At 47.0% G+C, this 71,076-nt stretch overlaps 2 protein-coding genes across 2 annotated transcripts; both read right to left on the bottom strand.

Annotated features, from left to right (window-relative positions):
• Positions 1-8,000: 8,000 nt before the first annotated feature.
• Positions 8,001-28,127, bottom strand: LOC135875067 (indoleamine 2,3-dioxygenase 2-like). Its single transcript, XM_065400046.1, has 10 exons — positions 28,026-28,127; positions 23,677-23,772; positions 22,298-22,417; positions 21,617-21,735; positions 21,103-21,117; positions 20,252-20,351; positions 19,234-19,351; positions 15,804-15,855; positions 10,586-10,734; positions 8,001-8,371 (listed from the first exon to the last, which is right to left on the bottom strand). The coding sequence occupies exons 1-10, from the start codon at positions 28,125-28,127 to the stop codon at positions 8,001-8,003; spliced, it is 1,242 nt and encodes a 413-aa protein (XP_065256118.1).
• Positions 28,128-38,605: 10,478 nt separating this feature from the next.
• On the bottom strand, positions 38,606-50,352 carry LOC135874911 (indoleamine 2,3-dioxygenase 1-like). Its single transcript, XM_065399865.1, has 10 exons — positions 50,263-50,352; positions 45,676-45,771; positions 45,468-45,587; positions 44,825-44,943; positions 44,226-44,240; positions 43,177-43,276; positions 42,386-42,503; positions 41,231-41,282; positions 40,096-40,244; positions 38,606-38,997 (listed from the first exon to the last, which is right to left on the bottom strand). Exons 1-10 carry the CDS (start codon positions 50,350-50,352, stop codon positions 38,606-38,608), a joined length of 1,251 nt encoding a protein of 416 aa, XP_065255937.1.
• Positions 50,353-71,076: the final 20,724 nt, after the last annotated feature.

The following is a 71,076-nucleotide window of genomic DNA, read 5'->3' on the forward strand; positions in this document are numbered from 1 at the left end:
TCGTCTCTCTTGCAGGCTCCAGAGACACTTTCCCAATACACCCACCTCCCTTTCTTAACTGGAAAAATACTTTCTGAAATACTTTTGAAACTTTCTGTACTGCTCTTTTGGGAGGGCTTTTTGTTCCTTTCCCTGGATGCTGTAAGCACAGAGCTGTCTGCCTTGCTGTCTGAGAGGGCACTTTGAGTTAGAGCTGCTGGCAGCATTGCTTGAATTCAAAGGTTCCTGAGGCAGAAGGAGGCCTTTACAAAGAGTTAGTACGGATGTAGTCCAGTTTGCTTCCTTACTGGAGACGGGCAGCTGGTGGAGAAATGCCTGGTGCTTTTGAGGGGCAGGGGGAATGGGCATCCCCATATCGGGATGTGTCTGAACTTTCCTAGTCTAGAAAGGAATGATTATCGAGTGGTTACAGTGTCAAACCTGTCTCCCAAGCCCCAGTCTTATTCCCTGTGTGACCCTGGGCAAGCCATGTAGCCTCTCTGTGCCTCAGTTCCCCATCTGTACAACGGGGATATTAGCACTGCCTTACCTCACGGGGGCGGGGGGAGGAGGGAAGGATAAATACATTAAAGTCCGTGGGAAACTTTGGCGCTGTAGTGAACACGTTCAACAACACCAAAATGCTCTCTCCTATTCCAGTCTAGGGATTCTGTGATTGCTGTTAATCAGCTGTTTGTTCCAATATTTTGCAGTACATGTGGATGAGGCTGACAGCCCCATGCATCTTGCTTGCAGTGCCAATCTGCATGAGCGCCCTTAGAATACTTATGATCTGTTTTCATTTAGCTGGAGTGATTTTTTTTTTTCTCTAGTTCATGCTGTTTTCCCGAAAGGGGCTGAAATCTAATAGAGCAAGACAATCATCAGTATGAAATATTTCCTACATAAAACATGCAGCAGCTAGTCTCAGCCTGAGATCTAGCTGAATGAGGTTTGGCTGACACAGACTGAAAGGAGTTGACACATCTCTATAGGCTGTTTACTGATGACCTCTTTTCCTAAGCCACAGTTATAAGGCAAAAGAGGGCACAACATGAAACTTACCAAGGAGCTTTAATAATTCAAGCTGCCTTGTGCTGATCTTTTGGTTGCCCTTATGGGAATAAAGCCTCCATTTCAGAGGACCTTGACTCTCTACTTACATGGCAGGAAAGGTGGCCCTGCCAAAGCTGTTGTGACATGGAGAAGTTGGCTGGGGGTGAAGCATGTCTTGGGTGGCAATGCCAGCAATGCTGGGCAAATAAAACAAGGGACACTGATGGCTGGATTTTTTTCAAAAGGTGCTGATCCTCTGCAGCACCCATTCACTCCATTGAGATATGTAGGATGCTCAGCGGCTCTGCAAATCAAGCTGTTAGCATCTGGCACACTAAAGAAACTCAGGCAGAAATTCTTTAAGAACAACATAGGAACAGCCATACTGGGTCAGACTAAACGTCCCTCTAGCCCAGTATCCTGTCTTCCAGCAGTGGCCAGTGCCAGGTGTCCCAGAGGGAATGAACAGAACAGGGAATCATCAAGTGATCCATCCCCCGTCGCCCATTCCCGGCTTCTGGCAAACAGAGGCTAGGGACACCATCCCTGCCCATCCTGGCTAATAGTCATTGGTGGACCGATCCTCCATGAACTTATCTAGCTCTTTTTTAAGCCTGGTATAGTCTTGGCCTTCGCAACATCCTCTCAAAAGGAGTTCCACAGGTTGACTGTGCTTTGTATGAAGAAATACTTCCTTTTGTTTGTTTAAACCTGCTGCCTGTTAATTTCCTTTTGTGACCCCTAGTTCTTGTGTTATGAAAAGGAGTAAATAACACTTCCTTATTTACTTTCTCCACACTAGTCATGATTTTATAGATCTCTATCATAGCCTCCCTGAGTCATCTCTTTTCCAAGCTGAAAAGTGCCAGTCTTATTAATCTCTCCTCATACGGAAGCCATTCCATATCCCGAATCTCATATATTTTTGTTTCCCTTTTCTGTACCTTTTCCAATTCCAATGTATCTTTTTTGAGATGGGGTGACCACATCTGCATGTAGTATTCAAGATGTGGGCGTACCATGGATTTATATCGAGGCAATATGATATTTTCTGTCTTATTATCTATCCCTTTCTTAATGATTCCCAACATTCTGTTTGCTTTTTTGACTGCCGCTGCACATTGAGTGGGTGTTTTCAGAGAACTATCCACAGTGACTCCAAGATCTCTTTCTTGAGTGGCAACAGCTAATTTAGATCCCATCATTTTATATGTATTGGTGGGATTATGTTTTCCAATGTGCATTACTTTGCATTTATCAACATTAAATTTCATCTGCCATTTTGTTGGCCAGTCACCCAGTTTTCTAAGGTCCCTTTGTAACTTTTTACAGTCAGCATTGGAATTAACTATCTTGAGTAGTTTTCTCTCATCGTCAAATTTTGCCACCTCACTGTTTACCCCTTTTTCCAGATAATTTATGAATATGTTGAATAGGACTGGTCCCAGCACAGATCCTTGGGGGACACCACTATTTACCTCTCTCCATTCTGAAAACTGACCATTTATTCCTACCCTTTGTTTCCTATCTTTTAACCAGTTACCAATCCATGAGAGGACCTTCCCTCTTATCTTTGCACAGAGAATACTCCACGTAATGATTCTGTCTATCACAGGCTACGTTAGGGTCAGCTGGTACAAAGCGCATTCGCAGAAGCCATCCCAATGGGCCAGAGGTGGATGCTCTGCATTCCCATTCAGGCTGTGACCTCCTTTCAGTAGATCAGCTTCAAGGGGGAGATCAGTTGAGTTCTAAACCCAGCAGGTGGCAGGCAGGGCTTTGGTGGTAGAAGGGGGCTGGAATTCTCAGGCCTCTGCTAGGGGTGCAGGAGACATTTTTAAGGAGAAATATTCTAGGGTAGAACTGACCTCCATTGCAGGGAGCAAGCCTGCAAGGGGTCTCTTTCCGGCCTGAAAGTTCCCCTGTAGCAGGGGACTACAGTCTTAAACTCTCACTCAGCTGTGAAATCACCACCCTTTGCTGCAGTGCAAGTCTCAAAGCCAAAGGAGAGCAGCTACCTGCTCTTATGCTGTGACTGTCAGTGACGATGGGCAGGGTGACCCGGTATGAGCTGGTACAGAATATCCGAGGGGAAGGCCCCAGAGGAGATGTAGTAGATAGAATAAGGAGGAAAACTGCACTAGGGCATCTGTCCTACCAACATATGCAGAGTTCCATCCTTACCAACGTGTGACAAGAATAACTTGGGGTTTTATAGTTATCCTACTAAGATCTTAATGCTTATTTAATCAACGCAGTGCAGACTGGAGGGATGGTGTAAGTGCTTAATGGACCATTTTTAAACTAATACCAGACTCCCTGACAACTAGTTGATTGTTCTAGCTTCTTCCCACATGGTCATCTCATTTCTCTTCTCTGTCATCATCCACTGTCCTCTCTCAGGACAGTTTTGAAAGACTTGAGCATAATTCTAGTGACTGAATAATTACAGTGTTTGTAAGCCGGTGAAGGCTGTGAGTAATTTGGCCCAGTTGCAGATGTAACCTCTATTTACACAGACTTAGAGTAGGTAATTCACTAGATAAAATTGTCCATCAGCAGCACATAATGAAATGCAGAGCAACAAGGAAACCTCTGTTTTCAGACTGGATTGCTGCTGGTACCAGCACAAGTACAGGGTCTAGTCTGAAAGACTTGACTTGACCTGGTGGTTTCCCCTGGAAGAATGTTGTCCTTTGGTGATAGATTGCCCTGATTAATTGGAACACAAGCATGGAAGATACTGCTTCCATGATCAGCCTCTCTTCTTGACCAAGGAATTTCCTTTTGTGTGTGTGTGTGTGTGTGTGTGTGTGTGTAATATATATAAAATATGAAATGGTTTAATTTTTTTTTCTGTTCATTTTTTAAATTCATGCCATGAATGATCCCTAAACGCATTTGCACGGCTTGGAATCAAGCAGCTTTTCACCCTCAATAAAAAAACAAAACAAACCCAAGCTACTGCTGCCATCTGGTGATTGAATGAGAAAAGGCTGCAAAGTTCTATTTGCCCGGAGGAACTGGGGTAGCAGGAAGTGCCACAGGTATCCCTGCATCCGATTTGCAGCTTGAAACAGCAAAGCACTTAATTTTTTTTTTTTAATGGAATGGTAAATGCTGTTCTGAAGCGGCCTTATGCAAGACTGACTGAATTACCCACTGTTTATGCTTGAATTAAGATTAAGGTGATTATTCTTTAAAAATCCCTAATACAGTGGTTTACATTAGTTTGATATCTGCTTTTTACCTTTTAAGTAGCTAGTTGTGAGTAATTTACTTAGAAAAACTGATTGCCTGATTTACAGCTTTACCAGGAAACAGAACTGATACATTCCATCAGACCAGGCTAATCCAGCCTGAACAAAGCACTAGGCTATGTACTGTAGGGAGCTATCCTCCACTGGGACTGGGTGATCTAATAGGCATCTTCCATCTCCGTTGTCCTTGATGAGGCTTTATTAATATTGCTTGAAAGCAGGTGCTAAACTAGACAAATTACTTTAGCAATTACACCGGATTTCCTTATTAGTTGTAATTAGTGTACAATGAACACCGCAGTGCTGTAATAGCCATCTTCTGAAAGTAATGTGAACAGCACATCTGTGCAGAATACCCACAAGAGAAATATCTTCCTAGCCTGTGTCCTAAGAGTTTCAAAAACAAAATGAGAAACTAAGTATCCTAACCGGGGAGGTAGGGGGAATTCCCTCATTACAGCCGCAGATCAGCTAAATTAAACGGCCCCCACAGAGAACTGTCCTGCTTTTTGCCACTTTCTCCTAAATCCTGCGTGCATGCTCACAAATCTAGACAACACCACAAAAGATAAAGCTGGCATCTCTGCATATTGATCCATGGAGTAAAAAATATTTCCATCCCCTTAAAGGTCCCATCTACAATGGGAGCCTTTTAGCAGCATTTATAGCAACTCCTGAGAAGCAGAGACCAGACCTGCAAGAAACATTGAATTATAATGGAAATTCTCTGCATACTTTAAAGAGTTCCCTTGTGAAGGCATGGAGCTGATCATAACACTTTAAAAGGGGATGAGGGAAAAATAGAACTTAATAAAATTTTAGGGTTTTTTTTTTATATATTTTTAAATTCCTAGAAATCTCCCTGACAACAAGAGGGTTATTCAGAGCTCTTTCCGAAAGGTCTGATCTTTCTCTCCTTTCAACAGCCATTGCTGCCTCAGTACAGTTTATAATGCAGATTATTGTAGCTATCTCTTGTTTTGAAATCTACTAAATGTGTCAGAATTGCAGTGGCTTCCTCCCCACCCCTTTTAATGACTTGTCACAAATGTATTCTGATTTATATTTTACATCTGAAAACTATTCTGTGGATCCAACATTCCTGGCAGCATCAGGGGCTGGAGTCTCCACTGCCATGTTTCTCGTGCAATCATTTCCATTAGTGCAAAGTGACTGTGAAATGGCAGCATTTTAACACCCATCTTGCACTGGCTGAAATGACTGTGCACACATGGGGCAAGGCACCAGAGAATCAAGTCCTAAGGGAGTTACTGTGTCTCTAGGTTCCAAATGGAATAAATGAAGATGGGTGTACCGCACTCGTTGGCAAGATAAAATAACCAGGCCCCAAGGGGAACCCCTTTGGCTGCTGTTTAATCCTTTGTGAGGACTGTATGTGAGTTTATGGCAGGTCAGGTCCTGGGTTTGCAGACTTCAAAGCTGTGGACTGCACATGTTCAGATTATTGATTTGTCTGTCCCACAAAATGTTTTTTCCTGGCTGGTTTCCAGACAAGTCCTGCTACCCCGTGAGCTCTAAACATGATCTGGGACCTCACTGGGACGTGCCCCTCACCCTGGCATCCAGAAGCTTTAGGAACACATTGGTAGTGATACTTAAGTGCTGACAATCTGCTCCGCCTCTGCACTGTGGGCCTTAACCCCAAGGATTTATGGCTCAGACACAGATAAGATGCATGGGAGACTAAGAGGATGGGCTGAATTTGACATTTCTCTGCTCTTCCCCCCCCCCCCCCCTTACCTGCGCTCTGTTGGATGGAGAAGGCAGCGTTCGACTGACATGGGTTAGTGCTTGCTACCTGATGCAAGAAGTGAGTGTTTAGGAGGGATTTGGACGAGGAGCCAGGACGATTGGGGGATTTCTCTGTGTGTGGAAGATGGCACAAAGGTGGTGGCAGCGGGAGGAGGAAAGCAAAGGGACTGAGCCTGGCGTGGTGGGCAGAGAAGGGATATGTTAAACACTAAACTCTATCTGAATGATGGAGGGTGACAGATGATGACATCCCTGGCGCAGTAGACAGTGCAGATGGACCCATGCGAGTGGACTCTGTTGTCCTGTGGAGAGGCCAACAAAGCCAGTGGGTTGTTTCATGGATGCAAGAATCCATTTGCTGGACCAGAGCTGAAATTTAGCAAATGAGACTATAGGTCCATGGAGGTCAGAACTTTCGAGTCCTGTGTCCAACTTCCACTGAAAGTCAGATTTCGTAAGGCCCCTTTGGGAACCCCAGGGAGAATTGCCACGCTCCTTTATCAAGGAGAACTGAATCCCCTCTGCTCTTGTGGCAGACTTGGGTTTCTCAGTGACTTCACAAGCGAAGGGACTTACTGCTTCCCTTATATGTAACACCCTTCTTTGCAGTAACAGTAAATAAATGAGGAGCCTGAAGGAAAAAATATTTTTAATAATCCTGATTTTTATTAAGCAATTTAATGCAACTGACCTTTAACTACAACTGCGGGAGCAGGGAAGAGGCAGGACGCCAGTGCCATCTGCTTCCACGGAGATTGCACCTAAAGCACTGGCAGGATGTGTGCTTACCCCCACTGTGCCAGAACAGGCTCCTATGGGCTGATCGTACCCAGAGAGTAGTGAACTACCAAGAAATGCTGCTTTCTGAGCCTTTTAATGGGTGCCACATTTGCTCCATATCTTAAGCTTCTTATAAACCCGGATACTCTGTTCCCACAGACAGTCTTGTAACATTTATCAATTCTACCAAAAAAAAAAAATCCTTAGAGATTCATAGTTTAAGGTCCGAGATGCTCCCCTTATTCTTCTGAGCCTCGCAGTCTGGACTGGCTTCCCCCAGCAAAGGAGGCCATGGATCTGTGTTTATTATTATTACAATTGGTGTTGTTGAAGCTCCTGCTCCTGCTGAGCCAAGGGGTGAAAAGGAATGTTGCTGGCAGCCCTGCTGCTCAAGCACTTGCTAGTATTAAGAGACCGTTCAGGATGAATGTTAGTTTGGAATAGTGACCACATTTCTCAGAACTGGGGGCCTAATACTTGGACCCCTTAATCTGTATTCAAGCTCCTACATAACTGGCCTGAATTTTTGAGTCGCTCTCTCTTAGCCCCCACCAGCAGCCACCTCAGGCCACCTGTGACTCGTGTCACAATGTGCTCATCACGGGAGGGACTTCTTGCCTTGGGAACTGCCAGGCTGCTGAGCTGCAGGAAAGTTCTGCAGCTTCCTGTCTGAATGAAGGTGAAGCAAAGGGTAAGTCCACACAGGGATAAAAAACCTGTGGCTGGCTCAGGTCAGCTGACTCAGGCTCGCGGGACTAAACATTTGCTGTGTAGACATTCGGGCTCAGTCCCAAGCTGAACGTCTACACAGCAATGTTTAGCCCCACAAGCGTGAGTCAGCTGACCTGGGCCAGCCGTGCCGCGCCACAGGTCTTTTATCCCTGTGTAGACATACCCCATGTATCAGATGGGCAATGGTTTTCTTCTAGTGAATCACCCCAGCGTTCGCTTATTCCCAACATTGAATGAATGTCTTTTGTGTTCATAGAAATGGGGCATAGGATGCTCTACTTAAGATGGACCTTTCAACTGGGGTGATCCCAGCCAGATCCTGGCACAGGCGCAAATGCAAATATTAAACAAAAAGCTCTTTTGGTCTTAAGCTTGCGCACTCCTCTCATCCCTAGTAAAACGCATATGGCATGACAGCGTTTAACCCTGTATTATCCCTGCTCTCGTCGTGTCCCTGACACTCTTCAAGAAGCTCAGGATGCCTGAGCCGCCGGTGCCCCTCTCTTGTAACGACGAAGGCGGGTTAATCTGAAGGTTGCCCACCCAGTGGCTTGGCTTTCCTTTCTTGGCTTTGGCATTAGCGGCTGCTGTGATGATGAACTTGGTGACAATAGCAATGTGGTAGGTTCTCAAGTCTGCCAGAATGGACACACACTGGTTGTAAGCTATGCGCAGCTTTTCATTTCCAGAGGACAGTATATGTTGCTTCAGTGAAGGGGCAGACTGGATTTCTTCTATGAAGGCCCTGTGGTGGGGTGGCATGTAGTCCCTCATCCGGTGTAGAAATGCAGCTGCAAAAGACCAACAAAGGAAGAGGTGAATCACTTAGCCAAAGATGGGAAGGGGGAGCTATTAATTGTTAAAACTAAACTTGACAATGCCCAGGGAATACTTTAATATTGGAACCTGCGTAACCTCTAGCCCACTGTGATTAGTTCTAGAGTGCTGCTGACAGGTGCTCTCCTGATTTTCCCCAAAATACCCTGCCAAGCACTCACTGACATGTCAGAGCACAGAATGCCAGCTGTGTAGAATGAACATGGATCAGTAAGGGACTAGATTGAAACCCACCCAGCACTTTTGCATTTGTGACCTAAGTCAGATTTGCCTGCAGATCCCAAGCATAGAAAACAAGCCCATATTCCCAACTGCACCCAGAACTCCCATCCATTGCTTCCTGGTAGCCACAGATCTTGGTAGGGAAGGTAGTGCCTGAGTCTCTGTCTGTCCCTTGATGGTAGCAGTGATGGTGACTTGCTCTATATCCTAAGAGGGCAATTGGAGACCACTTTTCCAGGCCTGGAGGCTATTAATCAGTGGCACCTTACTGAATCTATCATATTGATCCTGTTGCAACTCTACTCAAATTACAGAGTACACTAGAGACACTTAATGTAATATGGTCTCTCTTCACAAATGCATGCGGCTAAATATCCCCAATGAGTAATATTTGCTCTTATACCAAGAAAAATATCCCTAATAAACCAAGTGCATGCAATAAATCTGGAGAGAGATTGTAGTTCATTTAGCCTTGCTTAAGACTAAAACACTATCACTTTCCATTCTTTATGTTCTTTCAAGGTATATCTGTGTAACTGGGGGAAAAAATAATCAAGAGCATTAAAAATATTTGTGCCTTTAAAAAAAAAAAAACCTGATCAATATAAATTGCGGTTTTCAGCATGAGCCTATTTGTAAGAGGCCCTATTTATAGTTCAGATATAAGCCAATGAAAAATCACTTTGAGCATATTCAGCTCAAATCTGCACAGATTTTAGAAAAGTCTCTAGTAAAACTCTGCTCTCTTTAATAATTAATGCTTCACTCTGGTAGCAGGCTTCATAGTGCTTTGCAAGGTTGGAAAGCCTCAGCATCTCCATTCTACACGTGGGGAAACTGAGGCCAGGGGCACACTGTGATTTGGTAACACAGCTAGAAAACGAATCCAAGAGTTTCAGGTCCTGTGGGTGAAATTCAGCCCGAGGCTGATGCGCCACTGCTCTCCTCAAAGGAGGGCTTAAACCCAACTTAAGTGGGGCATTGGACTTGTGGTGGCACTCTGCAAGGGGTGGCTTATACCTAAGGTGCATTTCCTAGCCTGCCTTCAGAGGTTGAGGAGCTACTGCTGGGACGGTGTTCGTGTCTCACTGAAACGGGTGCAGCAGAAACCTCCAGCACATGTAAATTACTTTTCCATCTTTGCTGCTGCTCATTCCTCATGTGTCCTGTTTATCTCCATGAGGCAGGGATATGAAGTCATGCATCAAGCCCTTTATTAACAACATGTACAGGCAGCTTTGCTTCCCCTCCCCCTTTATCTCCTTTCAATAGAATAGGACTAAATGGAATGTGAAAAGAACCCTTTTTCCCCCCCCGTTCCCCCCTCCCCACTGCAGCGCACCACTAAGGTTACATATTTAACCCCAAAGCCAATGGCCACTCCTCGCCCACATGTCCTCGTTTCAGTTCCTAGTTAGGCTAATTATAAACAGGGCCGCCAAGAGCGGGTTCAGGCCCCGGTGGAAAAAAAAAATTTCGGGCCCCCCAGCAAGGGCAGACCAGCTAAACAGGGCCAACGGGGGGGGGGGGGGGAGCCAGGCCCCCTTACGGACCGCCGGGCCCCAGTAATTTGTACTGGCTTCCCCCCCCCCTCGTCGGCCCTATAAAGTGTGTACATGGGGGTAAGTTGATGTTACTGGCAGCCTCTGAAGTCTTGCACTTCCTGCCAGTGCAGTGTCCATATATAACCTAGACAGACCTGTTTGGTTTGAATTATTCTATTAATTAGGGCATGCCTTTGGGATTTGGTAATGGGGCTGCCAGAACCTGGGTTTAATAGACATCCTTCCACAATGTATTGAAGGGAACTTCTTCGCAGCTGACACAGAAGCAGGTGGATTTTGAGACAGTCTGATTTACACAAAGCTTTATCCGTTCGTAAATATACCTGATACAGAGCCACAGTCATTCATTTAAACAAATAAGCAAAGTGTTGTTTGACTTACTGCTTTCCTTGCTATGACGAATTGTTAATAACTCATCAAAGGCATGAAGTACTGTGCTCTGTGCTGCGCTCCCTCCAGAATATGACATAGGCTCATCAGAAACTCCTTCGTATATCAGCCCTCCTGGCATTGCTGGGTTATCTTTCCACCTTAACGAGAATGCAAGGCAGTAAGAAATGGTGCTTCAGTGAGCTAAGAACCCTACACAGGCTAGATGGAGTAAGTCTCCTAGGTAGGGCTCATACATCATCTCGGGGCTAACCCTCATTTTAAGTCAAGTCCTCAAATGTTAATATATTACACTGGAAGAAACTGAACATAAGATGCATATGTAACAACAAGCTCCTTTCATGCCTCGTCCTCCGATACTTCCCTTCCCCGTCCTGTCTTTGTCATCCCATGCCATGGCCGTGTAATACAGACTGCAGCGAATCAGATTAGGGACCTGCCATTTTTCTGTAAAGTGATACGCTTGACTGTTGTGCTGTATGAATAATGAATACAACAAACCAACAGCACCAATACTGATTTTTTTTTTCTTGTATTTAAAAATATAACCCATCCATCCCATCTCAAGAAAATTCACCAGGAGAAATAGGTGATGGTACTGGGGATGAGCCATCAAAGACCGCTGCAATAATCCTTGTACTCCACCCAGACCTGTGTTGTCATCTGCTGCTCTGCTTAGAAAAGTTAGATGCCTGCAAGTCACCAGGGCCTGATGAAATGCATCCTAGAATACTCAGGAGCTAATAGAGGAGGTATCTGAGCCTCTAGCTATTATCTTTAGAAAATCATGGGAGACGGGAGAGATTCCAGAAGACTGGAAAAGGGCAAATATAGTGCCCATCTATAAAAAGGGAAATAAAAACAACCCAGGAAACTACAGACCAGTTAGTTTAACTTCTGTGCCAGGAAAGATAATGGAGCAAGTAATTAAGGAAATCATCTGCAAACACTTGGAAGGTGGTAAGGTGATAGGGAACAGCCAGCATGGATTTGTAAAGAACAAATCGTGTCAAACCAATCTGATAGCTTTCTTTGATAGGATAACGAGTCTTGTGGATAAGGGAGAAGCTGTGAATGTGGTATACCTAGACTTTAGTAAGGCATTTGATACGGTCTCGCATGATATTCTTATCGATAAACTAGGCAAATACAATTTAGATGGGGCTACTATAAGGTGGGTGCATAACTGGCTGGATAACCGTACTCAGAGAGTTGTTATTAATGGTTCCCAATCCTGCTGGAAAGGCATAACGAGTGGGGTTCCGCAGGGGTCTGTTTTGGGACCGGCTCTGTTCAATATCTTCATTAACGACTTAGATATTGGCATAGAAAGTACGCTTATTAAGTTTGCGGATGATACCAAACTGGGAGGGATTGCAACTGCTTTGGAGGACAGGGTCATAATTCAAAATGATCTGGACAAATTGGAGAATTGGTCTGAGTTAAACAGGATGAAGTTTAACAAAGACAAATGCAAAGTGCTCCACTTCGGAAGAAAAAATCAGTTTCACACATACAGAATGGGAAGAGACTGTCTAGGAAGGAGTACGGCAGAAAGGGATCTAGGGGTTATAGTGGACCACAAGCTAAATATGAGTCAACAGTGTGATGCTGTTGCAAAAAAAGCAAACATGATTCTGGGATGCATTAACAGGTGTGTTGTGAGCAAGACACGAGAAGTCATTCTTCCGCTCTACTCTGCTCTGGTTAGGCCTCAGCTGGAGTATTGTGTCCAGTTCTGGGCACCGCATTTCAAGAAAGATGTGGAGAAATTGGAAAGGGTCCAGAGAAGAGCAACAAGAATGATTAAAGGTCTTGAGAACATGACCTATGAAGGAAGGCTGAAAGAATTGGGTTTGTTTAGTTTGGAAAAGAGAAGACGGAGAGGGGACATGATAGCAGTTTTCAGGTATCTAAAAGGGTGTCATAAGGAGGAGGGAGAAAACTTGTTCACCTTAGCCTCTAAGGATAGAACAAGAAGCAATGGTCTTAAACTGCAGCAAGGGAGGTCTAGGTTGGACATTAGGAAAACGTTCCTAACTGTCATGGTTACACACTGGAATAAATTGCCTAGGGAGGTTGTGGAATCTCCATCTCTGGAGATATTTAAGAGTAGGTTAGATAAATGTCTATCAGGGATGGTCTAGACAGTATTTGGTCCTGCCATGCAGGCAGGGGACTGGACTCGATGACCTCTCGAGGTCCCTTCCAGTCCTAGAATCTATGAATCTATAAGTGCTGCAGAAAATGTGCTCTGGGTAGACGAGCGCTGTGTGTGTATCTAATGACGCTCATGCTGTGCGCTTGTTTGTAAACTATCATTCAGAACCTTCTGTAGCCAGATGTTGAAGATGCTCATGAGATCAACAATGCCTATTTTAAGCCCTTTGTTAACAATCACATAAAGCAGAATGACGACAGCTCGGATTTTCTCGGCTGCCTGGAATACTCAGGAGAAGCATAACACTTGCGCAGGGCCACAGTGTAGTGGGGGGAAGGGTCTCTATTGAAACAGGATTTACATAAAATGATATTTTGGCAGTGACCAGTATGGTGGTAAAGCATTTTATCAAGATAAACTCTTGGCTCCTGGGATTTTAATTCCATTCTGTATAGTTCTTTAGGAATTAAAAGGGGTATGGCTTTTTAAAGTAAGTGTGTGTGTGTGTGTGTTCCTTAGCAACAGAACATATAATTGCAAGGAGCAAGCTCTCAAGGTAATATGCAGGGATTGGGCACTCAATTCTCATTAACCTCCAGGGCGGTTACTCTGAAATGACTGTGTAGTGGTCTTAAAATGTAACCTTAATTGTCTCCAGACACCAAGAGCATGCTGGCTCATTGTAGTAGCCCCTGGACTGCTGCATAATAGTGATCGATCCATTCCATGGTTTTGAAACCAACCCCTCTCCCTGGTAATCTCTCTCAATTTCTCCTTTTAATTTATAGTGCAGAGCTTACAGGTTTGCTATGAGCTAAAATTTTCTAAACAACTCTTCCTCAGCATTGAATATTGAAATGTCATGCCTGTTAGACTAGACGGCAAGGGGGGATTATTAAAAGATCCAAAGGGTAGTTAGGCTCCTATCTAACCCCCCTGTCCCTGACTTTCAATGGGGAGCTGGAAACCTAGCTGCACTTTGTGTCTTTGGAATCTCCTCCTACATTGCACCAGGGACCTGTCTTGTTTTCCTATAAAGCACCAGGCTTGACTATGCGATAGTGTGAACCATGGTAGTGGAAAGCATACATGCTCTGTCACCTGAAAACAAATTTCATAGAATATCAGGGTTGGAGGGACCTCAGGAGGTCATCTAGTCCAACCCCCTGCTCAAAGCAGGACCAATTGCAGTGGTATCACCCCAAACCCCATCACTGTTGCTGGGACACTTGTGTTTGGTGGTTTGGGTTTTGCTAAAAGGAAAATAGCAAAATAACATTGCTGTATTAATCTCAGATCTTCTGGGTTAGGAGAGCATTTGAGGCAGATATTACTAAGTCCTAAAAGTTTTTGTTTGTTTTTGTTTGGGGTTTTTTTCCTTGTCACCTTTCCTTAGCATAATGATTCCTCTGGATACAGAGTAGGGACAACTTCCATTTCCTGTAATGGAGTGCAGGGTTTTACCTTTATGTGATGTAATTCCCCTCACAAACATTAGTCTTGAGCAAACCAATAAACTGGCTAGTCATGGTTTTTCTTGACCTGATGTGCTTTTTCCACCACTGATTCAAACCCTGCAAGGTTTGCTTTTATGCATCCATGTTTACAAATGGCTAAAAGCTCTGAATGGAAAGGGGCGGGGGCAGGAAGCAGGATTCTGGAAATAACTCTGCCGTGCCGTGAAAATATCTCCTGGCTTCTGAAGAATGTATGTATTTAGCTGTTTATGCTACTGAAAGGTTGCAATTTTGGAGGTTTCAGTTAGGTGTCTGGGGCTGACCCTCCCCCTTACTTTAACTTCCAGGAACAGCTGCTCTACAAATCTAAGAGGGAAAATAGTTTTATCATCAAACTTTCAGTTATTTTTAGCTCTCCCAGAAATACATTTATAGTAACCTCCAGTCCTGTGCAGTTTATAACAGAACAGAGTTTAAAAGGCCTGTATTTTCAGGCTGCCAACCTTCAAGACAAGGTCAGTTTAGATGGAAAACTGAAGAAAATTTAAGATGCAGCAGGCCTTGACATGCAGGAACACTGAAACCTGTTACAAAATGAAAATTAGCAACCCAAAAATAACACTGGTATTAGAGTAACTTTGGGGGTTCTGAGCTCTCCAAGTGAGGATCTGGCATGACACAGGCGTTTTGAACAAGACTTCAATTATTCCTGAGATCTATCTTTTTGCTTTATACACACGAGTGGCGGTGGGGGTTTTTTGGTTTGGTTTTTTTTTCTTTCTGTTAATGAGCAGCATCCTATTAAAACAGTGGCAAGGTAATTTGTTAATGTGATTCCATGGAGAACCGCATTTAGCAGAAGAGACCTACTGACCTTCCAGCAATGTCTATAGAGACTATATAGCACAAGGTCAGGAAGAGAGAGCTGAAAGTACTTAGACTGTAATCTCTTTGGGGCAGGGACTGTTGTTTTGTTCAGTGGGACAATGGGGTCCTGTTCCGTGACTAGGGCTCTGAGGCAGTACAAATAATTAACAATGTGTCCAACAAAAAACCACCCATCTCCCAGGGTTGCTAGATGGGTCAAGAACTTTTCATGATCCGTTTCCGTATGATTGATACTAACAATGTTCATGGTGCAGAGAACACCAGGGGTCGGGGGGAGAGTTGGTCTTTTGAAAGGCAGGGACAGATCATGGGGAAAGGCAGAAGAGGAATTCTGACCAGCCTTTGTGCTCTGCTCTCTTGCTGATCCAGGTTCCTGTGACCACTGTCTCCATATATGAGAAGTTTGGGATTGGGGCACAGTGGAACACACCTGAGTCCCTGTGACATCTTCGTCCCATGCGTTGGGCTGGCCCAACGTGGATAAAGCAAACCAAACATTCCCTTTCCAAAAGAGAGGGCTCTTCTCCTCATGCCTAGGCACAAGAGCATCACTCACTATAACCCGAGTTATCTCTGCCACACGAGAGAGACTGTGGCACCCGATGTACTTACATTAGGGCTGCCTTCCTCCAACAGCCTCTTCTCTACCCTTGGGAATTGCTGACATGATCATTCCAGAGGGAAATGCGCACCTCGTACTTACCCAGACAGAAAGATCCGGATCACGGCATAAAATATTGCTGGATCCACATAGTCTAGGAAAGAAATCAAATTGTGATGTTACTCCAAGCCAATGGCAGTTAGTTACATCTGCATCAGCCTTCCCCCATCTCCCATCACTTCCTTCTCAGTCTGAGTGAGAAATGTCCTGAATCTTTAGAAAAACAACTTGCGGAGGAGGCTGGAATGCTGTGTGCTGCCACCGTCACCCTCCAAAATGTGACCTGGCCCCTTTAATGCTCCCGTAAGCTTCATTCATGGCACTGAACGTTCACTTGAAATAATGGAACTCCAGGTACTGCGAGCTGTTGCACCACGTGATTGGCTGATGAAGCAGAATTAAGCTGTCTCTGGCCAAGAGCTCAGTAGCTTGGGCTGTTGCGCATATTGCTGTATGGATTCTTCCTTGATGCTGTGATGCTGGCTCTGCCGTACTCCTGAGACTTCAGTACCATCCCTCTGCCTTGGCCCCTGCTGGCTGAGAGCTGTAAATGCTCTCAAGAGCACGTTTCCCCCATATCCTAGAATATCAGGATTGGAAGGTAATTTGACAGCAGCTATAAAATCCCCCCTCATTCTTCTCTTCTGCAGTTCCCTCAGCCTCTCCTCATAAGTCATGTGCTCCAGCCCCCTAATCATTTTTGTTGCCCTCCGCTGGACTCTTTCCAATTTTTCCACATCCTCCTTCTAGTATGGGGCCCAAACCTGGACACGGTACTCCAGATGAGGCCTCACCAATGTCGAATAGAGGGGAATGATCACGTCCCTCCATCTGCTGGCAATGCCCCTATTTATACAGCCCAAAATGTTGTTAGCCTTCTTGGCAACAAGGGCACGCTGTTGACTCATATCCAGCTTCTCGTCCACTGTAATCCCTAGGTCCTTTTCTGCAGAACTGCTGCCAGCCACTCGGTCCCTAGTCTGTAGCAGTGCATGGGATTCTTCCGTCCTAAGTGCAGGACTCTGCACTTGTCCTTGTTGAACCTCATCAGATTTCTTTTGGCCCAATCCTCTAATTTGTCTAGGTCCCTCTGTATCCTATCCCTACCCTCTAGCGTATCTACCACTCCTCCCAGTTTAGTGTCCTCTGCAAACTTGCTGAGGGGCAATCCATGCCATCCTCCAGATCATTAATGAAGATATTGAACAAAACCGGCCCCAGGACCGACCCTTGAGGCACTCCGCTTGATACCGGCTGCCAACTAGACATGGAGCCGTTGATCACTACCCGTTGAGCGCGACGATCTAGCCAGCTTTCTATCCACCTTATAGTCCATTCATCCAGCCCATACTTCTTTAACTTGCTGGCAAGAATACTGTGGGACCCATTTAGTTCTGTCTGTCACCGTGGGTGTCTGATCACATTTCAAATGTGTTCCGTGCAGCAAACGTGCTCTCCCCACCTAAGCACGTCAAGGTAACTTCACTTGAAACCAATGCATCACAGTGTCTATGCCTGTCTGTGTTTCTTGTCGGTGCAGGATCATGCTGCTGCTGGTAAAGTCTGATTTGCAGCCCGCCGGTGACAGCGGAGAATCACAGAGGGTTCAAAGGTCAGTGTGGCTGACATTACCCCCCGCTGTACTTGAATCTCCGTAGTGGAGAGGCAGGGGCATGAACATCTGGTAAAGCCAGGAGCTGTTGTATAAAAAGAACTGGTCATTTATAAGGATGTGTAATAACAGAGGTGCAGCCCAAACTCCTCTCACACTTAGACCAGGGGGACTCTCATAAAGAGGGCCACGTTGTCCACCGTAGGGACAATCCTGGTTTCGGCCCTACCTGGCTGCTGTATCTCAGACAATTAACTGTAGCTGTGTGTGTTCCATGGAGCCCCTTTCTGTAAAATAGTCGTCTGCTTCACAGAGCTTAGTAAAACCTGTGTAGGGAAGTGATTTGAGGTCCCTGGGTAGACAGTGCCATGTTAGCATTAAGCATTCACTCCTCTGGAATTCCCTATTTCCATGCCAGGGGACAGACACCAGCCTAGCCCTTCGCTCCAGCTAAGCAAGGCTGGTCCGAGCTGCTCTGGAATCAGAGGGGAGTTGAAGAGCAGTGAGAGGCTTTTCAGTGTTGCTGCTCTGTCTCACAAAACTCACTTGATTTTATGCAGGACTCTTGCTGAGCCATACATGCACACACATCCCTGCAGTGTCCTGGGAATATCTGTCTTGTATTTGATTTTCTCCAAGCCATGACACCTGCAGCCCTGTCCCTGCCTAGAGTCTTTATCCTCTGAGTCCGGTGGCACCTTAAAGACTAACAGATTTATTTGGGCATAAATTCTCGTGGGTTAAAAACCCACTTCTTCAGATGCATGGAGTGAAGATTACAGATGCAGGCACTGTTCTACTGACACATGGAGAGAAGGGGGTTACCTCATAAGTGGAGAACCAGTGTTGACCGGGCCAATACAATAGTCCACTCCCAATAATTGATGAGGAGGTGTCAATACCAAGAGAGGGAAAGTTGCTTCTGTAATGAGCCAGCCAGTCCCTATTCAAGCCCAAATTAATGGTGTTAAATTTGCAAATGAATTTTAGTTCTGCAGTTTCTCTTTGAAGTCTGTTTTTGAAGTGTGTTTTTTGTTTTTTGTTCAAGTATGGCTACTTGTAAATCGGTTAGAATGTCCAGGGAGATTGAAGTAGTGTTCTACTGGCTTTTGTATGTTACTAGTCCTGATATCTGATTTGTGTCCATTTATCCTTGTGCGTAGAGACTGTCCGGTTTGGCCAATGTACATGGCAGAGGGGCATTGCTGGCACATGATGCCATATATCGCATTGGTAGATGTGCAGGTGAATGAGCCCTTGATGGTGTGGCTGATGTGGTTGGGTCCTCTGATGGTGTCGCTAGAGTAGACATGGGGACAGAGTAGGCAACGAGGCTTGTTACAGGGTTTGGTTCCTGGGTTAGTGTTTCTGTGGAGTGGTGTGTAGTTGCTGGTGAGTAACAAATTTAACACCATTAATTTGGGCTTGAAGAGGGACTGGGAGTGGCTGGCTCATTACAGAAGCAACTTTTCCTCTCCTGGAATTGACACCACCACCACCTCAATTATTGGGAGTGGACTACATCGACCCTGACCGTATTGGCCCTGTCAACATTGGTTCTCCACATGTGTGGTAACTCCCTTCTCTTCATGTGTCAGTATAACAATGCCTGCATCTGTAATTTTCACTCCATGCATCTGAAGAAGTGGGTTTTTAACCCACAAAAGCTTATGCCCAAATAAATCCCTTAGTCTTTAAGGTGCCACCGGAGGACTCCTTGTTGTGTTTGTGGATACAGACTAACACGGCTACCCCCTGATACTATACTCTGAGTGCAAATGTATTTCTGCTCCTGTATCCCAATGAATTAATGTTTGTGCAGTGTTCTAAAGACATTTAAGTGTGAAGAAGTATTATTACCGTGCATCCGTTTCAAAGCATCAGTCATCTCTTTAATGGCCTTTGCCATCTCTTGCAGGGCCTTATGCAGGGCCTCTTTGTCAGGCTGCAGGATGGCATTACCTGCCTGAACAACGGCCTGTAAGAGAACAGTGGAAGAGCTGTGATGTACTGGAGAAACGTGGGTTTATGTGCCCTCGGTGTGCCTCTGGGCACACTGCCCCCTCTTCCATTGGGACCGGCTCTCCTTATCTTATTGGCTCATTCTGAGTTCACCTGGCAGGGCTTTTTCACCTTGCCATGGTAAGAGAAACCTAAGCAAACTGCCATCGTGCTGTAGGGTGCAGATGGTTCTGAATTCCAACCCCTGAAACTCTGCAGATGCTGGGACGGGATCTCCCAAACCAAAGCACAGGAGACATGGGGGTTGTGTGCCCATCAGTGCCCCCAATACTGGATTGCACAAGTGACTTCCTGAGTAGTGGCAGACACTGGTCTCCATGGCCGTGTTTGTGACCGTCTCTGTTAATCGACAGCACAGGGGGAGAATGGGCAGTAGCAGTGCAAGCATCCGTATATGTACGTTCTACACAAACACAGAGAGAACCTTCCCCCCTGGGGAACACCTGCTAGGCAGCTTCACTCTACATATCCCATGTAGTTCTCTGCCAAGACTGCTAACAAAGCAGCCTGTGTCTTCTGAGAACAGCCGCCCCTCCTCTTCCAGGGGAGCGGCCATTTGTCAGGCTGGGGTACTACAGATCTGGGCCAGGCTGGAACACGTGACCCTTCATCTTTATCTTCTGTTTAATTCCTAATAAATCTGACTCCGATTGGATTGTGTTGACTGCAGGGCAGACCACCTTCCCCCCCCCCCCCCAACAGACTCTTTTGACAACAGGCCATCCCGCTGATACCTGTGACCTCCTGTCCGCTTTGCCTATGTCTGCAGATCTGAGTGAATTGCATCCGGAGTCGTAAAGCATTAAGAGAGAAATGTTTGTCCGCCCAGGAGGGCACTGTACGAGTTGTACTGTACCTTAACCCCAGGCGCTGCTGCCTTCTCAACAAGGAGAGTAACTAGAATGAATCCTCTCAAACTCTCTCCGCCAGGCAGTGAAAAGATGGTGTCCAGATTCCTTTAAGGAGGATAATTTTGAAATCACATAACATGTGGAGATTGAAACACACACATTCTAGGAATGAGACTAACTGGCCCTTCATTGCTCTGAAGTGCAGCCAGGTTCTAGCCAGACCCTGCAACACAAGTGTTGTTTGCCCTAGCTTTGGGCAGGCTCGAGTACGCTACAAATATTGCTGCTGGTTAGGTAGCAGTATGGGGATATAAAATACCTTCCTCCTCTTTATCCCCTACCCCAGCCGCCACATCCGGATTTGGGAGAGGATGCCACACACTGAGAACCCACCTAACATGCCCAAGTCTTTGGGTATTCAGAGTGGAAGACGTCTGCATTGCAGATGGCAGCACCTGCCTCCTGTGCAAATTGCAAGTGGCTCGTACGTCCCACTGCCAGCCTCTCAGATCAAAGTGGGGCAATGCATGCTGGGGCATGTAGGGTTTGATTTTTTTCAAAGGAGCTCAGCACCCCACATGCATCCAATGTGCCGAGTCGATCGACTCCACCATCCATACCTATGTGTGAAAGATCACAGCTGTAGTCTGGTTTACAGAAGTCTGGGGGTCACATAGAGGCCACCCAGCTACTGCTTTGTAACACTGGAATTCCTCTGCCCAAGAGTGAGCTGTTATGTTGTGCTCATGTAGCAGGAGACAGATGTAAACTAAAAAGAGCCCTGAGGTGATGGAGCAAATAATTGAATTGAAACAAAGCTAATACAGTTAAATAAATAAGCATATTAGATACTTACTCAATTTCCAAAGGCCTACAGGAGTTTCGGGTGTTGACAGCAAATGTGCAAGAAAAGGAAACAGGAATAACAAATCACTATATAGAAATGGAATCTATTACCAAAGACGACGTACGTGTGTGTGTGTGTGTGTGTGTGTTTCAGAATGAGATTTTGTCCTAACACTGATGTTAACAGTAATGTGGCGTTGGCTCCTGTTTTCCTGTGTGCGCACACCACAACCCCCCTCAATTGACAAAGAGCTGAACTTTCCCACCAAACCTGAAAAGATCTTTGTATGGAATATTTATCCTTTATGCCAGCCAGGCTCAGAACGGAGTAGGACAGGGAATATTTTAAAGGATTCTCAAAATGTCAGAGCTAAAATCTAAATCTGAATGGACAAAAATGGTCTTAAACCTTCCTGCTAGATTGACCAATGGTTGCATTTGTGCTGATTTGATACCTAACAGAACCACTTTAACAACTTGATTTCACTCTGTCCAGATGTAGATTTCATTGTTCTTGCATTTACCCATTAAGATTCTTTTTCTTCCAGTTCGCTAGCACAAAATCTGCATGAACCAGGATAGGAGGCAGTCCCAGCATCTGAGAGATCTCCCAGTAGGGAACAGCAAGGTTTCGTGGCAGAAGCTGGAAGACACAAACTTGTGCTTATTCATTTTCTCCTGAAAATGATCCAGTTGGAATGTTAAATGTAGCAGGCTCCTCGTCTGCAGGGCGCCGGGTCACCCTGGTCTCAGACACCAAGAGTACATCTACGCTGCAAGAAAAGGAGTGTTCTTAACTCGGGTTGAAGTAGCAAGGAAGACCCAGCAATCTGGGTTAAAGTTAAAGCCTACAGGGAAGCTGGGGTTTGAACTCAAGCTGCTAACCTGAGTGAAAAGCTGAGTTCCCATGTCTTTGCTGCCATTTTAACCCAAAGTAAGACGGTTCCTTTTTCTGCAGTGTAGAAGACAAACCCTCAAGCTGCAATTTGCTATAGATGCTGACTGATGTCAGGTAAGTTCAGAGCTTTGTAGCTGGCAATAGCACAAGCAGTTCCCAGCTCGGCATGGACTCTCCAGCTCTCTGCAGGTACAAACATTTTACCTGAAGGGGGCCATTCTGTTGCCTATTCTGGTGGCATTAATCTGAAAAGAGCAAAATCTTCTTGGCTTCAAAGAGCAAATAACCCGTTTGGTGCTGCTTTTACCTTGATGGTCTCCTCCTCTCCTTCTTGCCAGACGAACCCCATCGTGATGAAGCTGAGTGCAAGGTGGGCCAAGTGTAGCTCTCGGTGCCCTTTGAGATGCTGACTGCTCAGCTGGGGCATCTGCCAACGAGAAACATGTGAATAAGGCATTTTAGAGTGGTAAAAATTAACACCACCAAAGATCTCAATGCACTCGGCCAACTCCCAGTGCCCTGGGGAGATCTTCTCCTCCCATAAACTGAGGCCCCAAAGCAAAGTAATTTGCCCTGCATCACAAAACAAGTCAAAGTCTGAGCTCAGAACAGGACCCAGGCATCCTGATGCCCATCCCTGTGCTGTCACATCTGTGAAATATCCTTGCCATCTTCAACACAAACGGTTTCTCTGCTCTGCTCAGCCTTCTCTTCTTTCTGCCTTATAATACGGCTTATTACACTGATGGAACTTCTCAGTTGTAGCACTACTATATGGTAAGCCCCTGGTCTTTTTAGAGCAATGGCTCTCATCCTTTCCAGACTACTGTACCCCTTTTGAGGAGTCTCTCTTGCGTACCCCCAGTTTCACCTCACTTAAAAACTACTTGCTTACAAAATCAGACCTAAAAATACAAAAATGTCACAGTGCCCTATTACTGAAATTGCTTATTTTCTCATTTTTTACCATATAGTTACAAAATAAACCAACTGGAATATAAATATTGTACTTACATTTCAGTGTATAATATAGAGCAGTATAAACAAGTCATTGTCTGAAATTTTTAATTTGTACTGACTTCACCAGTGCTTTTTATGTAGCCCTGTTGTTAAACTAGGCAAATATCTAGGTAAATTGATGTACCCCCTGGAAGACCTCTGAGTACCCCTGGTTGAGAACCACAGTTTTAGAGCAGCTTTGAAGAAAGGTGTTCTTCCCTCTCAGATCTGGTCTTAAAAGAATAAAAAATAAAAAAATAAAAAATCAGAGAGCTAATTTGAGATTAAAGGTGCTGTAGCAAAGCTCTAGATGCAGGAATCTGGAATAGTTCCATGTTATGATTAACTCCAAAACCTATTTGCTTTCTAGCTGAAATGATGAGTCCTGGCCCATCTTTGTGCTTTACCTCTAGTGACACCTGAAGGAATTCTCTCCGTATTACTCACTGTATGGGAGAAGCTGTGGGGTTTTTTTTTTTTTTTTTTTTTTTTTTTTTAACTTTTCTTCTCTTTTGGTTTTTTAATCCTGATACATACATCGGGATCTATGTTTTCTTAAATGTTTGTTTTTTAGCTTTGTTTGAAGGTGAGGCTCCAGTTCTGCAGGTGCGGAGGTGACTGGCACCAACATTAACTTGAGGTTAATCCCCAAGAATCTTGAATTCAAGCAGAGGATTAAATAGGCACCTTGTACACTTGTGAACGGAGCTGATGGCTCTGGATCAGGTGAGGCAGGTTGTTGGCAATCTCCATCCAAGGCCCATAGGGAGCAGGGAGTTCGCTCTAGAACAGACAAAAGGCCTTAAATCATCAAACAATTCTGTTAGGAACTGGTGCAATAAAAAGTCATTGGCTGTATCTCCCCACTGACCCCTAATTTGATGAGCAAGTTCATGATTGGGGTAGTGATGGATGCTATGGGGCAGGAACAAGGGGCATCCGCAGAGTTCAGGGTGGTGTGACTGACGTAGCAGGCAGGACTGCGGGGTGGGATTGATGGGCATGACTGGTAGAGCTGCATGTTCAGGGAATCCAAGACTGGAGTAACGGGGAATTGAGGTGTGTCTGGACACTTGCACAGTGTATCACCAGGCAATATCTGGCTAATTATTAGCCTGCGTCCTCTTTCTTCTTGTTAAATGCTGTGGTGCTTAAAAAGAGCAGTGGGGGGTGGGTGGGTGGGTGTGTTTCCTATTTCTGGGGGGAAACAATAAAGCCGCCTTTCTTCAACTGGAAAATCCTGCTCCTTTCACTGTATTTTGTATCCACTGATTTTCATGAAGAATAATTCCCTTCGGGGCCACGTGGCTTTTATATTTTATCTGGGATCAATGTAAACTAAGTGGCTGTTTCCTTGTGTGGGATCTGAGCAGGACGAAGGTTTAATGGAGTTTTTTCTGCTTTTAAAAACGCCACTGTAATGACCCAGTGATAACTGATGTGAAACAAATCGCTTGTTCTCTCACCTGTTTGCCTCCGGCGATCCCAGTGATCGCAGGCAAGTTAAAGGAGAGGACAGGCTCGTTTCCTGACACTGCCCAATGTCGCTCCCGTTACTTCTGCCTTCCCCAGATTCTAAGGCATTTCCGTCTTCCTTGCAGCGAGGACCCAGGCAGCACGGTACTAGCTAGGGTGACCAGATGTCCCGATTTTATAGGGACAGTCCCGATTTTGGGGTCTTTTTCTTATATAGGCACCTATTTACCCCCACCCCCGTCCCAATTTTTCACATTTGCTGTCTGGTCACCCTAGTACTAGCTGACTTGCAATCCGTTTAAATGAGCTTCTTTTCCCCCTTCATTCAAGGACGGTTGATGGTATTTAAAACACAGATGCAAAGTAGGGAGTGTATTGTGGAGGTGCCCATCATGCAGGGAGGGGTGTTCCCCATGGTGCCAGTGGGGGAGTATAGGGCTATTTTAGGATTCCCCCAATGTCAGTCCCTTCCATCTCCATTAAATTAGAATTGAGACTTTTTTGTTAAGCACAAATGGAGTCATTTTCTTAGGTTTCTCACTCCTCTCCTGGGAGTGAGGCTTTATTCGGGAATAGCAAAGAGAATTGATGAAAAACTGAGTAGCAATTTGGCTGCACTACCAAGCTCAGGTTAGCCAGCGTCTGAAACTACCACTCAGCTCAGCTGAGCTCCCTGAAAAATCCAACCCCTCTGGTGTGTCTGCCCAGCCATTATGGTGCACAAGACTTTCAGGATGTCTTATCTCTGGGGATGGGTGTGGAACTTTTACATTATTTCTTATGTGCCAAAAGGGGAAGAAAATGAGCTGCTGCTGAAAGTACTTTTGTGATGTTTCTGGGCCTGCAACGAGCAGATGGGGCAGGGGATCTGGCTTGAATTGAATTGTTTATTTTCTGGTATTGCTGAGCACTTTCCAAACAGACACAAGCACAGTCCCTGCAGGGAGAATAGAACTCCTTCCCCAGCAGAGATGCACACACCAAGGGTGCCACTTTTAGTGACTATGTACATAATTATGATGATTCCCTTACCATAGCAGCATATTGTAGCTTGGCTCTAGACCAGTCATCCTCTGAGATGCAGACAAAGAACAGACCCAAGCAGGCAGCAATCCCTGCATTGGGAGCTGCTTGGCTGTGACACGTTCAACACCTCCGCTAACACAGTATTGACAAACCCCAAGCATTCAAAAGCTGAGTCAGGCCCCAGGTGACTTACAAAGAATCCAATATTTTAAGAAATCTCATGGTTTTTATTTGGCTTCTGATTTTTTTAGCTTTTATAGGGGTCACTTGTTCAGACTTACTCTGCAAAGCTTTTGTTGCTGTTGTTTAATGACAGATTCTTGTGTAGTAACACGTCTCTGAGAGCAGCATGTGAGGGAAATGGAGCCGCTCTGTAATAATTGGTGAACCATGTATATTGACCTAGTTACTGGGATATTACTGATGACTACGTCGGCTTAGATTAATGAGGAGGACTGTAAGGAAACTGAATGGCTCAAGATAATCCACCCTTTGGTAAACACTTGAGGGTTCTTGAGAGATGATGGTTGAACTATTAACTTTTGAAGACTGTACATCCTGGCTCCAGGCATCTTACAAAACGGGTTTTGATGAGCAGGGCCAAAGCCTGGAAATCAAAAGGGCCATGGCAGTTTAAAAAGGGAGTCTGAGAGGAGGAGTGGTTGTTTGTTTGTCTGGGTGGAACCAGACTGATACATAGGACCCATTGATGTGCCTGAAGAAATGAGGTCTGCTTCGGGGATAGTAAGCCTTTCGGTAAGAGAGACAGGTAGAGACTCTCTTTAAAATCCCTTTTTCTCTAAACGCTTTGTTCTGGTTGCAAAATAGACAGACAGCCTTCTGAACAGTATTGTCTGGTCCCTGTAATCCCCACGAGGCTCAGACTCCCAAAGGGAAGAACTGTATGTGTCAGACCTGCAGGCTAGGCATGGTTGATATGCAGGGTATATCGCTCAGGGCCTGGTCTAAAAGGGGGAGAATTATGGAACTCCGTCCCAGGAGAGAGAGAGAGAGAGAGAGAGAGGCCTGAGGCTGATATCTGAGGGGGTGCAGTCAGAGACCAGGAACCAGGGAGAGGTGTAGCTAACCATGTAATCGCACCACTGGGACTTTAATAACCCTGAATAGTGTGAGAATCGTGATTTTTATCACAAGTTGGATACAACTATGCACCAACATTTATAACCATTTCACAGTCTGGTAATCGCCTTAAATAGCACCACTGTGACTACCCAGGACTCTTTGGTTCCAGTACTCGGCTCATCTGAGAGACTCCAAAGGGGAGTGGGTGTTCATAGAAACATAGGGTTGGAAGGGACCTCTAAGTCCTAAAGTCCAGCCCCCTGCGCTGAGGCAGGACCAAGTAAAGCTAGACCATCTCTGACAGGCATTTGTCCAACCTGTTCTTAAAAAGCTCTAGAATAGGGAGGTTGTACAATCCCCATCGTTGGAGCTTAAGTATCCTTGTAGGTTAGATATTCGGAATAACCTTCTAACTACATCTCCCTTGCTGCAGTTTGAGCCCATTAGTTCTCCACCTTTCTTTGGTGGACATGGAGAACAGATGATCCCCATCCCCTTTATGACAGCCCTTCAAATATGTGAAGACTGTTGTCTCCCCTCAGCCTTCTTTTCTCAAAAGCAAATATGGCCAGGGTGTATGGTTTTTGTTTGTTTGTTTTTGTTTTTTAAATCTTTCCTCGTAAGTCAGGTTTTCTAAACCTTTTATCATTTCTGTTGCTTTTCTCTCCAATTTGTCCATGTCTTTCCTAATGTGCTGTCTCAGTGTGTGCAGAAGGCAATCAATCCTGCTGTTCTGGCATTTCACTATCTGCAGAACATGGTCTTTTTCCAGCGAAGGAACTGGAATGTCAGTTACCATCCTAGTGACTGTAAATACAATAACTTTAAGGGCCCGATCCTGCCAGGTTCTGAGCAGGTGAAGCCAGTGGGGTTGTCAACAATTAGTATTAGACTTTTGTAGTATTGGGCCTTTTAAGTGCTGGCACTGTGATTTAAACACAAGCTATTGGATATTAAACCACACTTGTTTAACTTCCCTGTCTGTATCATGTTTCTCAACATTTTACTTGCATAATCTTGAATTGATTTCTCGGCATCCCTGCAAGCTTCTGCTCAAGGAGTACCATTTATAATTTGCTGTCACTTTTTAAAAAGGATTAAAGCTGAAAGTCTGTATTCTAAAGCTCACTCTCTCCCCTGTACTCAGACTGACTAAAAATCTGTAAATACAAGATCAATTCTTTGGTGTCAAGTGAAGGTTTCATTTCCCCTCTCCTCGCAGCTTGCTCTTGGCACTTTTATTGCTTTTTAAGAATTAGAATCTTGTCCTCTATTTAATTTTGTTAAAATATTTAAGCAAAAAACAAATTGTATTTGTGTATAAATGTTAGTAAATGATTCAATTATAAGCTATTGCTATAGAATAAGAAAACTGCCCACCAACCCTTCTGTTTGAAAGTGCTGCATTTCCCTTGACATGAATGTCTCGTATAGAGAGAGAGAGTCCCTACCAGAGGATTTGGAAGAAGGAAGCCATAATCTTCAGAGAGATGAAATCTTCTTAAAGTAAAAAGCAGTGGTTTCTCCTCGTTTTCGTTATTATTCTCCATCATTAGACATATGAACTCGGCCTCAGTCTGGGAGAGTAAAACCTACTGCATAAGAGAAGGTTCAGACTCTATCTGGGTGCTGGCCCTGCCATAGGAAGCATCAAATAAGCACACTGATAATGTGCTGAGTAAGTGAAGCATTTTCCCTGGAATCCAGAGGTACTGAACCTTTGTCCTGGGCCTTGATTCCTCACTGTCCAGTGGCCAGTGGGTCTGAGTAAACATGATTAAAGGTTGCTGATAAGGCCGAGTGTGGAGCAAACTCTAATCTAAGCAACATCCCCTTATGGAAAAGTCCTGTAGAAAGATTCTCATTCTCTGTTAAGATGTGTGTGTTTTCTGGATACTCCTGTGGAATTTGATAAAGAGCTAAAGACTGACTTGGGAACCTTATTAAAAATATCACTCTAAAAGCCCACAGAATTTAACGGGGCAGGGGAATATCTACCAAGCCCTATTGGTTTAATTCCAATAGACATTATGGAAAAATCCTATGTCCATTTGTAACCAAAAATAAGCCCATCAGAGAAGGCGCATGTCTCCGTTGCACTAAGGTGCTTGTCATTTCCTGTGCTGTAGCAAAAGATGGCCTGTAGTGGATGCTGGCAATGACTCGCAAGTCACCTCCTCTGACCTGGAGCCAATGCGGTCTCCAGACACTGCAGTTTCCAGTAGATAAAAAGGTGCACCTTATATGTATGTTGCCATCCTAGCAATGTCAGTACAGGGAGGATGTATACAGGCTGTGTGGACTAGTAGAACAGTAGGAGCGTGTGTCAAGAATGCATGGGGACGATCTCTGCTGGCCGAGCATTAGCACTGTGATACGGGTAGCTGGTGTGAAGCCAGGAGAGAGGAAGACCTGGAATGGGTAAAGTTTGACTCGCTAGATGGTTTTAAGCAGGGCCTTTGCTTACTGCATCCTAGGCCGTCAGAAAGCAGTTTAAGGATCTGGCCTTCAATAAAAAGGATCAAATCCTTGGCTTGAACCTCTGAATGGTGGTGCAGGGAGACCACGCTGCATTGTGATCTGCACAGGGCTGGCAAGATAAGCAGGTCAGGCTGGGTCAGTGGTTGCAGGGGAGACATCCTGCGGGACCCTGGACTTCCTTTGGAAATATTGGTGATCAAATATTGGTATATTGGTCCTGCTAGTGAAGGCAGGGGGCTGGACTTGATGACCTTTCAGGGTCCCTTCCAGTTCTAGGAGATAGGATATCTCCATTTAAGAAAAATAAGAAATAGGCAGGCACTTCCCTGCTCTGAGGCAGCTCTGCCTGCCCCCTTAGTCACCTCAGCTGAGGGTCCACCCCTTCATGCTCTGATGTAAGATCCCGAGGCATGTTCCCAAAGCAAACCACAAGTTCCCTGTAGGTAACTATGTTCTGCCTCCTCCCTAGCCATGCCCCTGCGTTCCAGCCTTGGATACAAGAGTCCTCTCCCCTCCTTTGAACGGCTGTCATGCAGGTCTGGGATGCGCAGCAGCTGCGGAGTGAGTGTGTGTGTGTGTGTGTATGTGTGTGTGTTCCCAAGGAACTGCCTTGGAAAGGAGTGCAATAGGTGGCTGAACTAACTTCAGCCAGCCTCTCGCTCCTCTCTGATAGCTTAGACCCTACCCCCGCCTTGTAGGGAAGCCGCCCCGTTGCCAATGCCAAGTGCCCTGCGGCCTCTGTTATGTTCATTTGTGTCAGTTACAGTCCCCACTGTAGTGCTGTTGTCCTGAAAATTTGACCCATGTGGCTCCCGCAGTCTGCTCTGCAAAACCTGGCTCCGTAGCGCGGCCTTTCCTGTGTCTCCTGGGTGCTCTTTCTGATAATGGCCTGGGGGGGGTGTTCAAATATTTCCTCTCCTCCTCCCACACAGTAGTCAACACAGCTGCTACTGCCTATACATGCACACGCCAGCAGCCCTGCCTTCAATTTCTCCCCCCACACCCCAGTGCGGATGAGCTCCAGCACCCCTGTAAAGGATCTGGGAACCCTGCCTTCCCTCTGCTGGACAGCAAACCTACGCTTGTGCTTGCTGTGGCCAGAGCAGGACTTCCCCTGCCTGTAGCCACAACCCCAGTGAACCAGCTGACTGCAGCCTCCATGCTGAAGGTGAGGTCCCAGCGAGAGAAGCTGTGCACACCTCTCCGTTGCACGTGGGTTCTTGGCGTAGCTTGCTTGTGGCTCTGCAACTGGGCACCTTAGATATTCAAATTTGTCCTATTACTGGTCTTGGCTTGAACTCCAAAGAGCAGGACTCTCTTCCTCCGGCTGTGCAGCCCCTGTAGGGGTCATGAAGAAGTTTGGGACTAGATCCTTGGGGAGTGAAAATCGGCCAAGCTCTATGGACTTAGCTGGATTTACACAAGCTGAAGGTCTAGCCCTTGGTATCTCCATTGAACTCCCAAAGAATTACCCCACAGGGACTCTAAGCACGCAGCGGGCTATTGGAGTTACATGGACTCGTGAGGACACTAAACTAGCATCACAGCATGTTCATCTCCCACAGGAAAAGGGAGAGCAGGTTCTGTGGTCCTTAGTTCTACAATTTTCTTTTCTTTTTAAAGAAGACACATTTACCTTCAAGCTTCCTCTTGCTGTCTAGAATGTGACGGGTCCCACTGGTAACTGTTCCTTTTGGTAAGGAGATCTACACCCCACGTGTGTGTGTGGGGGGGGGGTGTTTGATTTGTAATGCGGTAGCACCTAGAAGCCCTGACTGAGATTGTGCAGCCCCCAGATGCATAGTGAGAAAGTCCCAGCCCCGAAGAGCTCTCACTCTGTAAATACAGAAACCAGACAAAAGGTGCAAAAATAACAGGAGTACTTGTGGCACCTTAGAGACTAACAAATTTATTAGAGCATAAGCTTTCGTGGGCTACAACCCACTTCTTCGGATGCATATAGAGTGAAACATATTGAGGAGATATATATACACACATACAGAGAGCATGAACAGGTGGGAGTTGTCTTACCAAGTCTGAGAGGCCAATTAAGTAAGAGAAAAAAGAAAAAAGAAAAAAAAGAAAAAAAAGAAAAAAACTTTTGAAGTGATAATCAAGATAGCCCAGTACAGACAGTTTGATAAGAAGCAAGTGTGAGAATACTTACAAGGGGAGATAGATTCAATGTTTGTAATGGCTCAGCCATTCCCAATCCCTATTTAGCCCTGAGTTGATTGTGTCTAGTTTGCATATCAATTCCAGCTCAGCAGTCTCTCGTTGGAGTCTGTTTTTGAAGTTTTTCTGTTTTAAGATAGCCACCCGCAGGTCTGTCAAAGAATGGCCAGACAGGTTAAAGTGTTCTCCCACTGGTTTTTGAGTATTATGATTCCTGATGTCAGATTTGTGTCCATTAATTCTTTTGCGTAGAGACTGTCCGGTTTGGCCAATGTACATGGCAGAGGGGCATTGCTGGCACATGATGGCATATATCACATTGGTAGATGTGCAGGTGAACGAGCCCCTGATGGTATAGCTGATGTGATTAGGCCCTATGATGGTGTCACTTGAATAGATATGTGGACAGAGTTGGCATCGGGCTTTGTTACAAGGATAGGTTCCTGGGTCAGTGTTTTTGTTCAGTGATGTGTGGTTGCTGGTGAGTATTTGCTTTAGGTTGGGGGGTTGTCTGTAAGCGAGGACAGGTCTGTCTCCCAAGATCTGTGAGAGTAAAGGATCATCTTTCAGGATAGGTTGTAGATCTCTGATGATGCGCTGGAGAGGTTTTAGTTGGGGGCTGAAGGTGACAGCTAGTGGTGTTCTGTTATTTTCTTTGTTGGCCCTGTCTTGTAGGAGGTGACTTCTGGGTACTCGTCTGGCTCTGTCAATCTGTTTTTTCACTTCAGCAGGTGGGTATTGTAGTTTTAAGAATGCTTGATAGAGATCTTGTAGGTGCTTGTCTCTATCTGAGGGATTGGAGCAAATGCGGTTATATCTTAGAGCTTGGCTGTAGACAATGGATCGTGTGGTGTGTCCTGGATGGAAGCTGGAGGCATGTAGGTAAGTGTAGCGGTCAGTAGGTTTCCGGTACAGGGTGGTCACATAAATACCACCCTGTACCGGAAACCTACTGACCGCTACACTTACCTACATGCCTCCAGCTTCCATCCAGGACACACCACACGATCCATTGTCTACAGCCAAGCTCTAAGATATAACCGCATTTGCTCCAATCCCTCAGATAGAGACAAGCACCTACAAAATCTCTATCAAGCATTCTTAAAACTACAATACCCACCTGCTGAAGTGAAAAAACAGATTGACAGAGCCAGACGAGTACCCAGAAGTCACCTCCTACAAGACAGGGCCAACAAAGAAAATAACAGAACACCACTAGCTGTCACCTTCAGCCCCCAACTAAAACCTCTCCAGCGCATCATCAGAGATCTACAACCTATCCTGAAAGATGATCCTTTACTCTCACAGATCTTGGGAGACAGACCTGTCCTCGCTTACAGACAACCCCCCAACCTAAAGCAAATACTCACCAGCAACCACACATCACTGAACAAAAACACTGACCCAGGAACCTATCCTTGTAACAAAGCCCGATGCCAACTCTGTCCACATATCTATTCAAGTGACACCATCATAGGGCCTAATCACATCAGCTATACCATCAGGGGCTCGTTCACCTGCACATCTACCAATGTGATATATGCCATCATGTGCCAGCAATGCCCCTCTGCCATGTACATTGGCCAAACCGGACAGTCTCTACGCAAAAGAATTAATGGACACAAATCTGACATCAGGAATCATAATTCTCAAAAACCAGTGGGAGAACACTTTAACCTGTCTGGCCATTCTTTGACAGACCTGCGGGTGGCTATCTTAAAACAGAAAAACTTCAAAAACAGACTCCAACGAGAGACTGCTGAGCTGGAATTGATATGCAAACTAGACACAATCAACTCAGGGCTAAATAGGGATTGGGAATGGCTGAGCCATTACAAACATTGAATCTATCTCCCCTTGTAAGTATTCTCACACTTGCTTCTTATCAAACTGTCTGTACTGGGCTATCTTGATTATCACTTCAAAAGTTTTTTTCTTTTTTTTCTTTTTTTTCTTTTTTTTCTTTTTTCTTTTTTCTCTTACTTAATTGGCCTCTCAGACTTGGTAAGACAACTCCCACCTGTTCATGCTCTCTGTATGTGTGTATATATATCTCCTCAATATGTTTCACTCTATATGCATCCGAAGAAGTGGGTTGTAGCCCACGAAAGCTTATGCTCTAATAAATTTGTTAGTCTCTAAGGTGCCACAAGTACTCCTGTTATTTTTGCGGATACAGACTAACACGGCTGCTACTCTGAAACCAGACAAAAGGTGGGAGAGGAAACAGAGGCACAGAGAGAGGAAGTGACTTGTCTGAGGTCACAGAGCAGGTCAGAGGCATAGCCACTGCAATAACTTAAACAGAAGTTATGGGCTTGAAGCAGAAATTACCAGGTGAGGTTCTTTGGTCTGGGTTTTATACAGGAGGTCAGATGAGATGATCATAATAGTTCCTTCTGGACTTGAAATCAGTGAACCTACTGACTCCTAGCCTGGTGCCCCCATCTACTGACCCAAGCTGCCTTTCCTCTGGTTGCAGGAGCTTTTAATCAAGCTCAGACACTGCACTGGAATGAAAAACCAGAAGTTACCATGATGCTAGGTACAGATCCTGTCAGTGCTGATTCCTGTTGGCTATTGTTCCAGCAAGGCCCACAGTTCCCTTCAAGCAGCCCTGGACACCAGCCAGGCCAAGAGTGCTAAAGTATTGTGTTCTCTCCCCAAAGGGAACAATGTATGCTGTACTAAGCCCAGGCTGTATCTTCGTCTCTGTGCTTGGATAAGGTGCTGCTGATTTACCTTGGCTGTGCCAAGGATATTATTAGCACATACTTTAATGGAAACCAAAACTGAAGCTGCTGTCACAAAAATAAGCACATCACAGCAGGGCATAAAATAATTTCCTAATACTTGTTTCATGTCACTTGAGGATTTCTTTGAGGTTCCAGCTAACTTCCTAATGATTAAATGTATGCTAATGTTGTTATGAATTTGCCAATGCCAAATAGAGCATAAGATACTAATGCCTGTTTTAATTTGCATTAGTAAATTACATGCTGCTAATGTGCTTGTCACTGGAGCATAATATGCATCTGTACCTACTGCATGCACCCAGCTAATGGAGTATAACAAATAGCTATTTATGGGAGGGTCATTAGAATAAGGCTATGTTGATTTCCAAGCTAATTGTTTCAGTGATACATGGGAACAAAACTCCCTGCCCACTAGGTGGCTAATGCAGACATGGCTAAGGCTGCTGTCTGATTAGGCAAATGAGACAAGACTGAGCAAACTGTAAAGAGCCCTAGCAAACTCTGCTTAAGTGCAGCCCTGCTCAACGTGTTGCCCAGGGATATCCGCCCTAAAGGAAGGGTGACTGAGTTGTCCTAACTGAATGTAAAAGCTCAGAGCAAAAACATTTAAAATCCTTCACTGTTCTCAGTTCAGCCCAGCTCTCTCACCATAGCTTCTCTGCTGGGAACACTTACAATCTCCTAGAGGTTGTCCGCATTACTGGGCTCATTTCTATAAACGTTCCATGGAAAGCCACCAAAGGACTGGGAGCCAGGACTCCTGGGGTTCTCTGCTGGTTCTGCCATGGATTGGCTCTGTGCATGACGACCTAGGGCGAGTCAATTTGGCCCCTAAAACTGGCTATCCAAGTTTGACTATTCAGGTCCTTATGCCTCTAGCCAAAATTTTTAAACTATTACATACACCTCCTGTGGACTGACTGGGGGCACTTTCCCACAGAGCCCCTGCCCCCCAGCCTGAAAGCATGGCCAGGAAACTCTGCTTCCCCCCCCCCCCCCCCCAAGTGACAGCTTGCGATTCCAACACAGTTCTCAGTACATCAGACCTAACGTCATCTTCTCAGGCGGCAAAGTAAGATCCTCAGGTGAAAGATAATGCAGCAAACACAGGGAAAGTGTAACTTCCATCTCTGGCTTAGAATGGGGTCTCATGACTAGCCCACGGTATGGTCGGGGTTCTTCTCTCAGCACAGCTTACTGAGTCCGTTTGCCCTTGGAAAGGGGGCCTTAGGGCTGGGGGTGCACACCAAATGCTGAGCTCTCTGGAAATCTGGCCCTACATGGCTTGTCCAGGGTCCTGCAGGAGGCTGGCGGTAAAACTGGAATTGGGGGGGGGGGGTTGTGGCTCCACACCTGGCTCTGAACCACAAGACCGTGCTGACTCCGGCCATGAGTCAGCACCAGGGCCGGCTCCAGGCACCAGCCGAGCAAGCTCGTGCTTGGGGCGGCATTCCATCTCATCCTGTTTTGTTTTGTTTTGTTTTGCGCTTCACCGCTTCGGCCGCCCCTGCAGGTTTTTTCTTTTTGGTTTGCTGCTCCCGCCGCCCTGTAGGGGGCGGAGGAGGGGAGCGCCCTGCAGCAAGCCCAGCAGGGCAGCCCGCGTCCTTCCCTGCCTGCCGACCGGAGCGGCGCGGAGCCCTCCCGGCAGGCGGCGCAGCGGGAGGGGCCATGTGGCAAGCACCCCGTTTAAGGAAGCCCTGGCCGCCCCCCTTCCCTCTCTTTTCCCCCCCCTGCTAGCCAGGGTGCGCACTCTGCTGCCCGGGGTCTGCAGGGCCGGGAGTCCCCCTGCACCCACCGCCCCGCAGGTAGTTTGTTTGTTTTTTCTTTCCTTCGCCGCTCCGGCCGGCCAGTTTGTTCCCCCCACCCCTCGCTGCTCTGGCCGGGGGCAGGTTTGTTCTCTGCCCCCCCCCCTTCGCCGCTCCGGCCAGCTGGTTTGTTTGCTGCCCCCCGCTCTGGCTGGGGGCGGGTTTGTTTGCTGCCCCCCGCTCCGGCCGGGGGCGGGTTTGTTCTCTGCCCACCCCCCCCTTCGCCGCTCCGGCCAGCGGGTTTGTTCTCCCTCCCCTGCCGCTCCGGCCGGGGGCAGGTTTGTTTTCCTCCTCCCCTCCCCCCCCCCTTTTGCTGCCCCGGCCAGCCGGGCGTTTTTTGCTTGGGGCGGCAAAAAAGCTAGAGCCGGCCCTGGTCAGCACCTGCTTGGGGCTTTGGTGGGGTGGGAGGGGATTTCCTGAAGTGGTTCCTGCCCTTATGAATCAGACTTCCTCTTGTCATACCCCAGCTAGCGGCTGCCCCTGCCCCCACAGCCACAGGGTGTACAAGTGCATCAATCTGAAATCTGAACTCGGGCAAAATGGGGAGGGTCTGAGCCTCCGCAGCCCGGACAGGCAATGTGGGGGTTATGTCAGCTGATCTCTTCCGGTCTGGGGCAGAATGGAAGTTCACCAGGCTCTGCCAAGCAGCGGCCAGAGCTGCTGCTGGTGGCTTTTCATGTTCAGCCTGTTCAGCTTGCCGCAGTTGCAATGTTTTTCGGTTGCCCTGGATTTTGGTTGCCTGTATTTTTCTAAGTTGCAGCTGCATCCCCAACTGACGGGCTCTCAACAGGGTGAGCTGCACCTGCTGCTGCCGCTTGGGGTTCCTGGCAGATGAGTTTGAGACACTGTTTGCAAAAGCTGCTTGGGTGTTGCAGGGGGGAACGTCGGTCCATTTCCCAGGGCTGTGAATAGGCATTCCTGTCATGCAATGCCCTGGCGTGTGGCTTTGCCTCGACTGCCTCCAGAGGCTGGTGGGCCAGCAGCAGGCCCCTGGGGTTGTGGGCATCCTGCTCCCCTAGAAGCCAGTGTAACAGGAGGCCAGATACAGACTCAAGTATTTAGCAAGTTGCATTATAACTTTCTTCCCCCTGTGGCTTTGCAGCCTGTTTGCACTTCCTCCTCCTGGGGCATTCACAAATATCACCTGAGTGCAGGGGAAGTTACAGCTGGAAGAAGCGTGTCTCTCTCAGCAACCCCAGCTAGGGGCAGAGCTCTAATAACCGCCAGGTGGGAACAGGAGCGGCGCCAGGGTTTTTGCCGCCCTAGGCGGCAGTGCTCCTCCTCTGAGCATTCGGCGGCGGGGGTCCTTTCGCTCCGCGTCTTCGGGGCACTTCAGCGGCGGGTCCTTCACTCGCTCCGGGACCCGCCACTGAATTTCTGCTGAAGACCCAGAGCGGAAGGACCCCCCCACCGCCGAATTTCCACCGAGGACGGCAAAATACCGCCCCCCAAATCCTGCCACCCTAGGCGACTGCCTAGGGTCGCCTAGTGGAAGCGCCGGCCCTGGATGGCAAGGGCACTGAAATGTGCTGTTACCGCAGATACCATATGGACAGAGGTACAAAGCACTTCACTTTCCTGCCACTCCCCAGTGCAATGAATGTGTGTCAGGGTTCCTCCCCACTCTGAACTCTGGGGTACAGATGTGGGGACCTGCATGAAATACCCCCTAAGCTTATTTCTACCAGCTTAGGTTAAAACTTCCCCAAAGCACAAATCCGTCCTTGTCCTTGAACGGTGTGCTGACACCACCAAGTGAGTAAAACAAAGATTTAGGAAAAGGACCAGTTGGAGTTCCTGTTTCCCCAAAATATCCTCCCAAGCCCCTTCACCCCCTTTCCTGGGGAGGCTTGAGAATAATCTACCAACCAAATAGGTTAACAAAGTGAGCACAGACCAGACCCTTTAGTTTTTAGTGTCCTAAAAACCCATCAGGTTCTTAAAATAAGAAGTTTTTAGAGGTGCTTCTTTATTATAAAGGGAAAAAGTAAAGCAGGATGGAAGGTAATTTTACAGGGTAATAAAAAGATTTAAAACACAGAGGATTCCCCTCCGAGGCTCAACTTCAAAGTTACAAAAACAGGAATAAACCTCCCTCTTAGATTATCTTTTGTTTTAGCTTGTGAATTTTCCCTGTGCTAACACATTGTAAGTAATAGTAAGAAAATTTCTGTAATTTTAGATGTATCATTTCAATAGGAGCTGGGTTACCTGCGCGCGCACACGCACACGCGCACACGCGCACACACACACGCGCACACACACCAAACAAAAAGAGCACAAACAACCCACCCAGCCCCTGATTTGAAAGTATCTTCTTTCCCCATTGGTCCTTCTGGTCAGGTGCCAACTAGGTTAATTGAACTGATTAACCCCATACAGACCTCTGGCCAGGAGGTATTATGTATGCAGTAACATCAAAAGGTTGTTACCCTTCCCTTTATATTTATGACAGTGTGCATGGCTCTTTACACCATAGATATAAATACAATCTAGAAAGCAACGGATTTGCTGGCCGTAATGGCTGGGTTGTCCTTGCCCATGCTGCAAAGTGTGCACAGGCACCATTCAATGGGCCAGGGACCCCAGCCAGTCCTTGTGGTTTCAGTGGATGCACCCACTTGCAATGGTCCACAGATCATGCTAGGTGCTGCCTTCCTGCTCCCCTGGACTGTGGAGGAGAAGGCCCAATCCTTCCCCATGTCCGGGCTGTCCCATCCCATCTCAGGGTCATGGCTAACCCAGGGCTGACAGCAACAGGAGACGGGCAGGGCATGGAGGATCCCATCCGAATGTGCCGTCACCGTGGGCTAGTCAGTGTGTTGGCACCGTTGCCTCCTGCTCCATGAGCTGTGCCTTTCGGGTGGTGTCTCTGATGGCTTTGAGAAAGCGCATAAACCCTGTCCCGCCGGTTCCCCTTTCTGAGAGCACCGACGTGCCCTCGTGGACACAGCCCCCGAGCTGCTGCTGCTCCGCTCGGCACCTCCCGGCCGGGATGGTGATGTACTTGGTGGCGATCTGTATGTGATAGCTCCGTAGGTCCGCCAGCGCCAACACGCACTTGTTGAAAGCTGCATGCAGGCCTGCGTCTCCTGTTGCCAGGACAAACTGCCGGAGGGAGGGGCCAGAAGCTAGGGTCTGAATGAAGGCCCTGTGAGCTGCTGGCATGTAATCTCTCATGCAACCGAGGTACTCTGCTGAGAACCCTGCAACAGCAAGGCAAGAGCATTAGTTTGGGAAATGCAGTGAGAGAGCTCGGCACTGGCCGCCACTAAAGAAAAGGTGCTGGGCCAAAACGGTGGTGGTGGTTACCCAGCTCAGCCCTGCTCTGCTCCGCGCTGTGTGACAAATATCATTCCTCTGAGTGAGTGAGTGAGTTACAAAAACGAATGTAAATCATTTGGCCCCCCTCGGTGACTGATTCTCCCAACTCCAGTGCCCTGCTCTAAACTCTTACCCCGGGAAGTGACTGCACTATTGCTGAAGTATTGATTCCCTCTTGAAAACTATCTCATAGACTTTAAGGTCAGAAGGGACCATTGTGGTCATCTAGTCTGACCTCCCGCATGATGCAGGCCACAAAAGCTGACCCACCCACTTTCCCTTAACTCAGCTGTTGAAGTCTCCAGATCGTGATTTAAACACTTCAAGTTGCAGAGAATCCTCCAGCTTGCGACCCCTGCCCTATGCTGTGGAGGAAGGCGAAAAACCTCCAGGGCCTCTGCCAATCTACCCTGGAGGAAAATTCCTTCCCGACCCCAAATATGGCGATCAGTAGAACCCCGAGCATACAGGCAAGAATCTCCAGCCGGACCCTCATTTTACCAGCGATGGCACGTTATTGCCTAATTGACTAAAATCACGTTATCCCATCAAACCATTCCCTCCATGAACTTATCTAGCCTAATCTTGAAGCCAGGGAAGTCTTTCGCCCCCACCGTTTCCCTCGGAAGGCTGTTCCAAAATTTCACCCCTCTGACGGTTAGAAACCTTCTAACCTTCTGGCAAGCGGGGAGTGTGCACACACGGTTTCTAATAACCTGTTGCTAAGCTGAGGCTAGTGGCCCCACTGTTTGTTCTGGCTCTGGCCCACGGGAGGTTTGTTTTTTGTTCTGTTCTGAGGGGAAATCCCTTTCTGGGGAGACCCCGTCTCTTGCCCACACGTGTCTGGCAGGAGTCTTCTGGACTAACCCGCTGAACAATATTCTAGTGGCTGGTGCACCAGAACCGGAAGCTCTTGGTGAAAGGCTCGTGTACTAGTCCCACAATAACTGCAGCTTCCAACCGCAGCTATTTCTACTTACCCTGGGCTGCGCTGTGCTGGATTCCTAGCAGTACGTCAAAGCACTGTAATGTCGAGCTCTGTGCCGCACTGCCGCCGAAAAACTGCTTGGGGCTGTCCCACACCCCCTCGTACACCAGCCCCTCCGGCATCAGGAAATTGTCCTTCCAGCTGGTTCCAAAAACATGAAGCAAGAAGCAATTGCATGGCGTTTCCCATACTGAATGTGCTAACTTGTCTGTTGGGGTTTCCGTGTGGCTTGACCCGCCATGGTGATAGACATTAGTGACTTGCAGCACAGGCAACTTCTCACCAGACAATTGTTCCTGGAAACAGTGGTTCTGCCGTAACTCAGCCCAATGCAAGATCTGTGTTCTGTTAACTCGGAGTGACCTTAGCACCACCGAGGCCTAACCCACCCCCTAGTTATCCCCATCGTGGAAGCGCTGTGCTACCTGCAGGAAGGGGAACTCAGGGCTGTGATGCAGGCTTCCAGGCAGTGCCTGTTGGACTGGGCTGGGAACTCAGTTCTTTATCCAACATGTGATGGGCAAAGTTTCTCCGGTAACATCACGGTAGGGTGACCAGATAGCAAGTGTGAAAAATCCGTGTTGGGGGGGGGGAGGAGGGGAAATAGGGTCCTATAGAAAACAAAGCCCCTACTATTGGCACATCTGGTCACCCTACATTTCGGCTCACTAGTCCAGTTTTTTGTAAAGTGGCCACCGCTCGCCAGAGAGGGCGAGACATAGACAAGAAAAGGGGGAAGGGAACGGAGCTGGTGTCAGGAAGGGGAAGCAGAAGGCTAAATACCCACTCCTGCTGGGAGGTGAGAACTCCGTGTGCATTTATAAAATGATGGAGCAAATGTTATAGATGATATTGCTTAATGATGATTTTTTTCCCCCCATTTTAAGTGGGTACATTCTCCTTCCTTATACCTAATTGGAAATTACACACCACCTGCTTTGGGGCAGGATCAACCCCTAACTGAGCGGGCTGGAAGAATTTTTTCCGTAGTAGGCAGGTTATACTGTAATTGCTGTTTCTTACACCATCCGGTGCCGGTCCCTGTGAGAGGCAGGGTATTGGTCTGATGCAGTCTAGTGACTCCTTTTGTTCCTAATAAGAGAGAGTCTACCAGAGAAGGTACATACCCTGAGAGGTAGATGCGAAGGGATCTGAAAAACACTCCTGGATTTACACACTCTGTGGAGACACGGAACATTCATTTGGGTTAATGAGTGCATTGGAGCCATAAGCAACTTGTGAAACTAACCCTTAGAGCCTGGCTTTTCAGATATCGCCCTTTGCCAGCAATGTGAGTGTTATGTCAGATATTATTTGGCTTGGAGAGATTCCATGCCCCTTCCTGATTGGTTTAAAGTATTTAATCTGTTTAATGGATACATTTCTAAAATGTCACATCAGCCTACTCCTGAACCCAGCACTGCACAAACTGGGGTGATCACATTCAGGGGAGTCCCTTGCTTGCTTGGCCTCTCTGCAGGATAAAGTACAATTTGTGGCGGCCCACTGGGAACTGGTTCTGCTGCTGGCACAGAGGATTGGCGCATTGCTTTGTGGTGCCAGGCAGGGCTCTGCCCCAGCCATGCACAGGCAGTGGTTTGCAGACATCCCTTGCCCACAAATACTTGGGCAACTTGAGTGAAGTAATGCTATTGGCAGTTAGTGGTACTTGCAGTTCGCTTCATTTAGTGAGCCAAAGTGGTTTACATGACAGTTCCCAGACCCGGCATCGTGCTATGGCTTTAGCACCAGAGATGGTAACTCGTGATGTGGATTCAGTTCTGAACTTCAGTCTCCTGCTCATTTCAGTGTGTAACAGTGCTGCTGTCTGTTTGTCTCTGCGATCCCTCTCACGGGCATGCTGACTGGCATACATGCTAAAACGTGTATTTGGTGAGACAAGCTTAGAATAAAGTGCATCTCATTTCAGCAGAGCACTGACCATGGGATGTCTTTAGGGACAGGAAATTAGTTCTTTGGCTAAAATAACTTCTGTGGATGCCCAGTTTTGGACATCTGGGAAGGATGCAGGAGCTTCCTCAATCAGCATCAAACTCAATACATCCCTGGGAACCATTACACGCTCGTTCTAATTGCCTATCTGACCACAAAGGAGACTCTGCAACAGACTTAGGGAGCTAACTACAAGCTGTTTGGGGGGAGGGGGGTGTCTCTCTACCTGGAAGTAATAAAATAGGGATTGATTGTTGCATGAATGTAAATTTTGTTGTGGGATTTTTGGTCAGAATTCGCAAGCGCAGCTATCAAGTCTAAGCACTTACCGTGAATCAGTTTGAAAGCTTCACGCATCTTGCATATAGACAAGGCCACATCCTGCAGTGCTGTTTCCAAGGAGCAAAGGCCATGGTGCAATATGGCATTGACAATAATGGGGATTGCCTTAGAGGGAACAGAGGAAAAACACTCTTGGTATCCAGAACACAACATGTGACTTTCTGAGGAAAGAGACTGCAGAGTCTCCCAGGTCACTCCCAGTTGTGATACTGTTGGGTTCTCCAGCAGGAGCCATCACGGGGATTGGTGGGGAATGAAACTGGGCTTCCATCCCCGGTGCCTCCTTAGCAGGGATTCACTTACAGTGGGGTCATAAAGATGCCACCCTCTTAAAGGGATGGTGTCCAAACCCCTTCTCCACAGCTCTGCAGCTAGAACCTGCAGAGAGATGCTGAGGTGACTCCAGTAGTCAGCAACAGCAGGGAAGGGTGGAAAAGAACAGAGCTAACAGCAGACTGAGGCTTGGGACCCATTTGCTCTTGTTTATGATGCGGGTCTCCCATCTGCGGGCAAATAAGGAAAAAACCGATCTCTGCCTCTGCTGGCTGAAGAATTCAAAGTGATTTGATTTCTACAGCACAAGGGTTTACATGGATGGTGGAAAAACCTGCACTTGTACTTGGTTACCATATCCTAAGTGCGTTTGATCACTTTAAACTGCCATAGAATCTACTGGGAAGAACGCTACGTTCCTGTGAGGTAAACTTAATGGAGTTTGTAAGCAGCACTTAGTCCAGCTGCGAGCGAGCCCCCTTGCTATTTCATTAGGACTCGGTACCTTGATTCCAGCTGCAGCTGCTGCTTCAACAAGAAGAGAGACTAGGAAGAAACCTTTGTTGCTGTCCCCTCCAGGGAATGAAAACAGGATGTCGAGATTCCTAAGGGAAGAAAGATGCATTCCTCAGGGCTAGGTCAGTAAAATGACCTCAAAGAAATAGCAATTTGTAGCTGATGCTGAGAAACTGTAACCAAGGAGAACTGTGTAGTGTAAAAATATCATTAACCAGAAGCTAGTGTGGAACCCAAAGGAAAACATGCAGTGGCTTTTGTGTGCAGCTAGACTGCCAGCTCTTCAGATGAAAATGCATGTAGAAAAGCAAAACCTTTTGAAAACCTGAATTAGGTCCCAGAACACCCATTGAGGCTGACATATAGAAACGGCTGTGAAATCAGTTGTGTAAGGTGCTGCGTGCACATGTTTGCATGTGCTCTCTAAACGACCCTGCAGAATTGAATGGTTTGTTCCTTTCCCATATCTGTGTATACTATGCTGGTACTCTTTCATACAAGTCACTCCAGGAGCATAAACTAATCAATCCCTGTCTCCCTCTTTCCCCACCAAAAGTAGTTTTATCCCAGTTTTATGATGGAGAAGCTGTAACACAGCGGTGAAGAAGAACCCCCCCCCCCTGTTTGGGGTCGGTGGTGCACTCGTTAGTCTGTGCAGGTTGAGTTGGGGATGCTGCCGTAGCCGTAAGACCAAGCCGCCTTGCCTTTCCTTGCTCTCCCCATGCCTGTCGGTGTGTGCCTGCACCTCCAGCTGGAGGCGTGATTCCAGTGCGTGGAGACATACCTGCCCTAGCTTGATGGGCATTAGCATGCTAAGAACTGAATGTAGCCGTGGGGGGGGGGCTGCACCTGAGTATGCACCTGCCCAAGATGCTAGGCATGTACTCGGGGTGGCTAGCCCCTCCCACCCGCTGCGGCTACACGCTACTTTGAGCGTGCTGGGCATGTCTCCTTGAGCTGGGAATTGCGCCCCTGGGGTCACTCTGGCACAGCGCTCTACAGTCCTGTCATTCACCAAGACAAACCAGATCTACTTACTCTGCGTTCAGGGGTCTCCAGGCACAGCCGGGATGGAGCCGCAATTGAGGAAGAAAAAAGAAAGCCGTGAGGAGGAGGAAAGATTTTAAAGCTGTTTAAGTGAGGACAACCCAGCGCTGTTGAGTGGCCATGACATGGGTTTCCAGGGAACCCTAACTGGGGCTGCATAGACCATGGGGTGTCCAGCACCCAGTCACGGATGGGGGGGCTCAGGGCGGGAATTTACCTTCTATCTGGGTTCAGCTGTTTGAAGAGAGCAGCCCCTAGTGTCTCACCCTGCCACTGCCAGAGCTGTGTGACCCCAAGTCTCGAAGCAGTCGGTAGCTGAAATGTCCTATGAGGAGGCTTGTACCAGACAGGAGGATGCCTGGATCAGTTAATGTGGCACCAGCAGGTGAAAGCATCTGGATAGCACCTGTATGATTGCACTGACTGGGTTCACTGTAATACGTTTATATGCATTCAGGTGACCTGATCTGGGCATGACCTACAGGTGAGAGCTGCATGCCTACACCTCCAACAGGCGCAGGGTGGTGGTGTCGCTACTGTATACAAAGCGCTGTGGCGTCTGACAGAGGTGGTCCCGGAGCTCTACATACCCACAGGGGTCTCTCTTCTTCCAGTTTGCCAAAACGCAGTCTGCATAGACGAGGATGGGCGGCAGGTCGAGAAGCTCCGAGATCGTGCAGTAAGGCACCGCGAGCGCTCTGGGAAGGATCTAGGTTAGACAAGAGTGTTACAGTAACAGCAGATGGCTACTGTGCTGGGCAACGAAACAGGAGAACCTGGGGAGATTCACCCTGTTGGGATGGACACTCTGCTTCTAACAAAGGCAGTTTTGCAGATCAGTGCCGAGCGGGGCACTGTGACCCCAGGGCACTGTCAGTTCCTGCCTTTCATCCACCGCCTTACATCGACACACCAGTTCAAGAGGGTGGCACCCAGGCTCAGAGATCATGCTTTTTGCCGCAGTTTGCCTCTTCGGGGACAGAGGGTGGGTGGTTAGCTGGGCTTCCTGGTGCTTGCTCTTCATGCAGCACAGGGGAAGAGAGTGGTCATGTTACTGACCACTCTCTTCCCCTGTGCTGTACAGGTAGGTGGGCTAGTAACGTTCCCCAGTACTTGCTCCTCAGTCTCTGACCTGCCCTAGTGAAATGGGAGCCAAGCCAGTCACTGGGTGTTGGCATCGTTGATGCCGGAAGATCAGGATGTAGGACAGCAGAGGGTAACAAAGGTGCTGACCTTCACTGTCTGTCTGCCGCCTCCTTGCCATACGTATCCCATTGTGATGAAGCCGAGAGCCAGGCGAGCCAGGCGCAGCTGCCTGTGTCCTCGCAGGTACTGTGTGCTGAGCAGTGGCATCTGCGAGGGGAAAAAGGCATTAGCGCAGCCCCGGGGAAGAGTTAGTTATCGACTGATAACCTGCTGCGTGCAGCACTGGTTAGCTAACCTTTGCTACTTCCCGGCGGAGCTGACGTCCCTCTATCAGGTGGGGCAGGTTGGCTGCGACATTCATCCAGGGAGCGTAATAATCTGGCAGTTCTGTCTGTATGAAAGAAATCTAAATGAGGGTGTTCCTTTTAACGACGGAATGTTTTCCCTGCTGCGACCCAGCTTCCTTCTGGGTCTGAACCGAGCAGAATCCCGCCTGCCCGCTCACCGGCCTTCCCATATTAGCACAGAACTCCCACTGACTCTCCCCCACAACTCCAGCGGGAGACTTACGAGTTCAGCTGCAGGCCGTTGAAGGCCAGGTTTTCAAAAGAGCTCGGTGTCCTGGATATGCGTTGGGCGCAGAGCACTGCTGTAAATCTGGCCCCAGTTGTGGGGGCTGAGCACTTGGCTGTGGCCAGGAGCCCTCTGGAAATTCCAGCCCTTCGGAGATCAGAACGTTCCTCTCGGGACGTCCTAACCAAGAGAACCTGAATCTAGGGGAGAGCTGGAAATAGCGATCGCTTCCCTCTTGGTCCCACCCCATTCCCAATTCTCCCTGCCCAGCACCTCAGTGGGAGCTGCGGTCTGAACAGACTTGGTCACAAAATCTGGGAGTGCCGCTCGTTCTCTTGCCAAGGGAAGAACAACAGGAAAGACCCTCATGAGGCCGAGGGCCTGAATATTGGATGGGCTGCTAGTTCTTCCTGCTTCTGTCTTTGCTACAGCAAAACTCAGCTATGTTAAAGACTGAGGGTATGTCTATGCTGCAATTAGCCCTAGCCCAAGACAGCTGGCAAGGGCCAGCCACGCGTGTCTAAGGGGTTGTTGAATTGCAGTAGAGATGTTCGGGCTTAGCCCAAGGTCTGGTATCCTCCCACTTCGCAGGATCCTAGAGCCAGGGCTCTAGCCTGAGCCTAACCGTCTACACTGCATTAAACAGCCTCTTAGGCCAAGCCTGAGTCAGTGGGCATGGGCCAGCTGTGGGTTTTTAATTGCAGTGTAGGCACATTCTTCGTGTCTGGCCACTAATCCTAGCTCCAGCGTATCACCTTGGAGCCCAGCGAGCATACAGTGGGCATAGCAGGGAATAATAGCGTGCCTTGAAATAGTTAGTTAGTTATTCATCATTAGCTGAAAGGGGGAAGAGGCTGCAGAGGCAGAATATTCTGTCATTCAAAGTAAAACACACACAGTTGTGAAGAAATTGTTCTTGGTTTTGTTTTTACAAATCAAAATTCCATTTAACCGAGTGGCAGACAACACATTGACTTGTCCAACCATGCTCCCTGAGCATGGGCAATGTGGTTTGGCCAGTGTAATGAGAACAGACAGAATAACCAATCAGGCTTGACAGATGCATCTAATTTGGCATCACTCAGACACTACGTAAGCATCATGCGAGACAGAAACGTTTTGGTTTTATTCACTTACTGATGGGGGAAACTCCCATTTTAAAACCACCATGGCCTGATGGTGCTTTTTAGCATGCTGTACACGTAGATCTGAGGCTTAAATGCGCTTCTTCCTATTTTAGTCTCTCACTGTATGTTTGTGGAGCCCAAAATGTGGCCTGATGTCATACTACAGCAAGGCACTATTTCTCCTGAATTTTTGCACTATTCATGCTCAAATATATAGTTTTAGGAGCAATAGTTTGGTGACTTTTTTCCCCCTCACTGACATGATGAAAACCCTTTTTACAGTGGTTTGAAAATGATACAGGCACAAATAAAAAGGAAGTGCAGAGAGAACAAAGTTGGTATTGCGTCGGAAAATAAAACAGGTTGATTATATTTCTCGTATAGCCCAGGATGAAATGATACTTAAGTGTCAGTAATAGATGGAAAGCTCATGAGCAAGCGACATCAAAGTTTCTGCTCTGCTTGCTGGACATTTTGATCTTGTAGAAACTTCACTGTATAATCACAGTAAGTATCTAGGGATGCTCTGAGGTACAACGTGTATTTACTATGGGTATTTTAAGTCAAAAATTTCAGTCCATGTAAGTCATTTCTCTTGATAAAAATTAAGTATTAAATAATCCGTTCTATCATGTCAATGTACACAAATTTGTTTTTAAATTCCCTTATCTAGATTGTATGTAATCTCCCCTTGTCGGTTGCTAGATTCCAAGGCCAGATCTAATTTTGTGCAAGATGTTGGGCCTCCTTCTGATTTTACACTGTAACTACTTTCTCTGGAGTGAAATCAGAATCTGGCCTGTTATGACCATGTGAACATATTTGTAGAGTATCGCGTCAGTCTGCTTTACTTTGGGGCTGGAAAACCAGCCTTGCAATGAGGCTTAAGGAGCTCAAGTCCTCTCTCGCATTTAGTTTATCAAAGAGAAGGTAATCAATTATCTATACACAGGGATCGCCAGTGTGATAGCAGGGGCTTTTCAACCTCTCTGACAAAGGCAGAACAAGATTTAGTGGCAGGAAGTAGATAATTTTATTTTAAATAACTTCAACTTCCAGTGCTGGTGATTCCACCCCGTCCCCTGCTAAGATCTTTCATTATTTAATCATCCTCACAGCCAGGAAATTACATCTTACTTCAAGGTTGAATTTATTTATCTTTTTAAAAGATCAGCCATAGAATTTCTCCCAGCAGCTGGAATAAAGCATCTGTATGCAGGGGGTCAGGCTGGTCCATTCTGGCCTTGGAATCTGTGAATGAACTGGGGGATTCCTACATCTCCTTTCCTCATTGGCCATGGGGAGAACAGGATTGCCTGCATTGCTATCAATGGGTTCATAACACTTAGAGCTCTGCATTGAGATTTGATTATAATCACTGGCTTATGTTTCAGGGTTCAGCTGGTTCCCTGCAGGGGTCAGGCGGGAACACCCACCCACCCCAGTTGGCCAGATTGATGCTTCACAGAAAGGAGGGGGGGAAAACAGCACATGAGATTAGCTGGAGAAGGGGGATGGGTGGTCTGAAGTGGTACAGAGAATTCTTTCCAGATAGGGGCTGATGGGTCATGCTCAGGGTCTAACCACCGATTCTCTTTCTTCCCCTCCCCCCCCCCTTGCGATTTGGGGCTCAGGAAGGGATTTTTTCCCAGGTCAGATGGCAGAGAGTTTTGTGCTTTCCAAGGTCTCTGACCATGTGTGGCTGTGCAGATCACTTCCTCCAATTATCTGGGCATATCTAATCAATTCCCTGCCATTGCTGGCCCTCAGACACTGGTGGTACCTTGGTCTCTCCCTGAGGTCCACAGTTTAGTCTCCTGAGGACTGAAATGCTGTGGTCTGACTAAAGTTTCTGGGTAAATATAGGGTTATCTGGCTAAAAAATAATGGCCTATACAGAATGGATGTACAGAAGGTTAGGTGAGATGATCTAATAGTTTACAGAGTGTAAGGCCAGAAGGGACCAAGAAGCATGAAATGGTTGGGCACTTAGGTCCCATTGAAGTCAAAGGTGCATTTTGAAAATTATACGTTCAGGGTAGCAGGCGCCTAAATCATTTGAGAGTTTCATAGAATATTTAATTCATCCACTGAGAGTCTCAAACCAACTGCAAGTGTGTAGCTTATGGCAAATTACACCCATATGACAGGATGGGCTTTCAGCTACTGGTTTAAGGTATAATGTGAAAGTCAGGTGTGGTTTTAGATTTTTTTTTTTTTTTTTTTTAAGTTCTCAACCATTTTTTGGATAATCTTTAAAACAGATGGTGAATCCCAGTAATGATGGAACCTGGGGCCATTCTAAAGCAAAAGAGCTCTCAGCCACGCTTGAGGTTGTTTCCATCACTTCACACTGACTCTCAGACATTTTCAGCTTCGGGGTGATGTTTGGGGTTACTGCACGTGCTAGTTGTGGTGTTACGTGGGTGGTGAATGAGGGAGGCATGCTGCGGTGAGGGGCTCTGTGCATTTGGGATATTTGTCACATGGATTTGGCAGCTGGACCAAGAAATCCACCATCAATGCAGTCTCTCTTGTACAAATAATGAAACTGCTTTGTGCAAAGTAGCTGAAGAGTAAGGGCGGTAATGTGGTGTTACTTCTGTTATCACAATGGTCTAGGACTCTTGGAGTGACATGTATACAGTTTGTAGCTATGGTCAGGCATGAATCTAATTTCTGAGAACTTAAAAATTGGCCAGTAGCAGACAGCAAAGCCCATTGCTTATTCAGCCTGGAGATATTCTGAGCAAAAAGAGCTCTCAGCCATGTTGGAGGTATTTCCAGTGCTTCACACTGTGACTCTACATACAAACTCTCAGGCAAGTCACTCTGAAGCCTTAAATGTCTACTATTACAAAAATTGTTTGTTATACATACAAATTACTAAAATATACATATGCTAAGGAATGGTGTGTGTAAAACATATAGCATTAAATAACTAAGTAATATTGTATTACACATACACTAATGAGCACTTAGCATATAAAATTGCAATAATTGCTAATTAGTAAGCAGCAGTGTTATATTTTTGCTATATATAATAGAGCAGATATTATTTTATATTGAAATATAAATAATATCTGCTCTATTTGCTCTAATTTTCTGTATATTGGTTTAGCAGACCAGGCAAATGTGCTGCGTAAAATTTTAACTTGCTACTGTAATACTAAAACTCTTACCAGTGGGTCTCGGAGAACAAAGCCGTATTCTTCTGAAACGTGAAACTCCTCCAGTTTCTGCAGACTCTCACTTTTGTCTTCATGTTCCATGCCTGTGATGTAGCTTCTTAGTTTCCCTGCCCATCAGCCCCTGAGCAATGAGAAATTATCACTACATCAGGAGTAGAAACTGCCGTGTCTTTTCATTTACTTACCTACCCTTTGGAGTTTAAATAGGTTGTAATGTATGGGGACTTTTTTGTTCCCCAGTCAAAATCACCTGATGGCTTATTTTCTATTGTCTGTTGTGTATCATCAAACTGAAAATAGTATCACTTCTTCCTCTTAATGCTTCTCTTTATTCATGAGGTTTGGGAAGTTACAGAGCTGAATCGATCCCTTATCAAATGTAGTGTGTAATAGTCTTTTGATGCAAATTGTCCTGGTCACACGGCAGTTGTTCCTTAGGGCAGGGCAGGGCCAGTGCAAGGATGTTTCGCGCCCTAGGCGAAACTTCCACCTTGCACCCTCCCGCCTCCCCGAGCCCTGCGGCAGCTCCCCGCCCCCCCTGCGGCAGCTCCTCACCCCCCCTCTGCTCTGAGGCACCCCCCCCCCAACAGCTCCCCCCCCAGCCCGGGGAGCCATGCGGCAGCTCCCCACCCCAGCTCCCCACCCCCCTCCTCTGCCCTGAGGCACCCCCCCCCCCCGTGGCAGCTCCCCCCTGCTGCCCGGGGAGCTGTGCAGCAGCTCCCCACTTCAGCTCACCTCTGCTCCGCCCCCTCCCCAAGCCCCGCGGCAGCTCTCCCTCCCCCCTCCACTCTGAGGCTCCCCTTCCCTGCCCGGGGAGCCGTGCGGCAGCTCCCCACCCTGGCTCACCTCTGCTCCGCCTCCTCCCTGAGCACGCCGTCACTGCTGTACTTCTCCCGCCTCCCAGGCTTGCGGCGCCAATCAGCTGTTTGGTGCCGCAAGCCTGGGAGGGGGAGAAGCAGAGCGGGGCGGCGTGCTCAGGGGAGGAGACGGAGCAGAGGTGAGCTGGGGTGGGGAGTTCCCCCTGCATGCCGTCCCCTGCCCTTACTTGCTGCAGGCGGCCCTTCCCGCGCCCCCCCCCGCCCCAACTCCCTCCACCTAAATGCCGACGACGACTGGGGCGGCCGAAGATCCGGTTGCCGCCGAAGAAAATGCCACCCTCCCAAATGCTAGTGCCCTAGGCGACCGCCTAGGTTGCTTAATAGGTTGCACCAGCCCTGGGTCAGGGTTAAAGTCAGTTTTGTTTTTCTCTCCAGGGGGCTATAAATTACGGAACAACTTGATGGCACCCAGACACAATTTCCCAACAATGGTTGTGTCTTGGTGCCTTTCATCCTGAAGGATCACACAGTGTTGGGGACTTCACAGAGAGTCTGTGAAGTCCCCATCTCTGAAGAGCAGTCATTTCTGAGATGGGATATGGCAACTATTAAATAGGATGCAGCAATATTAAAAAAAGATTGGGCAGGAAGTGTAAGTGTATGTGTGGAGTGGGAGGGAGGAATTAGGAAGGCATAATTCCTGCACAAATTCCTTTTGGACAATGTGGGTTCAATTTGGCTGGCAACTGTCAGGCACAGCAAGTTTTGTTCAAGGACGGTTGAAAATGTTTGCTGTACCAGGACATGCCTTGTAAGAGAAGCCATGTTAATGGGCAAGTGATCTGGCCCCTGGTTTTACCTCCAGCACCCTGGGACTTTAGCAGAGTTACTTCCAAGTAACGGAGCCACCCCACAATTAGGAGCGCAAGCACCTTCCAGGTGATGCCCCTCTCGGCATTTAAATATGAATTCTGACCCAGACCAAATCTGTCTCGATTAGCAGATCTCTCCGAGCTATTTTTCACCTCTGCCTGTGTGAACAGGTCATTTTATGTAAGGCTTTGAAAAGCAGCTCTGTTGCAGACTTCCAAGGGTACAAAAAATCAACACCCCTAAGAGGTAGTGTAGAGTAGCCCAGAGAGCCCTATGCTGATCTGACCCCTGCTGTAGGCAGCATTAGCTCAACGGAAGATTTTTCTTCATGGACCTAGCAACCTCCTCTTGGGGAGGTGGATTAACTGCAGCAACCGGAGAATTGCTCACACGCTCACTACAGCAATGCACTCACAATGCTACAGCCGCACAGTGCTTCCAAGTGTGGATGTTGTCTTTGGGCAAATCTTATCTGATTGAGAACCCCTGCTTTACACGAAGCGCTTGACAATTTCTGTGTCTCAAACTGGGGGGTCGGGACCACTCAGGGGGTCGTGAGGTTATTACATGGGGGGCCGTGAGCTGTAAACCTCCACTCCAAATCCCACTTTGCCTCCAGCATTTATAATGGTGTTAAACTTTTGACCCCTTTCACATAGCAAGCCTCTGAGTGCGACCTCCCCCCCTTATAAATTAAAAATACTTTCTTTACATCAGTGGCTCTCAAATATATAAAAGACTGCATTTTGGAAGTGTAATTCACTACAGTGCTCGTTTTGGCCACAGGGTGGCAGTGCTGCATGCAAAATGAACAGAGGACGTCAGCGAGGGGGGAATGTCACATTGCGTTGCATTCCAGAGGGAACCAATTCCAGCCATTCCCTGCAGGGAAACGGTTCTCACCACTCTCTCCATTTGATTTCTATAGCCAGGGAAGTTGCGTGGAAATGCCTTCTAAGGGTTAAAGCTGACAGCACTTATCCTGACTGCAAGTCTCGCTCCCACCAGTCCCGCGGTGTGGGCCGTACTCCGACTGCGGACAGAGCGCTGGTTTATCTCCAGGCTTGTCTACGCTTGCAGCAGCACAGCTGTGCCACTGTAGCACTTGGTGGAGATGCAACCTACAGCCATGGGAGAGCTTCTCCCGCCGGCACAGGTACTTCACCTCCTGTCAACATAGCTACCGCCTCTCGGGGAGAAGTCCTCGCATCAACAAATCCTGACCAACCTCCCGGTACAGACAGCGCTAACGTCATTGCTCAGTGTGTGTTTTCCACACCCCGAGCAACATAGTTACACCGACATACGTTCGTAGGGTGTAGGCCAGGGCTCAGTCTGCTGTCATGGCCTGTTGGTTCAAATGCAGGTCTGGGAACCAGGAACTCCAATGCTCCATTCCCATCTCTCTCTCACTGAGGCTTACAAGTCTTAGAAACGTGACCTTATGTGCATGGGCATTTTCTAGATCTGCAGAATTGTGACCTCTGTGCCCAAAGGGTTACCGTAAAATCATATAATTGTAGACCTATTTTGAAATAGGAAGTCATCAGCCAGTGAGGGGTTTTTTTTTGTTTGTTTTTTCCTAGTGGGGAATTGGTTTTTGGCCCCACACTGCAGATATCAGTGATGTTAAAATATTTGTACATCACAAAAAGAAACTATGTACCACTCCCCCAATTTAAGTATGTCAATGGCCTCGAATAAAACAAATCTCAGAGCAGGTCATTGACATGTGTACATCAATTTCAATGACCTAGATCACTTTTAATATGACCAAAGTGTTTGCTTCCCAAGATAAAGTCCCCCATTCTGTCAGTATGGCCTACATTCTTAGGCATGGTAAGCTGAGCTCAAGCAGTGACTGAAAAAATGTGGGAGTTGTGGTGGATAATCAGCTGAACATAAAGAAAACACTGTATGAAATGTTATTGCTGCTGCTGTTAAGCTGTTAAGTGTAGACAAGCCAAAGTCCAGTTCCAGCAGCTCTAATACCATGTGAAAGAGAAGTTAGTTGTGTTGGGCTAAAAACAAACAGTTGTTACTTTGTTGGGGCAAAAGACTGTCAAGGATGAGAGTTAAAAACTTACTTATTTTAATAAATTTCAAGGAAAACCAACTAAAAACTACCTGGACTAAGGAAACTAAGGATTGTTAGAGAAGATAAGACTCTCAAGCATTTCAAAAGAAGGTTAAGAAGGGAAAACCAGAGGGTAAGCAATAAGAAACTGGGGTTCAGTAAATAAACACGCCATTAGCCTGAGGTCTCAGTGGTATACAGTTTGTTACTCAAACTTTAATACTGGACATACACCAGCGAGTGGGTTAATAACACCTTTGTATGGTGTTGTAACTTAGATGGAATATATGGGCCCAATGGGCTCTTCAAACAAAGATTTATCCATCTAGCAATGGCTGGAAGTTGAATTGAGACAAACGCAGCCTGGAAATAAGGTGTAAATTTGTAACCGTGAGGTTAATTCACCAGTGGAACAATATCCAGTGTTGTGAAGGATTCTCCATCACTGGCAAGTTGTAAAATGTCCAATCTTAAATCTCAAAAAATCGATCTACAGCCTAATTCCTTATGCTCTAGAATGTCCCCAGAACATGTTGTACAGGAGGTCGGACTAGATGATCACAACGGTCCCTTCTGGCCTTGGAATCTATTAATTACGCACATACATGTGCGTCTGCCCTCCCCCCTCAATCTCTCAAAGCGTCTCCTGCTCCTACAGTTACTGCAGGAATGAGCATGCGCTGCTGGACAATAGTACCGGAGATACAGGTTAAAAGCAGACCCCTCTGATTACGTAGGTCCCTGGCTGGCTTGCTGTGAAGAATTCAGCAGATAACCAAGTAGCAGAACGTTCCAGGGACAAAGCCACAGCTCCATGGCACTTTGCCCCAGGTACCGAGAATGTAACATACCTGTTCGGAAGGGGGGTGGGGGGGCGCTGCAGTTTCCATACCTTTCGTTGTTCGTTACAGTGACCCAGATTTTACCAAGTTCTCTCCCCACTTGTTCTTTTTCTCTTCAGTAAGGTGAAGGTGAGCAGTAGGGTTATCGCTTTGTTCTTTGGTAGCCCCTTTATCATTAAAGTGAGCCATATGTGCAGATGGAGCCATGTATATTGTGTCGAATGTCTCCTCCTGAGTTGTTCAGCCTTATCAGACCAGCTTCTTCTAGCATGGGGGGTGCCTGCACTTCTTTGACATCAGCAAAGGGATTTGTCATTGATTGTTAAACTTTAACTTGCTGTCCCCACCGAACAGGCCTTTCCGGGTGGGAATCTGCATGCACCGCCTATGTACGGCAACTAAATTCAAGAAGTATTTGCTGTGCTATCTTTTGCATTTGTAGAGGTTAATGGCTTTTCCTTTTAGGAACCGCTTCTTGTTAAAGCAGCCCCAGTATGTTTCATATAAAAACATCCAGCACATGACATTCCTTATAAGAACTGGCTTTGTGGTTGCAGGGGGATGTGGGGACTTGCGTTCTTTCACTCCTTCACGACTCGTGAATAATCCCTGCCCATCTCTTTTTAGGTCTGATTCAACAATTGTTTTCCCCCTCTCCTCAAAGGTCAGCTGATATCTTTTAACTTTTGCCCACTTCTCTACACATGCAGGTTCTGCTAGCAGCAATGCTGTGGTGCTAAAACAAAGCAATTCCCTTTTTTCATTTTTCTGTCTGATTCATAATAAAAATAGACACCCTTTGAGTAACTTCCCTACCTTATCGTAACTGGAGTTCTTGAGATGTATGGCCCCTCTCAGTATTTGACGAGCTGCCCTCCTTCCCTTCTGCTTCAGATCTTGGCAAGAGTTGCTAGTTGATCCACCCCACCCCTTTTAAGCCCTCTCTCTCAGTGCAGAGCAATGAGGAGGCACGGACTGGACAGGGTGCAAACATGGACCAATGGACACTGCTTGCAAGAATTCTTGTCTCAGGCGCGTGGAGCGCATGCATACCCACGCTGGAATACGCAGAGTGACCAGCACTCGAAGAAGGGGAACTTTACACAAGGAAAGAACTGGAGTTGTTTCAATGCTGGTCTGTAGTGAGTCGGCGTGGCTCCCCTCCGCCTCCGGCAGGGTAGAGCAGCTTCCATCCCCAGCGTGGGCGGAGCTACCGGGTCCGGGGCCCGCCCCTCCGAGGTCACGGCCCCGACCCGGAAGTATAAAAGCCTGCCACCAAAGCTCAGTAGCAGCCAGCCGGCCGGAGAGAGCAGACGTCCCGGGCCGAGCTCCCGCTTGGGAGACACCGGCAGACCGCGAACCGCCTGCTAACGCCCCGCGCCGGTCCAGCCTCGCCAGGTACCCCGAGGAGGACTGGCCCAGCCTGCCCCGGACCCGTTACCCCGAGGAAGACTGGCCCAGCCTGCCCCGGACCAGCGGCCCCGAGGAGGAGTCAACTCTGCCCCGTGCCAGCTGTCCTGGGGAGGAACTACCGAACCAGCCCCCCAGCCCCGCCACCGAGGAGACGATGCTGGTGGACTGGCCTGAACCCAGCCTTGCCACCGAGGTAAGCCCCGAGGGGGAACCAGGAAGTAGCCCGGGGGTAGCCGACCCCGGTCAGGCTGCAGAGGCCTGTGAGCCGATGTCAGTGTGTTTCGGTCAGGATACCCCACTGACCGGCAGCGACAGTAATCGCTGCTAGGGCCCCGGGCTGGGACGCAGTGGAGTGGGTGGGCCTGCGTCCCCCCCTGCCACCCCTACTCACGGGTGGCAGGCTTCCCCCTCACCCAACGCTCAGGTAGGAACCTGGGCTCCCTTTAACTACTTGTCTGCTCAACCCCTGCCCCAAAGGGCTTGAGCTGTGACTGTTTGTGCCCCGCCCTGACCCAGGGTCTGGGCCCCTTTAACTGCTGTTTGCCCAGCCCCTGCTACAGAGGGCCTGGGCTCCTAGACTGCTGTTTGCCCAGCCCCTGCTACAGAGGGCCTGGGCTCCTAGACTGCTGTTTGCCTGCCCAGCCCCTGCTACAGAGGGCCTGGGCTCCTAGACTGCTGTTTGCCTGCCCAGCCCCTGCTCCAGAGGGCCTGGGCTCCGTAACTGTTGTTTTTCCTCAGCCCCACCCCAGAGGGCCTGAGTCCTGAGCTAACCGGCTGTAGATTTGGTCTGCAGTGAGTCGGCGTGGCTCCCCTCCGCCTCCGGTAGGGTAGAGCCCCGACTCACACTACTACATGGTCCCTATTATATATTCCAGTGTAGGTGACAAGCAGCACTCCCTTCCTCTTCCTCAGTAAGGATGCAGATGGGATTGCTGCTTGTAGAACCACTGCTCCAAAGGATGCCTCAGCAGAGAAGTCTCGGACCCACGGCGTAATGTCTTGTGAACGTGTGGATGGAACTCCACATTTGCTTGTATTTGCAAGGCAGCGACCTCTGAAAGTGATGCCACTGAGACAGTTAGTCTACAAGGGTACAGAGCCCTTGCCCCGTGTGGAGGAGGAAGCTGGGCCAAGCTGAAACGGAGGCTTTCTTCTCTATGGAGTCCCTGTCCAGGGTAGAGACTGCACCTGCGATGTGTTCAGCCCTGGTTAAGATCAGTCTGGCAAATGGGGTCACATGGGTGCATGCCACCACTTCACCCAACAGCATCCGGAAGGAACAAACTGTTGCTTGAGGGCTGAGGTGGATTTGGACACTGCGGTTCCTCGAGGGTAGAAGCCTGTCTGGTGGTAAGTATGGTTTGTCCACGGTCGAGTCCAGAGCCGCTCCAAAGAACGCTCCGCCGGCTTCACCCGACGCACACTAGAGTGACACTGACGCCCGAAGGACTGGCACAAGCTCAGCGGGGTGCTCGTTGCTATCTGTTCTTGGTGGGACTGGCCCTTGAGGAGCCAGTTGTCAAGGTATGGGGAAAAACATGTTAGTTGCCCTAGGGGCGATCGGGGCTATTCACAAAAGTTGTAACACTGCTTCCAGCAGTCTGGTTTGCAGCTCATACATCTTTCAGATGCACCTGGCCCACAGCAGATTCACTGTACGGTGAGCACAGATTGCTTTTGCCTTTGGGAAAATAGGCTGCAACCAGTCACGCTCGTTCAGTGACAGGATAACGGCAGCCAGTAGAACCATCCTGCATCTTGTACGACAGATGTTAGTTCTGGAGGCCACTCTTGGAGCTCAGACAAGAGGATGGGGGGGTGGGGTTGAAGTACCTGGAGTGTAAACTTTCTTCTCTCTTCCATAGGTTAGTCCACAGACACCTTGATCCTTCTAGGAGCCCTAATCACAGGCAAGCACCCAATGGCAGGGGTCACCTTAGTGAGTGTGGCATGGCTGGAAGTGGGTAGGGGTCAGCCTGTCAGAGCTCTGCTAGAGCTGGGGATAAGGGAGTAGTATAGTGACTGGATGGCGTTTCAATGTCTCGCACGGACACTGTGTCCATCAGCATCGGGGACTCTAGAAGGGAGCGGATTGTGGTTGTGCCAGAGGAGAGCTGTCTGAGTCTTTAGTGTCTGGACCAAGAGTGGAGGCTCAGGTGTGCGCATGCTCCTCGACAGCTCTGCCGTGCTCAGAGGATGGCTTCAGAGCACAAGCTCATGGTACCATTGGTGCCTGTGTGATCTCACGTGGAGCACCACATGAACTCTGCACCCTGGGGGGCGGAGGGGGGAGCTGCTGTCCTCTTCGAGGACTTACGAGCAGTTTGCTCTGCTCTCTTGCAGCTTGGTGGACATTGCCACTGGTGCTGGGCTGTGAGCTGGAGAACAAGGGGCCCTTATATCTGAACAAGGTCTCCTGGTTAGCTCCGTGAGGTGTTGATGGAGCTGGAACTCCCGAGTCTGCTTGCTGCCAGGAGAAATTGAGCAGCAAATCTCACGCTTGCAGGTGTTACAGGATGCTCTCCCCTATCTATAATTAGACCTTGGGTAAGACTGTCACACCCCTCACGTGGCATGCTTTTATCTAAAATTTGATGAGACATGAAACTTCTACTTGGTGATATTGCATGTTTCACCAGATCATAATGCATATGAAATGTGTTGTACGGTTGTCACTAAAAAATGCTGTGGGTTTAGGAGGCACCCAGATACCTCCCCTTGTCATTGTCTCTGGAGACTAGTAACCAGCGCCCAGGTGGGTGCTGAACAGAAATTAGCAGCCATTGTCCAGCAAGGGAGTGACAATTCAATGACTCACCTGTGTCAGGCCCTACCAGGGGAATTGCTCAACGTTGCCTGGGAACTCAGCAATGCCCCCAAGACATGCCTGGACTTCAGTTTTATACCCTTGGCCCATGTGCTGGGAGAACACAACATAGTGGCCACATGCTGGGCCTTTCTCCTGCCCCCCTCTGCTGCAAGCGACACAGACGCTCGGAGTAGTCAGTCGTTCGGCCCAGTTTAAGGGACAAATCTGTGTATTAAGGACTGCAATATCCAGGGAGGTGAGAAAAAGTGACTTGTTGACAGATTAACCCTAATAGTTAAAGTGAGACAGTTTAATGCCCAATCTATCTAGATTTTGCCTCTTTTGCCTGCCTATATGTTCTTTTATTGACTACAGTCTAAAGTCACTGGTAAACCGTGCTTGAGAGTTTGGACTGCTTGCTTACCACACACTTTAACATTTCTTTTGGTACTGTTTGTTTGCCTAAAGATTGTGAGAGGTTGGTCCCCCTGGGCTGTCACCTGGTGTGCTGGGAGGCCACTAAGAGGGGGCCCAGGCTGGCAGATTAGTCTTTTACCTGGTGTTGCTGGACTAGGCTCCCCACCCTCTTCCAGCCAAGCACCTGGGCAGGGCCACACCCAGCTGCACAGAGACAGACATCTGCTCTGGGAAGGCTCAGCTTCAAGGCGGGTGGCAGCACGTGGGTGCTGTGGCAAGCCCCTTGAGTACAAACCCAAAATGTATATGAAATGTGCCTCTTCCCTCAGTGTGGAGGAGGGTATGCACAACTTCTCACTTTACTGGGGGGTAGTGTGCTTTCGGACCTATAACAGGAAGTAAGGTGTATTTAACCTGGGTTATATAGTAAAATCACAATTTCTTGTTTTATTCAGACAATTACACTATTAAGCTATCTGCCTTGTTCTAAGTTTGCTCGCTGTAAGAAACTGGTTTTGAGAACTACATGCAAGTTCTCACCCTGAATGCGATCTTCTTCACAGGCCAGATGCCCTTCCAGCCTGGTTTCAGTTCTTTTTCCCCCAGTTCAGTCTTTGCTGGAAACAACTGTCATCTTGGGTGGGGTCGCAGCGGAGAACTGATGACCTGGATTACCTCACTCCCCACCCTGAAATAGGATTTACATAGGGTGGGAGTCCTTTGTTTCCTAGTTTGACACCCCCTCCCCCCCGCCTCTTGTGGAAAAGTACAGAATGCAAGATGGGTGCCAATATCAGGTGACACGGTCACGTGCCTGTGTAGGGCCCCCGTAGTCATTCTTCACATGCTTACCCACACAATGTCTTCCTGTGAACCCAGACCTTAATGAAAAAGTCAAAATAATATGTTGATGGCCCATCACCAATGGACTGTAAAATTTCAGATACAGGCATACATCTGTTGTACTTGGGACCCTATATAAGAAAAAGACCCAAAAATAGGGACTGTCCCTATAAAATCAGGACATCTGGTCACCCTATTACCCCCCCACACACACACACCCCCTGTCCTGATTTTTCACATTTGCGGTCTGGTCACCCTAGTTGTACCTGGAGTGTTTGACTGGCTCATAAATTGTTACTCTGATACAGAAATAGCGGGGGCGTCACCCAATTTATCTCACATAGGAATCATTGGAAATCGCATTCAGTAAATGGCTATACACCAGCCTTCATCGATACATTCCAAAGAATGTGATAGATCTCTCTCGCTTTCCCTTACGTTATGAAAACAATCTTTCCGCAAGATGAAAACTGTCATATACTGACATGATTATATTCTTAAGTATCTGCTCAGGTTTGCATGTTCCTAACGGATAGTTAAAGCGGTGAACCAATTAAGCAGTGCAAATTTATTGTCTTGAACAGCACAAGATGGTATATTCCTGAGGTAGAGTGCCGGGAGCTGGAGGGATTTGGTTGTGTGATTCATGAGTGGCTGTGGGAGCATTCATGCAGAGAAAGGCACCAATCTAGCTGGGTGTGGAGCTCCACATGCGGTTGTGCTGAGCGATCACAGTGCCTTGAGGGGCTCGCTGCTTGTCACTAGCAAAGCATTGTGAGAGACCACTCTCTAGCCTGGGCTAAGGGGGCACAGCGGTCCCAGGCTGTATCCTGGGGATCCCGTCACAAGGGGTGGGCAAGATTTGACACCTGGCCCCCTTGGAATAAGGGCCTTAAGACTTTTTGCTTAATGTTTAGCAACATGATAAAACGTGTCAGGGGAGAGAGGAGGTTTCTTCCCCCTAACTAAAATGATTTACAGGTGAGTGGAAGAGAATAAAATATATGGACACAGGAGGATTCCATTCCAGACAGCAAATGGTAGATTTGGAAAAGACAGTAATAAAGGAGGAGGAATTTCCAGTTCTGGTTGGATGGAGCACATGCGTACTGCACAGCGACTACTCAACCAGCACGCAAAGAACTGGCTAGGTTACGAGTAAACATGCCACAAAGCAAGGTAATGCAAACTGCCGTCATTTGTACAGGATGGAATTTAGTTAATCTGTTCTAGCAACGCCTGGCCCTTTTATTGTGAATTGGACCCAGCTCCAAGTTCAGACCTATGTGCAGCCTGTAAATCTCAAGAAGGACAAGAATGTGGTGGAAGGTAAGGTTCTAACATACTGCCTCTGTGCCTAGAACCTGCTTGTGCCCTTCAATATTTCCATGAAGGATTTGATCTGCACTAGGACTCTTCAAGGCTGTTTTTGCATTACCTTCTCATCCTTCGAGTGTACCTTATAAGCAAACAAACACGTGCACAAAATTTTTCAGTCTAGGGTAGCTGTGGACTGACGTTTCTCACATCCATGTAATACCAAACTTCTGCGGAAAGCAGAAGAAAGAGCTCACACTGCCACTGCTCTTCTTTGCAGGCTCTTGAAAAGAAAAACAATCGTGACTGCAGTGGGGCCTCTGTTGTCTTCCATATTTTTATTATTCAGTTCTGTACTCCTGGTGTGCTATTCAATCACTAAACAAAGAATCTGGGTATAGCCTTTGTGCTGTGAAACTCTTCTCTCTCTCTCTCACTCAGCGATGCCTCAGTTACTTACAATACAGGGGTGAAGGAGATGGGTATAGTCACATTTACCGTCATTGCCTGTTCCTCGTTTGGCTGTGTTGTACACTCTGCAGCAGCTTAGGGTATGTCTACACTACGAAATTAGGTCGAATTTATAGAAGTCGGTTGTGTAGAAATGGTTTTTATACAGTCGATTGTGTGTGTCCCCAATAAAATGCTCTAAGTGCATTAAGTCGGCGGACCGCGTCCACAGTACCGAGGCTAGCGTCGATTTCCAGAGCGTTGCACTGTGGGTAGCTATCCCACAGTTCCCGCAGTCTCCGCCGCCCATTGGAATTCTGGGTTGAGATCCCAATGCCTGATGAGGCAAAAACAGTGTCGCGGTGGATTCTGGGTACATGTCGTGAGAGCAACGGCAGACAATCATTTTGCGCCTTTTTTCCTGGGTTACCTGTGCAGACGACATACCACGGCAAGCATGGAGCCCGCTCAGCTCAGCTCACCATCACCATATGTCATCTGGGTGCCGGCAGACGTGGTACTGCATTGCTACACAGCAGCAGCTAATTGCCTTTTGGCAGTAGATGGTGCAGTATGACTGGTATCCGTCGTCATCGTACTCCTCAGTGAGTTCGGTCAGAGGCGCCTGGGCAGACATGTTTTGTCTCCTGGAGACTCAGTCCTGCCGGCAGTCCTATTGCACCGTCTTGACGATGATGGCTAGCAGTCATGATGCAGCATTTTCTGCCAAGCACCCAGAAGATGGCGATGGCTATCAGTCATGCTGCACCGTCTGCTGCCAGCCTAAGATGTAAAAGATAGATGGACCAGATTTGTTCTGTATTCATTTGCTTCCCCCTCCCTCCGTGAAATCAACGGCCTGCTAAACCCAGGGTTTTGAGTTCAATCTTTGGGGGGGCCATTCTGTGTGCCAGTTGTTTGTGTTTGTGTATGTGTTTGTGTTTCTTCCTGATGCACAGCTACCTTTGATGATTTTAATTCCCTGTAAGCCATGTCGTCAGTCATCAGTCACCCCTCCCTCCCTTTTGCGGCTTTTTTGAGCCCAGACGCCATAGCGCTGGGATCATGGAGCCCGCTCAGATCACCACGACAATTATGAGCACTATGAACACCACGCGCATTATCCTGGCGTATATGCAGAGCCAGAACCTGCCAAGGCAAAACCAGGCGAGGAGGCGACTGCAGCGGGGCGATGAGAGTGATGAAGAAATAGACACGGACATAGACCTCTTACAAAGTACGGGCCCCAGCAATGTGCAAATCATGGTGTTACTGGGGCAGGTTCATGCCGTGGAACGCCAATTCTGGGCCCGGGAAACAAGCACAGACTGGTGGGACCGCATCGTGGTGCAGGTGTGGGACGATTCCCAGTGGCTGCAAAACTTTCGCATGCGTAAGGGCACTTTCATGGAACTTTGTGACTTGTTTTCCCCTGCCCTGAAGCGCCAGAATACCAGGATGAGAGCAGCCCTCACAGCTGAGAAGTGAGTGGCGATAGCCCTGTGGAAGCTTGCAGCGCCAGACAGCTACCGGTCAGTCGGGAATCAATTGGGAGTGGGCAAATCTACTGTGGGGGCTGCTGTGATCCAAGTAGCCAACGCAATCAAAGACCTGCTGATATCAAGGGTAGTGACTCTGGGAAATGTGCAGGTCATAATGGATGGCTTTGCTGCAATGGGATTCCCTAACTGTGGTGGGGCGATACACGGAACCCATATCCCTATCTTGTCACCGGAGCACCAAGCCAGCGAGTACATAAACCGAAAAGGGTACTTTTCAATGCTGCTGCAAGCCCTGGTGGATCACAAGGGACGTTTCACTACCATCAACGTGGGATGGCCGGGAAAGCTACATGATGCTCGCGTGTTCGGGAACTCTGGTCTGTTTCAAAAGCTGGAGGAAGGGACTTTCTTTCCGGACCAGAAAATAACCGTTGGGGATGTTGAAATGCCTATCGTTTATCCTTGGGGATCCAGCCTACCCCTTGATGCCATGGCTCATGAAGCTGTACACAGGCAGCCTGGACAGTAGTCAGGACCTGTTCAACTATAGGCTGAGCAAGTGCCAAATGGTGGTAGAATGTGCATTTGGATGTTTGTAAACTGCGCCAGCGCGCTTTTAGACTCGGATAGATCTCAGCGAAACCAATATCCCCATTGTTATTGATGCTTGCTGTGCGCTCCACAATATCTGTGAGAGTAAGGGGGAGACATTTATGGCGGGGTGGGAGGTTGAGGCAAATCGCCTGGCCGTTGATTACGCGCAGCCAGACACCAGGGCGGTTAGAAGAGTACAGCAGGGTGCGGTGCGCATCAGAGAAGCTTTGAAAACCAGTTTTTTGACTGGCCAGGCTACGGTGTGAAGCTTCTGTTTGTTTCTCCTTGATGAACATTTCCCCCCCCCCCCCCCGGTTCACTCTACTTCCCTGTAAGCTAACCACCCTCCCCTCCCCCCTTTGAGCACCACTTGCAGAGGCAATAAAGTCATTGTTACTTCACATTCATGCATTCTTTATTAATTCATCACACAACTAGGGGGATAACTGCCAAGGTAGCCCGGGAGGGGTGGGGGAGGAGGGAAGGACAAGGACACACTGCACTTTAAAACTTTAACACTTATTGAAGGCCAGCCTTCTGATGCTTGGGCAATCCTCTGGGGTGGAGTGGCCGGAGGCCCCCCCACCGCGTTCTTGGGCGTCTGGGTGAGGAGGCTGCGGAACTTGGGGAGGAGGGCTGTTGGTTACACAGGGGCTGTAGCGGCGGTCTCTGCTCCTGCTGCCTTTCCTGCAGCTCAACCATACGCTGGAGCATATCAGTTTGATGCTCCAGCAGCCGGAGCATCGACTCTTGCCTTCTGTCAGCAAGCTGACGCCACCTATCCTCTTCAGCCCGCCACTTGCTCTCTTCAGCCCGCGATTCAGCCCGCCACCTCTCCTCTCGTTCATATTGTGCTTTTCTGCACTCTGACATTGTCTGCCTCCACACATTCTGCTGTGCTCTGTCAGCGTGGGAGGACATCTGGAGCTCCGAGAACATATCAGCCCGAGTCTGCCGTTTTCTCCTTCTAATCTTCACTAGCCTCTGCAAAGGAGAAACATTTGCAGCTGGTGGAGGAAAAGGGAGAGGTGGTTAAAGAGACACATTTTAGAGAACAATGGCTTTTTTAACCTTCATAACATGTGGGAATGGTTTCAAACAGCAGCGCCCTCATTTCCCATACCAAGCACCCGTTGGGTGGGGGGGCGGAGGGGGGTTAGTTGGGTTTGTGCAGCCCCTCATTTTACATTGCAAACCCATTTTAAATGGCCAACCCAATTGTCTGGGATGATCACTTCACCCCTCCCCCCCCACCGCGTGGCTAACAGCGGGGAACATTTCTGTTCAGCCGAGCAGGAACGGGCACCTCTGAATGTCCCCTTAATAAAATCACCCCATTTCAACCAGGTGACCGTGAATGATATCTCTTTGTTATCCTCAGGAGAGTGATAAGGAATGGATGTTAACAAAGAGCGATAAGGAATGGATGTTGTCTGCATGCCAGCAAACACCGGGACCATACGCTGCCATGCTTTGTTATGCAATGATTCCAGACTACGTGCTACTGGCCTGGCGTGGTAAAGTGTCCTACCGTGGCGGACAGGATAAGGCAGCCCTCCCCAGAAACCTTTCGCAAAGGCTTTGGAAGTACATCAAGGAGAGCTTTCTGGAGATGTCCCTGAAGGATTTCCGCTCCATCCCCATACACGTTAACAGACTTTTCCAGTAGCTGTACTGGCCATGATTGCCAGGGCAAATTAATCATTGTAAATATTACACATGGTTTAAAAGCAAGCGTGTTTGGTGAGTGTACCTTTAATCATTAGAGGTCCCTTGTGCGCCCTCAGGGTCTGGGAGCACATCTTGGGTGAGTTCGGGGGTTACTGGTTCCAGGTCCAGGGTGATAAACATATCCTGGCTGTTGGGGAAACCGGTTTCTCCACTTCCTTGCTGTGAGCCATCTTCATCGTCTTCCTCGTCCCCCAAGCCCGCTTCTGTGTTGCGTGATTCTCCATTGATGGAGTCAAAGCACGGGGTTGGGGTAGTGGTAGCTGCACCCCCTAGCATGGCATGCAGCTCTGCGTAGAAGCGGCATGTTTGCGGCTCTGCCCGGGACCATCCGTTTGCCTCTCTGGTTTTGTGGTAGGCTTGCCTTAGCAGTGCCGCATGAAAATTAAGGAGCTATGTGTCCCTGTTATGGCCTCTGTCCTTCATCCCCTTTGAGACTTTTTCTAATGTTTTGGCATTTCGTTTACTGCAATGGAGTTCAGCTAGTACTGATTCATCTCCCCATATGGCGAGCAGATCCCGTACCTCCCGTTCTGTCCACGCTGGAGCTCTTTTGCGATCCTGGGACTCCATCATGGTTACCTGTGCTGATGAGTTCTGTGTGGTCATCACCTGTGCTCTCCACGCTGGGCAAACAGGAAATGAAATCCAAAAGTTCGCGGGGCTTTTCCTGTCTACCTGGTCAGTGCATCTGAGGTGAGAGCGCTGTCCAGAGCGGGCACTCTGGGATAGCTCGCGGAGGCCAATACCGTCTAATTCCATCCACACTACCCCAAATCTGAACCGGAAAGGCTGATTTCTTTAAACAGATTTCTGCTCTAATCCCCCTCGTCGGAGGTGGAGTAAAGGGCCCTTTAAGTCGAAAAAAAGGGCTTCGTCGTGTGGACGTGTCCAGGCTTAATTCGATTTAACGCTGCTAAATTTGACCTAAACTCGTAGTGTAGACCAGGCCTCAGGGTGTAGATTAGAGTGCACTGTTAAAGACAATTACCCCACTTTGCAACAGGAGTAGATCATGCACCATGGAACTTCCAGTGGAAAAGGCCATGTTACTGTGGGGTGTGTCCTGCATTTAGAAGAGTCTCTAGAGGTGTATGGTTACAGCCTCCTATACCTGATGATGCACCCATAAGAATATGCACACAAACTCTGTCAGCAGCCTGCAGCATCACTGTGAGAGCTTATGTATACACACAAACTATATGTACATTACATTTGTCGACAAAGAATTTGTGATTTGAATTGAACATGTATGAAGGACTAAAAAGTGCATCTGATTAGAAATATGCATGCAGTGGTGTTCCTGTGAACAGGTCTGGCTGTTTAGTTTGTAGAATCTACAATGTATATAAACATAACAAACAGTTTCTACAGTGTAGCATCTACAACTCAATGCCTGTCCATGTGAGTAAGAGTGCTGCTGAGTGCAGCAAGGAGTACTAGACTTATACAGATTATAGAAATTACACATCTAATACACTGACATCTTGTATGCACATTGATTTTAAACGAGCACCTAGTACAAAACACACACCAATAATCTCATATAAAAAGATTTTAAATGATGTGCAGGCAAACATATTCCTCTATAATATTAACTTACCACATGCTAAAGTATTTGTACATGTTTAAAGTGACTACCACATGCTAGACAATGTGTGCTACACATTACTTGATGTTACAGATGAGGTAACAATCTCAATGTGTTTACAGTTTGAGATTACATTGTTAACTGAGATAATTAACAACAAATCCATTAAAACAACATAAAACAACCTTACATCAAACAAATTAAACACTGATATGTATTGAATGTTTTAGTTACATGTAACAAATCCATTAAACTATTCCTGAAACAGAGACATTTAACAGTACAACAAATAAATACACTTCAAACAAAAAAACTTAAACTTGTAGATGTTTAAATAAACGTGTGTTTATGTTGTACATGTGCTATGTATGTAAAGTGTAACTAAAGATGGTACCAGTAATCTCTGAGATCTTGCTTAAAGTACCTCAAAACTAATGTATGAAATGGTGGTGTAAATTAGAAATCAAAGTGTAAATAATATAATCCTTAATCTAATCCATACCCAGATTTAATTTACAAATTAGTTTAGTACAAGTAGATCTAGATTTAAGTTTGTATAACTGTAAAAATAAATCACAACTTTCTAATCACATCTTCACAAAACATGGATTGTTGTTTTCTAGGTTAACTGTTAATGTTATAGTTGTAAAGAAATCTGTGTGGGTTTCAGATATCTCTCATTAACGGATATTAACGTGTGTTTCTCATAGTGATTAGTCTAAACAATTGGTTGTTCGTGTTTGTTTTTGACAATTAGCTTTGGCATGAGATAAACAAACCTGTTACCTAATATATGACCTAGATACAGTGTTTGTTTTCAAAATATTTGCACCTCCTTTAACACACATTGCACCTCCTTTAAACACACATTAGGTACTCAATTTACAAAGTATTTTCAAATGGGTAAGAGACAATTCTGATAACAAACTTTCTTCTCTCTCAGCTCCCATAAAAATCAAACAAACCATTGTTTGTTTGAGAACAAGATGAGATGTGGAGATATTTACTCTTTGTTGTTTATTTTCAATGATTCTCTTCTCTCAGATGTTGGCGAGATTAATATCGAGATGAAGTTTCATATCTCACACACAAAATACGTCATCTTTATTTGTTAGATGTGTCTCGATAGTTGTCTATTTTTACACGATTCACATTTGTTTCTAGGATTTTATTTGTTAAAGTCTCTGAGACTGACAAATTTAAACATCACAATGTAATTGTAACACTACTAGACAACACTTCTATGTATAAAGTTAAATCCTCACTTCAGATACTATCATCAACGATCTCCGTGATTTATTAAATTTTAGTTACTAAACATCTTGATTAAATGTGACACAAGATACAACTATTACAATGTTTTGTATATAAAACTTGTTTTTAGATTTGTTCTATAAACAAATGTGTTTTGTTGATATCAGTCCAATTAATTCTCTGTGATTTATCTTGAACATAAATATCTTACTAAACAACTGTTCATCCTAGATACCTAGGATGGGTGATCTAGACATTATCAATAACAACAAGTCAGTTGTAACGATTAGGTACGTCTGACTTATTCTCAGACATCTATCAACTGGTATAAAGGAAAGAACTGTTACATGTTGACAGATTCTAACCTAATCAACATCTTGTTGGTTAATTATCCATATATTAACTATCTGAATCTAAACTTAAAGACTGTCTATTTGTGATAACAATCAGATTTGTTTGTTACAGATTCTCCATCGATTATAATAAACTGTAGTAATTATCCATAGGACTGTTAAACCAGACAGATTTGTCTAGTTCGTTATTGAACTGTCCATAACAACAGGCTATAATCTGATCAGTTACAATACCTTAGCCACTTTTTTTCAACGTACAGCAAATCATCAGATAGATAAGATATGTTTGAATGACAAATGTCTGTGTCCATCATCTCAGTAGTAGTATTCCAAATATCTTGACACTTGCCTGTACTCGCCAACATTATTTTTGAATAAGATTTATCAGGTGATCTGTGTAATGCCATCTACCTGTACTTTTTTTTAGCCAACTACTATCCAGCTTTGAAACATGTTGAGAAACATCTATTCCATTAGATATCAAATGAAATCATTCCATATGTTTCTAAATCTGATGTAACATGAAAACTGATGTTTAAACAATAAATTATTTCAGATCATAAGTGTAATCTGTACATCAACAGTACAATAATACAACTAAACTGAAACATTCAAGTGATAAGTTAGTTTGTTACACCACTTATGTGATGTAAATTAGTGATGTTTAGTGATGACCTACGAACAATTACTAACTTGTACATGTTCAACAACTCGAATACTGGATTGATACTGTCACTTGTTGACCACTAACAAAGTGAAGAACTACCAGGCAAATTTATATCTAGGTATGCCAGATACAAAGTTTACAGTTGATCTTGACTAATTGTGTTTCATCTGTTATGTATGAGATTTGATCAAACTTGCTGTCAGTAACACAAGTAAATCTTTGTGGTCAACACTGTTTAACATGACTTGAGTTTTAAAAAACTGAGATTAATCTTGTATTTTATTAAATAATGTTGTCGCAAAGTACTCAAACAGATTTAAGATTGTTGCTGATCTGAAACTCTGATGCATGAGTTGCCTCTCTAGATCTAGCTTAAGTTTAAGTAATCTAGAGTTCATGCATCTAGATCATCCTGTTGATGGAGTTTACATTAACAACATACTAGGCATTTTTTACAACAACATCTTCTTGTTCTGACCATCTTAATAAAATCTTGTTCTATCATGATTATCTTTAGATTCTGCCTGAGGTGACTAAATTTTTTGTGATGGTGCCTCCCATAAGGGGGCTTTATGGGAATATGACATTGCAATATGTTTTGTGCTGCCTGTGCCATGTAACATATTGCAGTTTTCATCCTAATATAACCAAGTGTACTTGAGGTTGTCATGATTTTATACGTGTACAAATGCTTTTCTTGGAAATCAAATCTGATCATAACCTTGCAAATCCCTTCCTAAAAAAGCTTACTTAATCTCTGTAAAGGTTGTGAGGCATTTGGTCAGCTTCAAGTACCCAAGCAGGAAGCACTTGGAGAACAATGCATCTTTGTATGTCTCCAGGAAGACTTCTTATGTGGATTGGAGCTTTCCGTCTTTACAGGCAGAAGCCATTGTCCACATGGTATCTTGTGAGTAATGCATGGACATGTGACTTGCCCAGGTGACGCCAGAACTCCATCTTGGAGCTGGACTTTGCCTAGGAGTAAGGAGGGGGGTCTCCACCCACAAGAGAGAGAGTCTATTTAAACCCATGGGAGACCCCTCCATTTTGTCTTCAGCTGGCTAAAGCGAGAGCCTCCCCACCCCCCAGGATACTTGGAAGAACCTGGAACAAAGGGGTGTGAGTGATTGCTGGACCCAGGCTAAAAGGAGACTTATCTGTATTTAAAGCAAGATCCTCACCAGTTCCAGAATGCTCCCTTTTACAATTTTGTGCATTTTATTGTATTTATTAATCTGTTACTCAAATCCTGTC

The sequence above is a fragment of the Emys orbicularis genome, chromosome 2, assembly GCF_028017835.1.
Source record: "Emys orbicularis isolate rEmyOrb1 chromosome 2, rEmyOrb1.hap1, whole genome shotgun sequence".
NCBI classification, from domain to species: Eukaryota; Metazoa; Chordata; order Testudines; family Emydidae; genus Emys; species Emys orbicularis.

What these genes read in the sequence shown, in the direction of transcription:
- LOC135875067 (XM_065400046.1), bottom strand. Translation starts at nt 28,127, where the DNA reads ATGATGGAGAATAATAACGAAAACGAGGAGAAACCACTGCTTTTTACT. An exon ending in CAGCAGCGCCTGGGGTTAAG is followed by an intron (nt 19,352 to 20,251) that starts GTACAGTACAAC and finishes GTTCTCTTACAG; the next exon opens with GCCGTTGTTCAGGCAGGTAA. An exon ending in ATCCGGATCTTTCTGTCTGG is followed by an intron (nt 10,735 to 15,803) that starts GTAAGTACGAGG and finishes ATTCTCGTTAAG; the next exon opens with GTGGAAAGATAACCCAGCAA.
- LOC135874911 (XM_065399865.1), bottom strand. Translation starts at nt 50,352, where the DNA reads ATGGAACATGAAGACAAAAGTGAGAGTCTGCAGAAACTGGAGGAGTTT. An exon ending in TCCGCCGGGAAGTAGCAAAG is followed by an intron (nt 45,588 to 45,675) that starts GTTAGCTAACCA and finishes TTCCCCTCGCAG; the next exon opens with ATGCCACTGCTCAGCACACA. An exon ending in CCAGCACAGCGCAGCCCAGG is followed by an intron (nt 38,998 to 40,095) that starts GTAAGTAGAAAT and finishes TTGCTGTTGCAG; the next exon opens with GGTTCTCAGCAGAGTACCTC.